The sequence below is a fragment of the Rhyacophila brunnea genome, unplaced genomic scaffold (assembly GCF_057557595.1).
Source record: "Rhyacophila brunnea isolate RB1 unplaced genomic scaffold, BYU_Rbru_1.0 scaffold_22, whole genome shotgun sequence".
Classification (NCBI taxonomy): domain Eukaryota; kingdom Metazoa; phylum Arthropoda; class Insecta; order Trichoptera; family Rhyacophilidae; genus Rhyacophila; species Rhyacophila brunnea.
In genome coordinates this window covers 11,522,390-11,594,478 of record NW_028232882.1, presented here as the reverse complement: position 1 = coordinate 11,594,478, position 72,089 = coordinate 11,522,390, and the positions used below count along the sequence as shown (strand labels likewise).

General features: G+C 34.9%; 3 protein-coding genes across 3 annotated transcripts; 2 read left to right on the top strand and 1 right to left on the bottom strand.

Moving 5' to 3' along the window:
- Window positions 1–15,384: 15,384 nt before the first annotated feature.
- Window positions 15,385–38,822, top strand: LOC147070039 (diphthine methyltransferase-like). Its single transcript, XM_085949900.1, has 6 exons — window positions 15,385–15,522; window positions 20,202–20,589; window positions 31,397–31,550; window positions 34,012–34,491; window positions 35,472–35,607; window positions 38,448–38,822. Exons 2-6 carry the CDS (start codon window positions 20,251–20,253, stop codon window positions 38,800–38,802), a joined length of 1,464 nt encoding a protein of 487 aa, XP_085806026.1. The 5' UTR covers window positions 15,385–15,522; window positions 20,202–20,250; the 3' UTR covers window positions 38,803–38,822.
- A 9,789-nt stretch (window positions 38,823–48,611) lies between these two features.
- Window positions 48,612–57,827, bottom strand: LOC147070038 (uncharacterized). Its single transcript, XM_085949967.1, has 4 exons — window positions 57,196–57,827; window positions 55,325–55,647; window positions 53,502–53,713; window positions 48,612–52,049 (listed from the first exon to the last, which is right to left on the bottom strand). The coding sequence occupies exons 1-4, from the start codon at window positions 57,265–57,267 to the stop codon at window positions 49,471–49,473; spliced, it is 3,186 nt and encodes a 1,061-aa protein (XP_085806093.1). The 5' UTR covers window positions 57,268–57,827; the 3' UTR covers window positions 48,612–49,470.
- A 553-nt stretch (window positions 57,828–58,380) lies between these two features.
- B9d1 (B9 domain-containing protein 1) lies at window positions 58,381–64,678 on the top strand. The gene is made up of 3 exons (XM_085949970.1): window positions 58,381–58,832; window positions 59,699–59,926; window positions 64,237–64,678. The coding sequence occupies exons 1-3, from the start codon at window positions 58,583–58,585 to the stop codon at window positions 64,335–64,337; spliced, it is 579 nt and encodes a 192-aa protein (XP_085806096.1). The 5' UTR covers window positions 58,381–58,582; the 3' UTR covers window positions 64,338–64,678.
- Window positions 64,679–72,089: the final 7,411 nt, after the last annotated feature.

Here is a 72,089-nt window from a genome sequence, read left to right as displayed (position 1 = left end):
ATATGCGTCTCATATAGGACTCTGAAATCATTTCGAATTACGAAATTCAAATTAAAGGTATGTTTTTATATGACAATAATGTTCAAGGGATTTTTTTTTCAGGAAAATTTCGAATTACGGCGAATTTCGAATTATCAGTGTTCTTACTAACAAGGTTTTACTGTATAATGTTTGAGGCTTTCACGGTTGATTTTTATCGTAGTAGGTTTTTGGGTTTCCACTGTGTTCGAGCAATATTCGAGCCGGTATGTCTGGTCGTAACGATTGACACATTACTCTGAGCAACGTTTGCTCATAGCTAATCAGATTCTTTTTGACATTCTTAGAAATAGCCCCTGCAATGAGCCCGATACATCTAGGAAAGAAGGAAGGACGCACGGTGGAAACCCAAAAATCTACTACGATCACAACATGGCTTGGTAGTTTAAGATGACTCTGGTCCAACACATGTGTTTTTATGCCCACATTTAATATACAAACAAATCCCAATTACATAATTCGTGGGGGTTACTGCCAAAAGTTGGTAAGTCTTGAAATCATGTCATGGAGTAATTTCAATTTGAAAATCAGGCATAATGCTAATATTTCATTGTGCTTTATGTTCTATATTATTATATCAGATGACCTTTTTTTTCTAGCATATATATTTGTATATCAGTGGCGAAGGGTGACTTTTGGAAAGAGGTAAGCTGTGGAGATCAGAGAAAAAGAGCACACTTGTCAGGTAACTTACGGGAAATAAGAAGATAATACTTACGATATTACTACTGATGAATAGGTGCACACTAATGACAACGACACACCGGTCATAGGTTTCGCCGCTGAATTTGTCAAATTATTTAAATCACTTATGGCAGTAGAATTCCACGCAGACTTTCCTTTAGCAAACAATACGCATGGCCAACAAAAAAGTTTGTTTAATGTATAACTGACAGTTAAAAACAAATATTTATCATATAAATTGTTGTGAAAATGTCTAATATAAGTTTTTTTGCTGTATTCAAATCTAAATGAACCCTTGAAAGGTCAAGCTTTAATAATTTTTAATTTTTGAAGAAACGTCAAACTCGGGAATGATTTTTTAAAATGCAATCGTTCGCACAACATCTTCAATCGGAACACTAGACAATTTAATAAATACTTATATATTTAAAGCACTGACGAATGATTTCGGTACAATATGAGATAATTTATCCACATTCAAAACACAATATACACTGAATTTTGTATTATAAAATAAAACTTTATCACCGTCTTTGAAATGTCAATATGACATGAACTGTGAATAGCATGTTATGTTTGTCTATGACTGAAGTAACCTAAATAATAATCGCGAAATACAATATTTATTTTTAATAACAATTTATAAATTATATGTGATCGAACACAATAGTTATTTTTTTTTTTGAATCCTTATTATCTATTATTTGCTTAAAAAGATAGTCATCGACAATAAACCAATCAACATAGAGTGTAAGCTTGTCCTGTAGCGCTTACAAGTCTGGAACAAATATGCAGACATGTATGAAGTTGGCAACGGAATCGCAGTAGAAAATTCGGCGTGGATTATGTTCGACATAATTCTAAAAATAGCACTCACGTCTGTGACCTTCCGTCATTTATTTTTGATTCGAAACTTGACTAAATTAAACGCTCTACTTCTAAATTCCGACGATAGATGACAATCAATATTTTTATTATATTACCTAGTCCTAGACAATATAAATATTTATTTATTTAAATTAAATACTTGAAAATAGAAGGTAAGCTTTAAATAATCGCTTAGTATGGAGCCTTCGCCACTGTTATATATATATATATATAGACATCGACTTACCAACATTTGGCAGTAACCCATGATAATATATTGATAATGAATAATATAACTTTATCAATGTTTTTTTAGACTATGAGATATACTGAATATTCTCTACCATATTGGGAGTATTATAACTTATTAATACATATTACATTCCTATTGTCCTATTGTTTTTATTGTATTCTTTTTCAAAATCTCTTGAATATGTTATAATGAGTTAGAATAATTATGTAGGTCTTAAATAGCTGGTTGTATGTGACGCAAATATGTTATCGTAACTCTTAGCATTAGGTATTATTAATACATATTGTTATTTTGTCAAATTGTCCCTATGGTAGGTATACTCGAAACAATTATTTTTACTTATTCATCTGAATTCTAATTTGTTTTTACGATGAATATTTCCAATGTACCACCGATGCGCTCAACGAATACCGTTGTAACTTTTCTATAAATTTAATCAGTAGTTATTATAAAATTCTCTGTGTATGCCGTGGAATATTTGAGTATTTTTGCTGAAACAAAAATACAAGTTGCCTTCGGATTTGAATAGGGAAAAAAAAGAGCTAAAGAAAACCATCCTACTACACCCGCCCCTAAACCATTGAGTTTTTATATTACTTATAGATTGCGCAACCAGAGTTGAGGCGGCCGAATACTCACACAGACGCATTCAAAAAAGGAACAGCCTAAAAAAGAATACTGCATTCTTCAGAAATTCACCAATACACACAATCTTTCGTATCTGTGTCGCACCAACTCTGGCTGAGAGACAATTGAATAGATAATATCATGATATATTTTTGGAGTAGTGATAACTAATTTTGTTGAAAGAAATTTGTTATATTGTATGTTTCTTCATTTGAAAAAATATTTTTTCGTATATAAAATTTTATCGAAAATGATCTCAATTCAGTAGGTACTACAATAATTATGTTTTAGAACTTGAACAAGTTTATTTAATAACAGTGAGTGTTTTAAATACATTGATATAACGAAACCCCGATTTTACATTACGAACAGAGGGAATTTTTTTGAAAATATAATATATTTCTTTATTAAAAAATTGTACATTATTTGTTGACGTATTTTTCTTTCACCTTTTCGAGAATGTGCCATTTCTCTTGAGCCGCAATGTTTTTTTTTTGTTTTTGATTGTAAATAAGAAAATTTCAAAACAAATTATATACTTAAACGAAAAATGTCGGCAACAATGAATTAACCAAAATGCAGAATAACACAAAAACCACCCCCAATTAGCTAGAATAAAAGATCGCCCACCAATCGTGTTGTGTAATATGGACTTAGGTATTACAGACGTGTCTTTATATAGAAATGCACATGTGCGTCTGCAATTCATTTCAATTACATTTAATTGAATCTGTTAAAATAGATTGAATTTTGAATATTTTAGACATAATTGCGGTAAATACAAACTGAGAAATAAAATGCAGAACTATGAATTAAATGTACTAAAGTGAAACAGGCACATAAAATCGGGGTTCCACTGTATTATGTTTAAAACATACTAATGGTTAGATTATTAGGTATCTATAATTATTATGATCTATAGAAATGAATATATTTGTGTTGGAATGTGGTGCTGAAATGTTTAAAAGATTATATCGTAACAATGGTGAACGTGACAACAAATCTTACATGTATATAATACTTATATTGTATGTATAGATGTTAATGCAAGCTTTTATTATTGAAATTTTCTTTTATCGTTGTATAATATAAATATTTTACTGTATGTATCGTCTTTGATTTAATACCTACATTGAATGTCACATGTCTGTATGTTATGAGAATAGAATATGTACACACAATAATAGATCAGGCATAGGCTTGTACAACTTCAAGTAGGCTGTGATCCACATTCTCCCATTTTCACATTTCAACTTAAACACATGTATCATATCTGGCTGAGGACACTAAGACTGGACAAATTCAACTACAAAACTATTAATTGTCTTTCGCCATCACAAAGAAATACTCAATTAGGTACCCTTTAGGACACACATCGTCAAACTATTCTCCTAATATGTGATGACTACTGTGTGACCAGGGACGGCTCTTGTATAGGAGCAAATGTGCACTGATCTCCCAAATTATTATGTAATAATATGTACGTATTCAAATACCTACATATTGTAATAATTAATTATTGTAAACTATCTTTAATTTGTCGCCCGTCCGCTACGCGCATCCACGTAGGTGTATTTCTGGCATATTTTAACCGGCCGCTGAGCTGGATGCCTGCATACATGTACGTCTTTCATAGTATTTGTTGAATGTTCGAAAGAGGATCTGTGCTGCCCGACCGTAGACGATTTTTTTGCATGGTGCCGATATGTACCTCACTGAACGTACAATTTTTACCTTGCTTTGTGCAATGTTCTCCCTCCTAGTGCTTCAAGTATAACTAACAGATGTCGCGATTTACTGGCGCGTTTATAATAATATTATTGTACGTACGTATGAAGTAGGTAAAAGGTTCCCGCGCAGTATTTAAAAATACTAGGTATATTATTGTTTCATACATTATGAGGTAAATGCTCCGTTGTGTGATGCGTGAATCAATCAAAATATCGATTAGAGTAATAGAGTGATCATTAAGTTAGGTACAGCCATCTCACCATACGAATACGATTTTATAATTATTTTCCATTTCAAAATTAAACAATTATTTTAAACTAAATAATTTTAAATTAAGTCAGTAACATAATACATAAAATATACCTACTTATACTTACTATTATTTTTGACATTGAATGTCTTTCAAATCAGTCCCATTTGGAGTGCAATTCTGGAGTTGAGGTGTACAAAAGTAGCAAATTTTTAACACTAATGATATCCCGTTGGAAAATTTATGATCCATGCCTAGTATTTATAAAAATGATACAGCGCGTATATGAGAATAATGTGGAATGACAAATGAGGATTTTGCGGCTTTTCTCAATGACACATGTCTAAAATACTTACATCAGTTACGATTTATGGAAGTTACGAGTGACACACGTGGTAACTATGTCGGCATATATGAAGTGTAATTAGGTACAATAAAAATCGAAAAAGGTGTGTAGGTACCTATTGCCTTTTGCTTCATACTTATCATACCAGAGGTTTGAAATTTGTAACTTTAGCAACAAAAAAATGCTGTCCGTGAATGTAAGCGTCGTTTAGCATACGCCTACCTCCACCACGAAGGCTATTACAGATTTTTTTTCAATACCATGAAAAGAAAAATGCATGTCTTTATTTGCACTCCCTAATTTTATTATCACCGGCCGCCACTGTGTGTGACTGTAGGAAGCGTGGGATTTGCATCATCTCTTTCTCTCACTCCTGCGGCAGGCTATGAGTGATGCCATATGAATTGAAAAAATTGTAAAAGGAACTTAGGAGGGCACTTACGATACGCCTGCCGAGGGTTGCCAACCCCCCTATTTTGGACAGGATCATCCTGGAAAAGATGACCCTGATGATGAGGGAAATTATATTGTGGGTTGGAAATTTTGAAAAGGTAATCGGACTGGAAATTTTTTTGGACAGAAAAGGTAAAAAACAGTTTGTAGGTGGAAAATGGAAATACAGTTTTTAAGGGGGGACATGCTCAGCGTAGGTCAAAATGAAGCTTTTGTTCTATTTTTAAAGCATGATCCTGGACATACCTTAAACGTTGTAGATAATCTATTTATATAATTTTGAAGCCTTATTATCCTTTCTTATAATCTTATCATCTTATCTTTCAAATAAATATATATTATAATAAGGCTTCAAAATTATGTAAATATATTATCTACAACGTTTAAGGAAATCGTCGCTATAGGATTTGTTTCCCGAATAGACCAAATGTCAATTTTACAGGAGACGAAAAAAAAACTTCATTGTCGTATATTTTAATATCAGTAGATGTATCAATCATTCTTTCTACACTATATGATTGCGACATTATCTAAGAATGGATTCCAAGAATAATATACTGGTATAAATCATTAAATTCACAGAAAATGCGTTTTATTTACAAGTACTCACTCTGGATATTCGGGAAATTTTTAGCGCTCTCTCAGAATAGCGGATATTCGGGACAAAACAAGGACATTCGGGATTTAAGACCGTAGCGTAATGCGGCACGACCGATGGAGTACTGAGTGGTCAAAAAGTACGAACCTCAAATGTTATATTTATTTACACGATAAATGTTAATAATTACTTTTACTACTTATATAAATACCTAATTATGTTGTATGAAGGATCCTAATTACCTAATTTAATAGGTAATAATAACATGCGGTATTCGCTATGTTCGGTTTATTTCGGAATAAATAATTAAATACTTAGTTATAAAATAATCCATCAACTAAAAATGTATATTTTCAATTGTTTTAGGCTTTTCACCGGGATGCATAGGTACCACAGCATTACCCTTATTTCGCTATATTATAATAGTTTAGTGAAATTATTTTCCTAGCTACGAGGGTGGGTCAATAATTCCTTAGAAAAAAGCATTAAAACAGTTTTTATTTTTGTATTTTTTTTTATTTCTCAACATAATCTCCTTGGAGCCTCAATACACTTGGTTACACGTTTCTCAATTTTTTTTAAACCGTCAGAAAAATAAGTTTTCGGAAGGTCCTCAAAATAAGCATTTGTCCGATCGATGACTTCTTCATTTGAAAAAAAACGTTGTCCACTTAGCCATTTTTTTAAGTTTGGGAAAAGGAAAAAGTCACTGGGGGCTAAATCTGGCGAATACGGTGGGTGGTCGACCAATTCGAACTTCAATTCTTCAATTTTAGCCATTGATCGTAAACATGTGTGAACACGGGCATTGTCCTGATGAAAGAGGATTTTTTTCCTGTTTAAATGAGGCCGTTTTTCTTCAATTTCGTTTTTTAGCTGTTCCAATAAAAATGCATAATAATCCCCTGTTATTGTTTTTCCTTTTTCCAAATAGTCAACGAAAATAATTCCACGTGCATCCCAAAATACAGTAGCCATAACCTTACCAGCTGATTTTACGGTTTTCGCCTTCTTTGGACATGGTTCGCCTTTCGCAATCCACTGCTTTGACTGTTCTTTCGTCTCGGGAGTATAGTGGTGTATCCATGTTTCATCTACAGTCACAAAGCGACGAAAAAAATTATCCGGATTGCGTTGCATGAGCGACAACAGGGCTTTAGAGGCCACCACCCTATTGCGTTTATTGTCGACTGTGAGCAAACGCGGCACCCATCTTGCAGAAACTTTTTTCATGCCCAATTTGTCATGTAAATTAGAAATGACGCTACCTTTTGAGATGCCTGTAACCTCAATTATCTCACTCAACTTTAATCTTCGGTCACTTAACACCATATCGTGGATTTTATTGATCATTTCTGGTGTAGTCACCTCTACAGGACGTCCTGAGCGTGGTTCATCCTTTGTTGATGTACGACCACGTTTAAATTCATTTAACCAGTTATAAATAGTTGCAAGTGAAGGAGCAGATATGCCGTGAACTAAATCCAACTCATTTTTTATTTCCTTTGTTGTTAACCCTTTTATATTAAAATGTTTAATAAGAGCTCTAAACTCAATTTCCTCCATTTTTGTAAACAAGCAATTTTTTTTTTAAATGTACGAAAATAAAAAACAACAACCCGACCAATCTGATTGAAACTTCGCAGCATACTGAATCGGTAGTGCCGCTGCATGAAAACAAACCGCTTACAGTACTAGTCGCGCCACCTGTCGGCTTTTCTAAGGACTTATTGACCCACCCTCGTATTACTCTCATTACCGCAAATATTGAATTTATTATTTATTACCTACCTAGTTTGGCAATGACGTATTACCTGCTGATAATTATCTGCCTATCTATTACCTGCTATACGAGTTTATCGTTTATTCCGCTCCCCCACCTGAGTACTTCTCAGTACCACAACCATTATGTTTACACAGCGCTCGAAATGGAAAAGTTTACGAACCGGAGCGCTCGACAAATTTTCTGAAAATATTTATATAGTCATCAAATCGTATGTGTATTTTATGAAAATAAGTGTGTCAGATTTTCTATTCTATGGCCTATCTAGCTCAAACGGTCAACATATTTTTTCCACGAGACGGAGCGATAATTTTACAAATTTCACAAGCCGGAACGGCGCTCCGGTGCGTTCCGTTCCATTTCGAGTCCTGTGTTTACAGCAAATGCTACCTTCTTTCAAGTATTTTGAGCAATATAATCGTTGAGCAACACTGACAATCTCTGTATCGCATATTTATTAGAACCATGAGCGGTGATTAGTACTTACTAAAAAAAACAAGAGCCGTTGAAAAATGAAAAATAATAATTGCCTTACCCAAAAGGGCGTCGCATGCGGATTTTGCCTAAGGTTTGAGCCCCATGGACTACATCAACTGCAAGTACGGTGGCCAACCATCCCGGATTGGCCGGAATTTCCCGGAATCGGAATCACTGTCCCAGATCCCCGATGAATACTCAATTGTCCCGGAAATTTAGAAAATTGCTAAAAAACGAGAAGAATGAGTTCATATCTGATGCTAATTGTTTTCTTACGAGATGTATCACATATTTGAAAGAAAATTATTTATTTAACGAAAGTAATAAAATGTCTTTCTTTAAAGAAAAATAAAGAATTTTCTGAATTGACATGGGAGCAATTATCCGTTTTCCCAAATAGATTACAAATCAAAATGGTCATCGATGCGTTATAGGCACCTTTTTTCACGGTATTTTTAATGTTTCAAAAGCAATTAGATGAAACAATGTTCACGCTTAGGTACATACTACAAGCTAATTATCCTGCATCATCTCATAGGAAAAGACATATCCTGGAAAACCATCGCGTTTAATATATGCCTTGAATTCTATTACCAGGTCTTCAAGTGAACGTGAATTTTCGAAAATGAATCTAATTTTTACCCCAATAAGAGTTTCATTGAAGACCAAAACAGTTTTGGCAGTTATGTTTATCAAACTCGTCGGACCATCTTTGACACTTCTCGATCCTTCAAAATACGTTGATCGGTGGTTACTCAGTGTAAGACATTCGGTCATAGACTTGTAACACTAAGAAAAGGAATCGAGACGATTTGCCAGACGAGAATTGGACTGAACTTTGAAAATACCATGGCCCCCAAAAAGAGAGGGCTGACAGGGCTCTAGCCTGGAGGATCGCCCATATAAGTGAGATAAACGCGCATCACATATTTGCTCTAAACGTAAAAAAGTCGCTTGCGGAGCTTCTTTCCTTCAGGCGTATTAACATTTTATAATAAATGTGGTTGTGGAATTGCATTTTTTGGTTAACGTTTATGATACACTGTATACCCTTAATTTTACCTCAAACACCATTTGAAAAACGCTACTATAGAGGGTCACACTGCCTTTAATCATAGTGTAATATGTGTGTATAGGTAGGGGCCCGCCAAAGATCCTGGACTGGGGGCCCGCTTCAGGATGTGGGGACCATGGAAATCACCACATACTTTTATTCAAATATATGTTTTTACAATATTATTTTTTACAACTTTACTTGTTTATGTGTACCTATTTGTTTGTTTGTTTAATTTTTTATGCGCTTCGTGGCATAGAAAAGGTTGCTTTAAATTATATTTGAATAAGTATAATTTTCTTTAGTAGGTAAGTAGTTTGGTAAGAAGTGAGTTCCGGCACCTTTATTATTTTACATAAAAAGTTTCCTCAGAAAATTAGGTAGTGGCTGACTGATGGTGATGTTCAGTTTTGAGATATTTGTCCCGGAATCGTCACAGGAAAAGTTGGCAACCCTAACTGCAAGGCACTTGCGCTTGCTCGATCGAAAACAGAGGGGGGAAAACCGCGTGGCAACTTACGTTCGTCGCGCGGTCCATAGTTTTGAAACTTCATAATTCTTGGATAAATAAAAAAAAACAAGTATTTAGTCCTTTTTTTATTAAACAACATAATAATATACTTCACACTGGAAAGCACAAGGCCTCTTCAATTATGTACTACAAATACGACAATTAATACTTACAGATATAGAGAAATAGAAATTCAATACAGAATAAAATAGAGAAGGTTCAGTAAACAAAAATAATAATATGTATAAGTAAAGTAAATAGTTAAACAAGTGAACAGAAAAAAATATAGCAAAATAGTGAAACCAACAAAGATAATTGAAGTGCATTGTACCTACCTACTTCATTCATAGTTTTTGAAACTCTCGACGAGCGCATAGTGCGCATTAAAAGTCATTGGTTCTAGACAGAAGAATTTTTCACAATGATATAAATAATATTCCAATATTATTACGTAGGTACCTGAGTGATTAAAATATTATTAGCTGTCGCGACAAAACGTGTGAAGGAAATTGATGTACCTTCAGACAACATTTTTATTGATAGCGAATAAATTTCTTCAATAAAAAATAGTTTATTTAAACAACAAGATATATCTACGTATACAATATATAATTATAATACTTTATTTACCGTACGTGATTAGGTAAAACAATGAATTGGTAGGTACCTTTTTTGCAATCGCGAAAAATATCGACGTTTTTATTAAAATCGCAATATCTCTTTAATGCGTCGACATATTGACATGGAATTTTCAGGATTCGTCAAAAATGTATCAATAATTAAATAAATCTTTGTATTAATTAACGATTTAATGTTTTTCAAACTATGGTGTATAGTTTCCGAAGAGTACATACGATTTTCGTACAATTAGTTGATAATTTATTTTGATCACCCCAATCTTTGTCAAATAAGTATTCATACAAAAAATAAGAAAACTAAGGCCGGTTTCAGACGGGACACCGGTGTCGCGCTCGTATATAATAAGGAGGCCTTTGTATTCGAATAAAAGGGTCTTTGTATTATGTTTATTAACGTTCCGAGCTAATGAGTCAAAGCGTGTATGGTACACTTTTCCGTCGGCCGCTACATTTTCAAGCCGCCGATACACATGTTTTTCTGACCGCAGCCAGTTTTATGTTCTAATTTATATCGCGAAATTATGCGTTGACACATTAGCTCACAGGGGCGTTCATAAACATAATACAAAGGCCTCCTTATTATATACGAGCGCGACACCGGTGTCCCGTCTGAAACTAACAGTAAACATTTTAGATTATAATAATTATATAAATAGAAAATAAATATGGTTCAAACTAACCATGAAAATTAACACCTTGTTTCAAATACCCACATTCAAACAATGATCTTTTGTTATATTTGCCAGAATTAGTCATTGATACCGAGTCTAGACTCTTGAGTCGCCTCATAAATATGTCACATAAACATGAGTGCAAATTACATGCAATGGATAATAATTATTTACGCACGACTCAGAGGTTCTCAATCCATAGAAATAAAAGTTTTTACTTCGACAAGTAAACGGTTTTGGACAATTTGTGCCTATAATAAATTCGTTAACATATTTGAATCATAAACAATAATCTAAATTTTTAAAATCATTTAAAATTAATCATTTTTTACCCATTATAATATTATTGCAATACACTTATACAAATAAGTCTACTTATAATAAATTACAAAAAAATAAGACCACGGTCAAGTGGAGTCACAGAGAAAATGTAGTCATAAACATGTTTTAAAACGTTTAGTTTATGCATTAGGATTACATTTAGCATTTTTTACAAAAAGCATAAAATTTTACAAAGACATATCGGTACATAATTATTAAAAATAAGTGAATGAGTATTTGGTAAAGACGGGATCATTAAAAATGTCGCCTGGTAACGTTGATCTATGCTAATCTTAGGTCTAAAAACATTTGTCTAAATCGAATTAGGAAAAAGTCCTTTATCCCTTAATCCTAAGATAGCTTTATAATATGTGACATCAATGTCTGGCATGTATGGAAACATTGCTATCAAATCTTTTACTTTTTTCTCGGTCAATTTTGTGATATTAGTGGACATCCTTCGAATTGTAGGAAAACTTATTTCCTTGTTAGACGGTGTACGGTTAACTTTCTCATAAATATTAACTGCTATGAAATCTGAGGCAAATGATATTTTATATTCTACTAAATCAAGTTGGTCGAGGTTATAACGAATATGTTTAATTTTTGTGTACGGAATTTGTGCGTACAATAGTTTTACCGCTGCATTCCCATAATCAAGACTATCACCTGCCATCATTTGTAATACGACAAATTTATTTTTAACGCTACGAATTTTTAAAAATTGCCGAACTAATCCCAATGGGCTATATATTTCGATGTTTCTTAATGATTTTTCTATGACACTGTGTGCTGAATCGATCTCTTGAATGTTTCCATGACCTGGCTCAGAAAATTTTTGCCTACGACTTTAATTGTTTTTATCTCCTGATTCAATAAAAAGTTTTTTATGGCGGTGCTCATGAAAGAGTTGTTGCGGGACGCAACTATCCGACCATAATATTAAATGTTGGACATCCGGATTGTCCGAAGTGATAGTTTTTAATATTTTAATAAGAGCACTTGCAATATCGTTACGAGCGACCACTATATCCTTCGTGCCAAATTACGTTATATATATGACTATTGCAATGACCGGTTAAATTTTACATCTTAATTTTGCTTCTATAATAAAAATTGGAAACATTGGCTTTGGGCAAACTAAAGACATTTTGTAAATCAAACGTTACCACAGCAGAAACAAGAGTAACATTATCAACATTGGTATTAACTATAATACCTCTGTCTTTGGTTCTTTCTTCAGCGCCTTCAACTTTTTTTTGGATATGTTTGTCGTTGTCTACAATTTCGTCAGCAGTTGGATTTTTCAGGTATTTAAATTTTTCGCACGAATCACACCGATCTTTTTTTGGATGTTGAAATGCCAGGCTAAAATCTCGTTTAAATACTTCTCGGTAAATGTTTATTTTGACCGGGTTGTCCGTTTGCGAAAAATACAAATCATACATTTTCTGTACGTTCAATGATGCTTCAAGATATTCATGGTTGTGCTCTTCCGACAGTAGTGCGATTCAATAGCCGGAAACGATTGGATGTGAGACCGGACAATATCTAAATCAGTAGTGTTTGTACATCTCTTCACATGTTTCCCTTTTGTCGGGGTTCTAGGTACATTTGTCACACTATTTTGCACCTTTTCGTGAAAATAATACACTTTACTATCACAAATGTCTAAAGTGCTGCAAAAAAAATTTTGGCACACCTTAATTTTTTCGGCAAGCAGTTCAAAATAATAAGTGTATGAGAAACGTTTCCGACTTGTTTCTTTCTTTGTCCGTTTCCTTGTTGGTATTGACCTCGTTGTATATTTGCTGTAATAATGGTTTTTTTTTTATCATCACTTAACATATAAAATTGAGAGTGGATAATTTTTCTTTCGTCTTCCGTAAATTTACTCATACATTTTAGATGACACGTTGGGAAACATGTGCTTTTCACAATTTTTGCTGCATGTGTTTTCTTCATAATATCGACGTATTCTTCGCCATGTGTCCACTCCGTTGGATTAATTTTTCTTTTAACGCCACAGGAATTTTGAGAAGGCGAGCATATTATGGGCATCTCATTCTCTTCGCCTTGGGTTTGGTTTGGTGACGGGGCTTCTATACAGTCTCTGAAGGTACCGAAAAAAGTTAAATTGAAATAAAACACAAAATAAAATAAGCAAATTAAATAAAAGGAAGCTGTTTTCATATAATACAAACCCTAAAAATGAGGTAGTCAAAATTTCACAACAATTTGAGATTAGGACCAAAGTAAAATTTAAGTTTTAATACAATCAATTTCTATATTTTCTTTCCAAATTGATTGATTTTTATATGATATTCTTATTGGCAGAAAAAGAATGCGTCATTATGGTCTTCAATCGAACTTGTTAGTTTTATTACAAACCACCAAATAAATATTATATATTTATTATTGTAAGGAATAAGAACAAAATATGAGCATGTATAAATTAATAACCATTAGCTGATAATATTAGATTGGTACATATTATATCGTGTATAATATTAACTAAATAAAATATTACTAGGTAACGTAAATAATAAATTAAATTAACTATCAACACATTCTAAAATAAATAATATCATCGTCTTTATTTTCACAGAAATAGTTACCTACGTTAAAAGTAAAATAAAGACAAACAGCTATGTTTGATGAAGAAATAATAATTAATTCTTTACGTTACGATAGTTACCGGGGCACACTGTAGAAATGCTGTATAATTCATGTGACCGTTGGGTTTTGTCGCTATTCATCGATACAAAATACAGTTATTTAGGTTAAAATACTCACTTCCATAACTCTGTTGTAAGTTCAGGGTGAACTGGTGACATATCAGCCATGGTTTATCTCTTCAAATTTGATGAACTCACTATTAAAACAATGGTAACTTTAAAAACAATACTTAACAGCTCGAACTTTGAAAGATGAATCCGGAAGGCCAAAAAGTATGATTGTGGGCGTGATTGTTTTAGAGCTAGACAGCGTGAATGTGGGAGCGAGATGCATGAGATCAGCGCGGTTTGATTGGCTTAAGTAATATTCGGGAAATAAAAATCAGCCAGAGGTATATTTCGACACAAATTAACTTGGATATTCAGGAACAAATAGTTGGACGTTTGGGAGAACAGCACGGAATAATTGTTGCTTAATATGGCCTATTCGGGTTTTTTTTTTTTAAATATCTCTATTTCTAGATAAAAATATATTTTTTTTATAAATGATTTCGGTAGAGTTCGGTTAAAGAAATCGAACTGCATTAAAATGTCGATTTCGACTAAAATGGATATTCGGGAAACAAATCTATAGCGACGGAATGTCTAGGGTTATGCTCTGAAAATTCCATAAAAGCTTCATTTTGACCTACGCTGAGCATGTGGGCCGTTAACAGAGTTTACATAATATTATTATATTTTTATAAAATGATTGTTTTAATTTTTCTTCTGTCATATTTCCATTTTTTTTTAAATTTCGGAGGGGGGCAGCTGCTACCCTTGGCACGGTACTGTAAATATTATAATATTAATCAACAGTGAACTAGTGAACAGTACTATAATAAATAATAGAGCTTATTAGTCCAAGGGCCATGTGATTGCTTATCGTAAGAAAAAGTAAGTTACCATGGCGTAATCTCACCCCATGCAGAAGGTAAAATCAATTCACTTCAATCATTCATAATAAAATATAGGTAATAGAATCAAATTATTACTGATGCAGTGATCCACGGACTAGATTATATTTCAAACTTAAGATTAGGCTTGCAAGCTCGTGATATTATTGAAAACAGAGTGGTACATATCTATGTATCTATACCTACGTCGTATATCTATGTATTGTTAGCGATTCATTAAAACAAAATAATCGAGAAACAATCGATTATTCGTCGGTTTGCATACAGTGGTTTTGAAGAGTTCAATGTTGGTAATGTTGGGGGTTTTAAAAATTATCATAGGGAATATAAAGTTAAAATAAAAAAATCCGTTTTCCTCGTTGGGAAATTATAGAAAATGTATAGTACATGGCGACACTGATGTTGCTGCAAGAGGAAGCCTGAAATAAGTGATGTCCTCTTGAATAAATAAAATTGTTTCTTCAACAGTTTATTTTGTACATTACCGTCGTCATAAATATCTGTCGTCGACGGCAGGAAAGTAATTCCACGTCGCAGCACCGCGGTACAAGTGTCGCGCTTTGGATGGGCGGTAGATGCAAACAGGTACACATATTTTGGCACACTTATTTTGACAAATAATTTTGTAGTGTGTAATTCCTAAATCAAACAATATGTAACCCTAAAATAAACTGAATCCACCAAAGGTGACTCACGGTGCCGAATAGAAAATCGAAAAATACGCTTTGTTTTTATTTACAGTAATAATTAACCGGTGTCATAATTTGTGATCAGCTGTGGTTTTGTCAAAATTATCGCATTTCTCTTTGACTTAAATCTACAAAGAAAACTGTCAAACAATGGATTTCTTGTACTTACAATGCCACGGATATGTTTAATATCACGCCAATGTTTATCATTATTAAGAATAACATAATATTATTCTATATAAGTAATACTTATACAAATATTCGAAAGATTTACTACATAGGTACATACTTATAATTAATAAAATTATAATAATAACGTAATTTTAACCTAACCTACTTACCTACATATTTCCCGTTTATCAATGTGTTTATGCAGTCAACATGATTGAGCGTTTGTAACAAAAATGCAAGTTGTCTAATATTATATTTTTTATTAATAATCTCGGGTTTGTACATGTAGACAGATATTAAGTACTTGTATAATAATTAATAAAACACACGTATTTTTGCAAACCGAAACATCTAAACATTAGAAATAAATCAAAATCGTTGAAAGAAACCTTCTCTATGGAGCTTAACTCTTTGGCTGCTACGATGTTGTGCAAAATCCGGTCGAGGATTGCTACCAATAATTGTTGATAAATTAAAGTATTGTATTATTTTTAGACACCTTACCACTCTAATTGATTCTGCGAAATCGGAATATTATGAAAACACGTTGCGTAATTAATTTATCGTTTTGAATAGATAACGAGGCAAGTAATTGACATATCTCTTTCTCGCTCTATCATACGGGCGATCGCGAGAGCGAGCGAAATGCACGATCCGCGCACAGAGTTTTGATTTTTATCAGTGGTTGGAAACAATCGGTTATGCCACACGAGGGGTAATACAAAGTAGTGGAATTAGGAAACTACCCGGCTGAAAAGAAAAATTTTACATGGTGGCCTCGTTAAAAGATCGCGTACAATATGTGTGATTTGTGAAAAAAGTTTTCATGGTGTTTGTTTATTGGAACATTTAAAATATGTATTGCAAATGATTTTATTTCATTATTTTTTTTATAAATGAAACTGTTTTTATATAGCACAAATCCACTCTACTTTAAACACTGGGTTGAGTAAAAGTCTTTCCCACTATTTCAAATGCATAAAATAAAATAAAACATTGTCCTTCCACCAAGAATTTGACTGTAAACAAATTTTTATACGGTAAACTGAAATTTGTATTTGGAATTGTTTTTATTGTAAAAAGGGTGATGCCATGAAACAAAATACAATAGTTATAAGTTCTAAACCTACCCAGTCACAAAATATGAATCAGGTTATTTTACACAACAATAAAACTAAATAGATAAACAATGTTTCGTACCACTGATGCAGTAGTATGTCCCAAAATTAACTTAACATTTCAGGCATCAAAATCATTTCTGGCCATTATCAAATTGCGTAGCATTCTAAGGGTTAAATATAATATATGAGTGAAGCTGAAAAAAGTATCAGTGGACTAGTAATTAAGTTAGCTGCAATACGTATTATAGATTAATTTGTAGCAAACTTCACACTACTATTGTTATGTAATTATGTGTTTTAATGTCGTTGACCGGTCACGGAGTAGGGAAGGGTAATATTAAACTATTCTCATTTAAACACATGGTGGCCGAGCAGTATGTGTCGGCTTATATTGTCATGAGTCCTAGGCTCGAACCTCATGATGAACCTCATCTCGATCACAACTTCTTTACATGACAAACTTTAATGCATATTACCATACAGGTGTAAATATTGAAAATTATATATAATTTAACTATTTAACACATGTTTTAAGTTTATGCCATATCTCTCCACACTCAAGAATCATACCTTCTTACAACCACACCCAGAATGTAACGCGCTTCCAATTATTTTAGTTTTTCCTAGTTTGACTTTTGTCATACCAGTCTCTCATCTATGATACTAGTGAAATTATTTGTCAGTAGGTTTCTGTTTTATCGCTTGAGTCGATAAGTAATTTTCAAGAAAATCCATACTAAACTACAAGTAATGGCAAAATGTCAATTGCATATTTTTATACAGATGTGGCTACACATATTAATTGCCTGCGTCTGACAAAAACTAAGCATTTCAACACATTTTACAGTTTTTGTTGGCTTACAGGAAGCCAGCGGCAAACAAATTTTGAAAATAGCACCAATATACTTACTGGATTATTTGTATGATTAAATTATGTGAGGTTAGGTTTTCATTCTTAAATTCATGAATTTTGTCAAAATCGGCTATGAAAATTGGCGTGGTTCCCGCCTGGCTTCCTGTAAACTGACGTGTACCTTATTTTTATTTCACACTAACCATTGGCATTTGTGAGGTTCGGACATTTTGTCTGTGTCACCATTGACTTTATATATGTCGACTGTCATACGATTTTGTACACTGAAAAATACATATCTTTTTAAGATCTTTAAACTGTCGGATGAAGTGACTGCCTCGTCTGCTTAATGGAAAACCACCATTGATTTAAACAATCAATTTCATCGATTATTAAATGTGCACACACCTATTGCCAAGATAAGCTTTGAAACTTGCATATGAATGGATGTTGTTGTTTACGTCCGATTCCAAGAGGATCATATGTGCTTCCACAGAGTTGTTTTAACAGATTTTTGTTTTTATAAGAAATGGATGTCAATATTAGGTCCATAGTTTTGGTTCAAACACTAGCGGTGAAGGGTGGAGGTAGGCTGTTAAGATTCAACATAAATAGTGTACACTAAACTTTGTCAATCAAACGTATTTGTTTTCATTGAACTAAGACTATGTGTGAATAGTGTTTATTAATTTTTTAAATCCAATTAAACCCTGCCTAATCCAAGCCATTATAATAGTCATAAAATATCTAAAATTATGCTGTTTAACCATACATAATTTTAAATATTTTATAGATAGAAGAATATTTTAAATTTATTATGGTTTGCTTGAGGCAGGGCTTAATCAATTTATAAAAAACTAACCAACACTTAATTCTTCATTCTTAATTCAACAAAAACAAATAAGTATGACTGAAAAGGTGTGCACTATTTTTGTCGGATCGCCCATAGCATACCCGAATTATTATGGTTTGGTTTGGCAGGGTTTGATTGAATATTAAAAGCTAACTACCACCATCTATAAATGGATGCAAACAAGTAAGTATGACTGACAATGTTTAGTGTGCACTATTTATGTCAACAGTCTACCTCCGCCGCTCGCCATTGCCAAACACACCTTGAAATTGATATTCGAACCCGGGATCCATGACTTTATGATTTCTCATTAACACTATGCCATCGTGGGTGTCAAATATACCGAATACAGCCATATATATCGAGCAACAATTATTTAGAATATTTATATGAATAATCTAAAAACATCGTGATTGTATATTAACAAAATATATCTTTGACGTATGTAACATTCATAGATCACTCAATCATGTAGTTAAACTATGAATACACGACACTGTCTTTCAATAAGTAATTCTTTTCCCTCAATTGTCACGTATTGAAATGTTGATATTGGATACCATGTGGTAATGTGGTCAATTCTATTGGCCACTGCGCAAGAGAAATGTCAAAGCGGGACGGCATGTATATTCCAGCAATATGCCACCGTAATTCGGATTGAGTATAAGATACCTATACCTATGGCAGCTACGAACAATGCTTCAACTTATAAAATCTTAATTTACTGTTACTACCAATTCTACCACATTAAAAACGTTTCGAAAAATGCCTCCATGAAATTATCAGATCATTAAAAATTGAAAAATATTATTCCCCCATAACTGCGAAATGAATGATTATTGTTTTCTTCCCTCTTTTAACTCATCATTGTCATGAATTTTCGTCAAACTAAATCAGGTTTGTTTAGGAAGTGGGTTTAAGGGCGGCAGCGGTTTTTCTGTGTCCATCTAGTGCCACTTGGTTACCACTTTACAACACAATTAGGTTTTGAGGAGTTTTGCTGTTCTCATAGAGATGCCTATGCAAACGAAAATTGTGCATTCAATTTCAGTATAAAATCTTTGTGATATAATTATATAATCTCATTGGTTGAAAATTGTTCTATACCAATCAACTGACACCTCATTGGCTGCATACTGCCTAATAGCAGTAGACCGACAACCAGTCAACAGCCCAGATTGTTATAAATATGTCAAAAAATATGTGCACTTTTAACCTTGAAAATTTTTCCAAAAGACCATCTCATATAGTAAATCAATGTCATGACAGCATTCATCCTGCGTTTATCTACTCAGTAAAGGAAATGTCCAGCGCATTGCCATTGTAGCTGTTTTGCATTATCTAATATACTGCACTCTTAAGTCTGCTTTCTTATCCTTATCATTGGTTTCATTTGTGGTCTTTTCATGTTATGCTCAGCATGCATCTTTTAATGTCATGTTATGCTTAGAGTTTGTAATCTCGGTTAGTACAGAAAAATATGCTCCCACTGCAGGCTCTTGCATCATGTAGTCCCACCACAAAGGGTGAGTTTTTATCGTCAGCTGTAAGTAAATTGATCTTTTCGTGATCGTCAGGTGAGCCGTAATCTGGAGACAGCCTTCCGCGCCGGCGCATCGACTCCACATGGATGCGATGGATATCCAGGCGGTGGAATCTAAGCTCAGCGATGTCACCGTCACGGCCATTCCCATGACCGCCCACAAGACGGTCTTCAACAGCTCCAACTCCGCCCCCAGCAGCATCACCTGCAGCAGTATAAACCTGGTGACGGCCAAAGCCGACAAAGATAACGGGATCTCCAAATACGCTCAGCTGTTAGCCGTAATCGAAGAAATGGGAAAGGACGTCCGCCCCAGCTACTCCGGGAGCAGGAGTTCCGCCGAGAGGTTAAAGCGGGGGATAGTGAACGCCAGGATACTGGTCCGGGAATGTCTGATGGAGACGGAACGCTCGGCTAGGCAATAAATAAACTTATTTCAATTTACTCCGTGTCGCGGTATACGTTACGGATTCGGTTATTTTAGAATTATTCATGCGGCGGCGGCGGCGTTTTGACTTTCTAAAATAATCAATGCGATGCGGCCCGCCGGATCTCGCGGAATAGAAATTATAATGGCGTTGTTTATGATAAAATTGCTCAAGTCTTTTGTTTCTTCATGTAAGCGTAAGCTTAGAGTTTGTAAAGTGATAATAGAAATCAACACATGTTAGAAACATAATATTGTCACCAACAGGACAAAATCACTATCAGCAAAAACATGGTTTTGTCATAATGGAAAGGTATGAAAAATTACAATTTTGACACGTTAGCTTTCATATTGGTCAGATTCAGTATTTTGTATCATTTAGTGGCTGTGGCCCGTTTTTACAGTATATTTTTCTGAATCAATTGTCAAGACTTCCATTTTGGGTGATAGTGACTTTTGACTGAATTTCAATGATATTAAGGGTAAAACTAATTATGTGACATTCTGGAAAAACTAAGATTAACTGTGTATGTTTTTCGGAATTCATTGGCATGTAGTTATAATTCAAAATTACTATTCCTGCTGATTTTTAGAAAGTTGAATATTGTACTTAATGAATTTTACATTTCATATCATCTATTGAATAAAACGCTGCTACAGACAGTGTAATGCAACTTTTGCAAGAAGGAAACATGCGTTTAAATTTCACAGTATTCGTATTTACTGTGTTGGCAACACAATTTTAATCAAGTATAGAATTATCCCATGTTTATCCAGTTTAGCCCCTTTTATCATGTGATTTACGATAGGCCTTGTTGACAACATAACTTATCAGAGGTAAAACTCACAATGTGCAATGTTAAATTATTGCACATGGCTACATCTCTGATACGATGATAGGTATACCGGTATTGTTTATTCATTAAAGTTTAATGATTTCAGAACGTTGCTAAACTTTGACTGGTCTGTAGTATTGTACATTTTAAATATTTATCAAAAGCTTTATCAGTTGTCATATTATTAACTATACTAGTCTGAGTGATTTTGGTGTGACAACTGAAATAACTATCGATAACTCTTCAAATGATAATTTGTAAGATAATTTTTTTTCATTGGTTTTTAGTTGGTTTATCACTTTGGCTGTTATGTTAGTCAAAGCGCTCGCCGCAAATAGTTTTAAAAGGGTTTTGAGAAAACGAGTTGGCGTGTGTGTTGTGTGAATAAAGAGTGGAATGCATTGCTGTGTATAGTTTGTAAGTATTGAAACTGACAATGTATACTTTTACATTTATGTAAAAAGAGTATTTAATGTATATTCATGTAAGTTATTAGATTATAGAACAAGAGTACCTCATTGTTAATGGAATAATACGGTATATTTTCATTGAACTGCTAAAACCACGTATGCGACAATATCGTTTGTTTATATTAAATTTGATCGTATTCTTTAGTAAAACCCTCAAAAATCCATATGCCACTAACATTAAAATATTATTAATTAAAGAAAACATGTCTCATTTTAATAAGACCATAATATTTCCGGAACTATTACCGATACTAAATGGTGAGCCCTTTAAATAAGTCATGTTATTCAGACTTACACAAAAAGTTAAATGCTCAAGTGGTTTTTTTGTCCTCTTGTAACTTTGTCACATAAGAGGTTTTAACAGTTCAACGATGATAATGTATTATGATATTTGATAGGTAACACTTATGAGAGGCACCGCAATTAAATTCAACACGGCGGCGACTCCGTTTAATAATGGTCGAATGCGAATTGGCAAAAATATTGATTTCAGCCTCATTACATCCTGCAATTATTGTATGGCCAGGTGCACTGGTAGACATATATTAAGGTCCGTACTAGACTTACGGTGGATTTTTTACATTGCAATATGTACATTCTATGAAAGCTCATTTGAAACCAAATAACAAAATGCAACGCAATCGATGTATTACATATTACGTATTATATGTCTGATCCTTAGTTGGATAATATGGACACCACGCGGTTCCTACGAGAATCCCTGAGTTTTCTTGTATTAGTGTTCCGAGGTTAGTGAATATTGTCAGGTTTTCATCTGTTATATAAGTCCAAATGATTCCATAGCGCGGAGACTTATCAATGTGTGCACTCTTAGATACATAGGCTATATTGTAAGAGATGTTTCCCATATTATGCGTAGTCCGTATAATTGAAAACAAATATAAGAATGTATATGTAGATTACGTAAGGTGCGGTGCTTCTTGTCAATGTTGCCATCTTTGGTTTAAATGAATCTTTGGAAGAGCAATAAAACAATTATGTACGACATGTTATGTAATATCTGAAACCGAGAGGTGGGGTGAGATAAAAATTGGGAAGTAGGTGCGTACTTTATTAGGGTATAACAAGATGCACGTATTATTGGTAGTTCAATTAATATATTATTCTGTTAATTAAACACACCTTCTTCTTCGGTCATATCCGCCCCTTAGTTGGAGCATATGGACAGCACGCGGGGCCTCCAAGAATCCCTGTCGCTCGCCAGTCTTGCTTCGTTCCAGGTCAAACCTGCATCCCGTAGCTCTGCCTTGTACACTCTATAGATAGTATTTGGCGGCCTTCCAGGATGCCGGAATCTGGTCGGCTTGAAGAACAGGCAAGCCAGGTTGAGTTTCTCTTCCGCAGCACGTGGCCTAGCCAGGTCCAACGTCACCTCCACTCTCAGCGTGATGAAAGGCTGCTTGGTGCGTTCTCTTATCTCCTCGATGCTCCTAAAGTCATACCACCGCACACCCAGTATCCATGGCAAACATCTGTTTTCGAAGCTCAGTATACGGTTGCTCTGAGCCTTCGTAAGGTGCCATGATTCGCTACCATAAAGCAGAAGAATTCGGATAGCGAGCTCTTTCTGCGTGATGTGTACCCCCAGGTATTTGAAGCCGTCGACGCTCTCGATGTTTTGTCCGTCGCTAATCAGAGGGAAATCTAGATCAGGTGCCATTTCATAGTATCTAATGTCTGGAATGTCAAATTGAAATTTTCCAATTCCGGCCACAAAAAGTCAGTTATTATTTGCCTATAGCGGACACCATTGACAAACAGTAATGCGACCTCTTCTGCTGAATCACTTCTGGGTTTTCCTAGCCCCAAATACGGCAGTTTTGCATACCCAATGTGGTGAAAATTAGCCTCATCACTGAAGATGACTTTGAGCTGGATCTTATATTGGTGTAGGTGAAAGTCTTTATGCAAAATTCTCCATAAAGAGCTGTATGAGAGGCCAACTTGCTGCGATGTTCCTGGAATCGACATTTCTGATTCTTCGGTCACACTTTCACGTACAGCAGCAATGTACAGGTGTCATGCAATTCAAAACACTTGCAACACCTTCAATGGCATAGATATTAGAATTAATTTGCATGAGTCACAGGCGGATCTATAGCTCAAAGGATAATAGCACTCGCCCAGGCAGTGAAAGATGTAAGGTCGGATTCCATCCAGTCCAATTAATTTACTATGACTTTCTAATAGGTTGTTTGTTTTTCAAAATTTAGTATTTTCGATGTCAACTGAATTACATGAATAAAATTGATGGGTTACAATTTCACATCGGTTGATAAGTTTGCATTTAATGCACTTTACCTCTCGGGCTTAGAAATTAACATACAAACTTGTTTTATCGAGACAACATTAAGTAATTATTTGTTTGTTAAAATGATAAATTTTCTTGCTCCATTTATCTTTAAAATGTTACTTATATATATATAATTAATTTATAATACTAAACTAAAATTTTGTGTGTATTTTAAAAAGGGTTTCGATAATATATTTCCTGCCTCTATTATATGTATATATATATGTGTGTATATATATTTAAGTGGCGAAGACTCTGTGCTAAACGGTTTTTTAAAGTATTCCTTGACAAGATTAGTGCATATAGATTTTTTGCCTTATTTAAATAAATTATACTACAAGCAAATTAGCGATGTTTAGTTATTGCAATGGTAACAATAATTCGTTTGTATGAGATTATCAGACAATAATATTCATCTATATTAAAAAATGTATGGAAACCTCTAGCGTTGTACTGCGGTAAAATAGAATATCATTAGAAATTTGTGTACGATTAGTAAGCTGAATATTTTCAACCAATGGAGAGTGTCACAGTTTAAATACATATATTTCCAAACTTTTAAAATTCTATCAATTGCTGTATTCACAAGTAGAGTCTGTATTCTATAAGCTGGCGTTCACGTCACGTCATTTGCGGCCGGAAAGCATTGTGCCATCACGTTCGACTGTTGCAAGTTTTCAATGGGAGGGAACGAGAGGGAATGCAGTACTGAATGCTGAAGCGGGGGGGAAACTGCACTCCAGCTTATAGAAGACAGACCCTAGTCACAAAATTAGCGGTATTTTTTAACCCTCCACAAATTTTTTTCCGCCACTGTTACATTTTGTACAATCACCCTCTTAGTGTTGTATAACGTCATAATGGATAGCCCCTTTAGTAGTGTGTATTCCTCAAGAGCAATAACATATTATTTTTAACACACCACGTCTCGTAATGACTGTTCAAGTACAAGTGCACTATTCTCAATGACATTATTAATGGACAACGCACTCAATACAAGCAAGTAAATTCACGCATAGCGACATTCGCACATGTATAGGTAGACGTCACGCAATTTCTATTATGCGATATCACGCATCGGGAATTTATAGCAATACGACCTTTATTGTAATGGCGTTAGAACAGTGTTTCTAGTGTCAATGTTCATTTGAGCGAACCCGTTCGAACCGAACCATTCGGCAGACCCAACAAAAAAGTGAGTGACATTTTTTTTCAGATGCTTCATCCATATTAATGTCATTGACTATTCTTATTAGACAGTCAGTCTTCACCACTAATGTACATCATATATACATGTTATATATACCTATATATTAAAACTACTTAAATGTCATTTTTAAATATTATAAGAAGTCAGATTATTAATTCCAGGATATTAAAGTACAAATTAGATGTTTATTAAATGTGCTCACATACTAATTAATTGTATTTAAACAAATGTTTTCTTGGTATAAAAAAAATCATACGATAAATGTTTAAGTAATTATTGTATATTCAATTGACAAAGAATATTGTTGTATTTTTCATAATATAGTCCTCGTATACGATTCTCCTATTTACATCATATTAAATTAATAACAAGTGTTATGTATATATATATTATATATGTAATACTTCTACGATTTTGGCATAAAGATAATATTATGAATCTGAAATATTTAAATTTAGTTCTGCGCCCCGAAACGATTCTTGTCTTTTTGATATTTGACTAGACGTATTAATTTACTATTAGGTCTCATGTTGCTGGTCATTTTCTAGATCAAAATACATTAATCTGGGGCAAGTGTCATATTGTAATGGTATAAAATGAATAATTCAGGGTATGTGAATACTGTTAAACATTGTCGGAAAGATCTTTGTCATTATGATGCCTTATCTTTTCTCATCGTGCGAATAAACATTTAAATAAAATAGTTTTATCTTGAACATATCGATGGCCTAATGTTAATATCCCGTGAGTGACTTTTCACAAATTGTGCAGAAGCTAAAAAAACTAAATATGAATAACCCATATCTGACTGTTAATAGCACCCACGTCATGTTGTAACTACATGGCATGCCAATAACCCGTAACGTAAAAAGTGGTAAAGCAAATCACGTAACGCCTAATATAATGATAACATCCAATAAAAAGTGACATATATATAAAGATAAACATCCAAATTTATTATATTACTTACTGTTTTACCTTTTTCATAATTCGAAAGTGATATTTTGAAGCGGAATTCAACTGACACCATGCAACACGCTTGACAGCTTAGAGGCAAGATACGGGCTATTACAGGTTTATTCTTGCAATGTTCAGATACAGAAAATTACTAAAATGGCTGTGTTAAAATAACTACAGATGCGGGAATTTCACAGTTGATGGGCAGTATTTTTGTCATTTTTAGTACGTCAAAAAGTCATTTTCGTCATATAGGCAGATACGGGTTATTAACATTATACCTTCGATATTCGTTTTAAAATAGAGAATAAATCCATTTTGTTTCATAAGATAAATTACTATTTTATCAACACAGGAATTTTATATTTATTCAACACTATAATTGAGGAGCAAACATTCAAAACGTGATTTGTCACACAGATGTTGAGCTGAGATAATCAAGAAAAACATATTGTACTCAAAATGGTTTTTTTATTATAAAACTGTCTAAGGAAAGAATTTTAAACCTGGTATTTTGTATAATCCAAAATTCGCGGAAGTGGTTCATTTTTTGATTTGAAATTTGGACAAAACACGATTTGCATGAAACTTGTGGGCAAAACACTATTTGAATGAAAATCAAGGCATTATATTTTTTTATAGGATAAAAGGTTCTTTGAACACTGATTCTGGTTTCCTTTCATATATTTAAATATGGACTATCAGAATTGACAATAAACGGCATTTTTCAAAATGTGTGACAAAATCACTTTTTGAATGTTTGCTCCTCAATTATTATTATTGTAAAATTTCTTTGGTAAACTTTTTACATATTGGAATTTGAAATAATTTGCAATATATCTGTGTATGGCGTGAATATGTTGATAAGTCGAAAAACATCAATTCTCAGGGAAGATATTTGTCAGGTTGGTTTACTGTGTTAAATCAGGAATGTTTTTAAATTTTAGTTTGTTACAAACGTTTTATTAAAATTTTAAAACATTCATAAACATTTAATCTGATTTACCACAGAAAGCCAAACATACAAATGCTGTTCAATGCCTTGAGAATTGATGTTTTTAGATTTGTCAACATATTCATGCCATACACGGATATATTTGCGATGATTTAGTATAGTATTATCATACATTAATCCTATAGTATAAAAGATGATTTAATAATGGAATAGAGTTTCGTATTATGAGAAAAGATAGGACATCATAATGACAAAAATCTTTCCTGCAAAGTATATCGATTGTTCACGCTGAGATCCCGAACATATTATATTATGCGGCATTCCTACCTTTAAGCGGAGTTGTTACAACACTCTGACCGAACAGTCAGCAATCAGGATGAAACATGAGACAGTAATAATGGCTGGCAACGGAAGCTGATTTGTTTCCAACTGCAAAATTCTCATCAATTAGACTAGAATAATAAATTTGTCAGCCATTTTTGAAATCCCTGTAACAGGATTTAAATTTCTTTAATCGTCGGTCGGCGCAGAATATAGAATAGTCATATTCATTGACATTCACGACGGTATCCTGAAGATGTCTTATGCGTTCTCAACAAAACAATTTTACCAACACGAGCTTAAAGGTGATTTAGGTTGTTAACATTGTTTTTTAATTATATTGTACTTTATTAATCACAGAGGGGGTGAATTCGGTACGCTTTGGGGAAGTAGGAGAAATAATAACTTCAATACAAACTTCGGTAGTGGCCCAATGACAAGTGAAATAATCACAGAAACAGCTAGGCCCAGGGAATCTTAATGAGAGAAACTGTGAGAGCCGCATTGTCGTGACTTAGGAATGTATCATCCCAGGGTGACTCCTGGTTTCTACTTGTAACACTATCCTGGCCGATGACTATCTACTTCAGTGCCCCCCAAGCATAATAGTTATCATCTTTTTATTTAATTTGGTGTGGTTTTTGGTCTTTGGGGTATATTTAATTTACTTTATGGATAATGGTTGTTAGCCATGTTCTAGACCCAATATACACATTGAAATGATAATTGAATTTTATCCTGCAGGATTCAAACTTGTGAGTCACTTTGGTCTTTTATTGCACTTCATATGGGCTCATTTGGCCTGGTTCTTCTAAGTGCATGTTTCCATTTGATGGCTCATGATCACCTAATCAGCGCAGTTTTCTATTCTCATTGATTTAACTGTGTTCACATTGTCATACTAACTGTATAGTTTGGCATTGTCACTGTATCCGATTGACCCACATGTTCCGATTGTTTATTTATTTGTTTAGATAATGAACAAGGACTAATATTAAGTTTGACCCTTGTGATAAAGTGAAGAACTATAATTTTCGATTGCTTTTTCTGCCTAATACAACTAGCGAAGGTGACCAATCATCGGTTTTTCTGGTGAAAGAGGCAGGCCCATTTGTTCCACATTCTAAGAGTAATTTAGACATTACACAAATTATAGTCACAAAATATCTAGAGTCTACCGATACCTCCTCTGTAATTTATACAACATTATTGTACTTACACATTTTAAGCTATTATTGTGTAGTTAAGTATTACAGAATCACAATTTTTCAAGCCAAAATAATCATTTGTTACCATATTGTATACTAAACTTGTAAGTAGATATTCAGAATACAGTATGTATACCTCAGTAATTAAATTGGAACATAAATAATAATTATAATGTATCAGTTAATAGGGAAATACCTCTTTAAAGGTCTATTGACATGAGATATCTTTTTCCATAAACTGATAAGTCCACATATCGTGAAAATCTACAGAAAAAAATCATACATAGTAATATATTATGTGTAATTTCAAACAATATCTAATAATTTATATGTTCCAAAACCCGCAAGAAGCATACGAAAAAAATGTGTGATGACAGAAACCGATAAAATAAATGCTGGTATGTCTAATTTTATATTACTTTTATTGCAATTAAGGGTTGCAACAATGGGCGTATTAATATTAATACTATCTACCGAAGCTACTTGATGGAATTTGAATTTAAATTCTAATGGATTTAAGTTTTGTACTATTCCATTTGAGTCGTTTTTTGCGACCCGGGTTTCGCCTTTCGGCATCTTCAGCTGTATATATTCACCAAAAGGCAAACACACACTGACAATTAACACTATTAACTCTAACTTATATAATAAATCAATACAATAAAGTAAGTCAAGGATCCAATAAAAAATATGTAACAAACAAATTATGAATAGTTGAAGTGTTTGTAAAAAACCCCAAGTATACACAGCGCCTGAAGATGCTGGAAGGCGAAACCCGGGTCGCAAAAACGACTCAAATGGAATAGTACAAAACTTAAATCCATTAGAATGGGCATATTGTTTTTATTTTTAAATACAATACGATTGAAAAAAGAAACTTACATTAAAACCAATCATTTTTTATTTACAAATATTGAATTGTAGACTTGTCTGTGTTTAGAAATGGATGTCTCATATTGTCAGTTTTCCTCAATCTGTGTTCCTCGAAAGTACAAATTTGTGTCCGATTACAAAGTAAACTATGATAATTTTAACAAGTAATTTTTACCAAATGAATGAAATATTCAGTCCTCAATAAAAGTTACTTAATACAGAATGGATTATTTTTTGATGTAATCATTTCTCTGGAACCAATAGGATAAAGAATTTTGTATAGTTTTTCATAGAACGGATTACCAAAACCAATAATGTTAAAATGATAATTGTTACTTAGTGAATCTATTTTACAGTGTATTTTTTTAAACATATTAAAGAAATTATCTCATGAAAACATTCTTTTTATTTTTGATCTTCGTAGAGGGTATGAATTGCAATCCTGGGATTACATAATTAATATTATGTAAATTCTGGAATTAGACAAAATAAAGGATTTTTTTTCTTATGTTTCAACATATTTATTTTTACAAAAGTAAATCTATGCAAATCCCAGTCATCAAAAGAAAACAAAGAAAAAAATCTTTCAATAGAAAACTTTGTGTGGAAACGTTTGTCAAATTATATATCATCTATGTAAGTTCAATACCGCGAAAGAACCATTTGTCAAAAGGTTCAGGAGGGACAAAAAACCTTGCAATTTCGTCAATAAAACAGATAAAAAATAAATTTAAATGCAGTTTATTGTGTCTTCCTTTTTTATATTAGAAAATATATTTTTACTATCGCGAGCAACAACTAGATGGGAACTGGGCGCAATCACTGTATTGCTTTGGCGCAAATCGAGTACGGCTCGTCCGCTGTATTGGATCTAGGGCTAGGGATATTATACGCGATCTAGCTTGCTTCTTTAGTATGGATAATTCATGCACAGTATTGATTTTAACTGAGTGAAGCAGTCGATTGGTCAATTTCAAATTTTGAATGCACCGATCAATGCGGCTTGTGCCGTTTAACTGAGAACGCCAAAAATATGTATTTTGAACATATTGGCTCATACGCGGTATTGAACTTACATAGACGATATTATCATCGATCATGAAATCATGACATGATTCAAAACATGAATCATAAAAAATATGAACCTGGGATTTCAGTTATTCCTATTCCAGCATCCTGGAATGTCAAACTGAAAAGATGACAATTCTTTGGCAAGAAAAGAAGTCAAGATAAATGGTAATTTATTATTGTAGCATTGTGAATCGCTTTTGGTAGAGTCCGTTTGGTTTAGGACTAGGTCTATCCATTATGAACAATCTTAACCACAAGGTTTTTGTACTTTAACTAACACAGATCCCAAGCACTTGTGAGTTCTCAAGTCTGCTCACAAAATATAAGGGAGTATATATTTCACTAGTGGCTTATTGGGAGAACAATAATACCCCGAATCCAGGGGTCTGACTTTGGTTATTTGCTCAACCTCTAGTTTTTTATGGTGATTTAATAACTTTTATATTAATTCTACTCATCTTGGGACGTCTTTCATTCAAACCATCAAACACTGAAATATGTTGTCGGTCAGAGTTGTTTTTTTCTCGACAGGTTATAACTACTTCAAATAGTGCTATATTGTTAAATCGGACCACAATTGAATCATGACATCAAACCGAGGAGTTGTTAATACCATAGATTCATGGAATACAGGTTACAGTGCTGATTCTGTTGAATGGTGTCCTATAGAGTTCTATCAACATATTTTTGTCTGCGGCACATACCAGCTGGACAAAGGTGCTGAAACGAATCCTTCGGAAGGTAAGACAGTAATTTTAATATATTGTAGTGCCCTTATAACTAAGGCTCTTCACAAGACGCCTTTATAAGGCAGCAAAGTAGAGAAAGGGCTCACCTTTTTGTTAATTCTATAATTTTTTAATTGTCAATGAATTACATCATCTTTAATTATTATAAATCATCCCACTGGTGGATCCAGAAAATGGTGTTTAAAACGCGATTCACACAAATACACAGAAAATATGTGATTTTAAATTAACAATGGTAGGTACCCACAATATTAAACTTTCTACATTTTTGGTTGTCCTTAACGGCCCACATGCTCAGCGCACGTCAAAATGGAGCTTTTATGCTATTTTCAAAGCATGATCCTGGACATTCCTTAAACGTTGTATATAATCTATTTACATAATTTTGAAGCCTTATTATCCTTTATATTTATTTTAAACATTTGATGACTGCATAAAGTAGGTATTTTTATTAAGTACATAAAAAAGTATTCTTTTAAACCTCTCGCTCTAATGTTTTAGAATAAAGTCATATTTCAGTATAGCCATGTGCAGTGGTGTTAAGATTTTTTAGATTTATTAATTTTTAAAAGGATTTATAAAACCATTAGTAAAATTTATGTCGACATTATTATAGTGAAATATTTACAATAAAAAATTATATTGATAATCTCTGTGATCCCAAATTTGACAAGAGTTAGGCATTTTATTATTCAAAAAATGGGCAAGATTTACACATTTAAAGATACTGATTATAAGCTATGTCTTTGACCATTCAAATGTGATAAACATTCTATGAATAATGTTTGCTTTATAATAATTATTGACCTAAGTATAAGGTAGTATTTTTTTGAAATACGCAATTTTTATTGGCATTTTCCAGTGGCTAAGCTACAACATACGGCCATAGCCATAAATTGACAAACGATAAATGAAGTAGGGAGTAAGATCATAGTAACGCACGTGTTTGTACGCTGAGCATGTCCCCCCTTAATGTTTTAAGAATTTCGGGTTTCTGTTATGAATAGATTCAAAGTGTGAATTGGACATGACAGATATGATAATTTGTGTACAAAATATCGTCACTGTTCTGGCAGAAGACACTAATTCGAAAAAATTACATATTGAGTTACTACCAAAATGTTCCTTATTTCAAACTTTACCGTCTTGTAACCTTCTTAATAAATAAACAGTCTTTATTTTAAAGTCATCCTTTTTACGATTACCTAATAAACTCACATGATAGACCATTATTTCAAACTTTTTAACGACTTCAAAGTCAAATTACTCAAAACTAGTATTCTGCCAGAACAGAGACGATATGCACTTGACCTATTTTTAGCAAAATTCGACTGAAGACAGTCTCTGAAGTATAGAAATATAATATAAACATTGAACATTTACTCTTGATTTAAATATTTAGCCAGAGGGGTGGGGTTTAGAAACATATTTCAACCCTTATACATATTATAATATGACAGTAGATTATTAAGATTTGATTTTATGTATTTAGTATTAAGCAGTGGCGGCTCGTGGATAAGATATTTGGGGGTGCTGCGGTTGATTAAAAATAAATGTTTATTTGGATTAAGTATATTTTACTAATGACATCAAAATTAAATATTAATAATTAAAAATTAAAATAAAGAACTTTGCATAAATTGCTTGCAGACATAAATTTTAACAATGTTAATAAATCATTATAGCTATATTTCTTTCCTCGATGTGGCTCGCCTGCTCACGCGCGACGCAGAAACGGAGAAATACTGACATCAGACTGTCTGCCCGGCAGTACGAAGCTACGAGCAACGCTGCCCACACCCCTCCGTTGCCGATTCGAGAATATTCTATTGAAATCGGTAGTGAAAAATAAAGTACCTACCGCGGTGTATGATTATATTATTATTAGACATTGGATGTATCGATGCGCGAGCGAGCTGATTACACGTTTAATAATATTGATATTTTCATATAATATACATAAATTTATGTATATTATAATATTCCATTTGTCTCAATTTGCTAGGGGGTGCTGCAGTACTGCAGTGCATATGGACGAGCCGCCACTGGTATTAAGTATTAGATTTAGGATGAAATTGGTGTGACTACCTACTTTAAAGAGTTATTTATATGTATATATTTGAAATATTTTTATTAGTATCTACATTAATTAAGTGATCTATGGACTTTTTGCAAGTTATTTATTTATCTCAACTTGTTCCATGATATTTTGTCAATGCCTCTTGTCACAGTGATCTATGGGTACAGGACTACGTTAATTGAATTTACAATATGTTCTATATTAACATGGTGCTTGGCAATTTGGGAATCTGTAAAATACCTCACTATCACTTTACTGTGATGATTTAAAATGCTATTTTAATGGAGTTTTATGTCATGTAAATGGCAGTTCAATTAATAATAAAAAAAATATAATGTATATACATTTAATTTATAATTATTTCATTTTGCAGACACTTTGGGCACAAGTGATGCAGTTCAAAAACGTCTCGGTAAAATATATTTGTTCACGATAGACGTTAATGCTATAGTATTGGAGCCAAAACTAACAATCGAAACAGCTGCGGTACTCGATCAGAAATGGTGCTACCACTCTATCAACGGATTCCCGGTTTTGGGAGTGGTAAACGCTGATGGTGCGTTGGATTTGTACAAACTGGTCAAATCAGAAGAAGAAAGCTTCGAGCTGGTGTTTATAGTCGGTGTTAAAGTGAACGAAGACTCAAAAGTACTGGCTCTATCTTTGGATTGGTCCACTGGTAAAAACATGGCAGACGAACCTCAGATTGTAGTAAGCGATTCCCATGGAGATATAAGCGTTTTCGTTTTGCAAAATTGCGATAAATTAGTGAAACTTCACTGTTGGAATGCTCACGGATTCGAAGCGTGGATATGTGCTTTTGATTATTGGAATCCTTCAGTCTTATTTTCAGGTGAATTTTTGTCAGTTATTTTTAAAAGTCTGCTGTATTGTAAAAGGGCCCGTCCTCATATATGGACCCACCCTCTTCTCATCACACCCTATAATGGAGAGGGGGTCTCATAATATTATAATTTAATGATTTGTGACAGGGGGATGGGAGGGTTCTAGAAATATATACTAATTTTTTCATGAGAATAAAGTATTCTGCGAGAAATAAATCATTTTCAATAATTTTGTTTATTGAATATGGAGGGAGAGTTGAAAATTGTGACATGATAATATTATAGATATAAAAGATTTTGTGATGAAGTGAGATGATTGGGGATCTTGTATGATATTATTTTTTTTAACCATTTTCGATCCTAAGAACATATTATTATGGGTGTCTACAACGTGTAGGTTGTATTAAGAGATTTTTGTTTTTATAAGAAATGGATGTTAACCACTGTTTAATCTATTAGGTCGATATTGTAGATCACAAATTGAAAAACAACATTTGGATTTCGAACCCGAGTCCTACAACATTTATAGCCTGGCACGGAACAGCTTAGCCATCGTGGGGATAATATTTAAGGATCCAAATTAATACTATCGACGGGAGTTACTTGATGGAATTTGAATTCCAATGGATTTAAGTTTTGTACTATTCCATTTGAGTATATGGATCCAAATGGGATAGTACAAAACTGAAATCCATTAAAATTCAAAGTTATTAGTTTTACGGTTGATTTGTTATTATAATATGAACAGTAGAAGTGTTTCATTTTTTGTCAGTTGTATACATATCATGCATATAAAGATGACGAAAGGATATGTCGTCGCTTAGTGAAAGAAGTCATTAACCAACAAAATGACAATATAATAATAGTGATTTATTTAATTTGTACAAGATAATGACTTTTAAGGTAAATGTGTATTTAAAACTTGACCCTGTGGCATTGTGGTTTTAAAATATTATTAAAAAAAAATAATGGTATTTTTGTCTTCTAGGGGGAGATGATGCCATCTTCAAATTGGTTGATCTGCGTTGTGGCACAGATTTTAAAATTTTAAACAGAAGTCATGGTGCCGGTGTTACAAGCTTTCATTCTAATTCTCATCGTGAACATCTCTTGGCATCAGGAAGGTTGTACCATTGGCATATTCAAGATAAATTGTTGGTTGCTAACTGTTTGCAGTCACCTTGGAACAATTAAGTTAATACATTAGAAAAAAATATTCAGCTCCACTATATTTCTATTTGTGAAAGGAAAAGGGAGATGAGTTTTACAGAGTTTAAAAAAATGAGTTAAAATTGTCAAATTAACCATAATGTATATACAGTTGAACTTACGTTATTATTATTTACTTACGTATATTACGTTATACAGGTTATTACGAGGAAGATGGGACCGACTGAATTTGCTCGTTATATCAGAGAATAGGTATTTTTAAATGAGCGGTCACATAACACAAAAAGTCGCAATTCAAACAAAAATACACAATTAAAATTTTCCCCCGAAACAAGAATGCCATTCATAAACTACAAAAGCAGTTGTTTATTGTAATGAACGCTGGTAGATACCTACTGACTTCATAAACCTTGGATTTTTTACATGGAATTTCAACCATATGCGTGGATACTTTTTCAATATTGTCGTCAAAAACACCAATTAGGTAGGTACTTAGACACTTAACTAGTGTCATAGACGCAATCTGATCCCGGCGGCATCCTGTCCGGTCGAATTTTTTTTTATTGCTTAGGGTCGAATTGTTTTTAAACGATCGACACATTAACAGTTTTAAGAAATTTTTTGATGATATTTTAGCTCGTTATACCCGATAAGCAGTTCGTTGTAAAAGTGAATAAATGTATGGAGAAAATCATAAACTAAAATGTCAATGAATGTTTCCTCATTACATCCGAGATCTCGCTATTTCAGTGATCGTAATAACTGAGTTCGACTGTATATGCATTATGGAGAAAAGATAGGACTTGGTTTACACCATTGAATTAGTAAATTTCAAACAAACAGGAGTTCACATCATGCAATGTTGTTAAAAAAAATTTTTTGAACTGGTGATTTAGACTTATCTCTCTTTTCCTTGTGCCTATAGCAGCGATACTCAACCTGTGGCCCTTTAACGCTTTCGCTGCTGAATAGATAATGAGATTTTAATTGCCCCCTTTAAAATGCACGTTAATTACATCGATCGGCCGCCTGGTCATTACGCACCGTGTGCGTCTTCCGCGTCCAAAGTATTAAGCTTTTATGTGTGGCCCGAAACACATTTATTATCAGGAACATGATTTTTAATTTTGAAATAAACGCTTGGATACACATTACCTTTGTTTATAATTTTTAAAATCTCAAAAATGTTTTGTAAGAAAGGGGGGGTTTCATGATTTTTTTATATCACACCAGTAACGATGCAGCCTGCGTTACTTTACAAATATATGTATTTGGCCCGAAGAAAAAAAAGGTTGAGTATCATTGGCCTATAGGCTTATTGTTAGACATTCCTAATTATATTAATTCAATTAGTTCACATGACATTTAAATAAAAATAGTCAAGGAAGTAGTCTACCGAGTGAGTTTAAACATACCTCATTTTATAAACGTATGTTTATGTAAACTCACCTTTGTGCATGTAGAATGTAATGATATTCAAAACAATTTAGTTGAACATAGTTACCCTCTCAATTGGAAGGCTTTTAACACTTTACAACATTGATTTACTATATTATAGGATAGGCTTTTAGCTAAATTCACATGAATTTGACGTATACACAATTCCTGATTGACACATTGGTCGGTGTAATGGTATAAAACAGTCATATCACTGATTAGCAGTGGCGAAAGGTGGAGGTAGGCTGTTAAGATCCGCCATAAACAGTGCACATTAAACTTTTTCAGACATACATATTTGTTTTCATTGAAATAAGACTACAATTTACAGAGTGTTGGTTAGTTTTTAAAATTCAATTAAACCCTGAGAAACCAAGCTATAGATAATAGTCAAAAAATACATGTCTGTCTATAAAATATCTAAAATTATGCAATTAAATCATACATAACTTTGAATATTTTATAAATAGAATAATATTTTTTATTTATTATAGTTTGGTTTAGGCAGCGCTTAATGAATTAAAAAAATTAACCTACAATATGTGTAATATGTATTTTTAATCCAATGAAAACAAATAACTATGAATGAAAAAGTGTGCACAATTTTGTCGTATTCCCCAAATTAGACCAAAACTATTATGGTTTCGTTTAGGCCGGGTTTAATTGATTTTTAAAAACTAACTAACACCATCTGTAAATTGTAGTCTTAGTTCAATAAAAACAAATACATATGACTAAAAAAGTTTAGTGTGCACTATTTATAGCAAATCTTAATAGCCTACCTCCACCCTTCGCCACTGCTGATTAGTATGGCGCGGTTTTCAGCCAATGAGATTTTATTTCACCATGATGCATATGAGGCGTCTCCATGAGCACAGTGAACAAATCAAACCTCCTTGCCTTGCATTACAAGAACAGACAAGTGATGCTCTGCTCCGATTTTTACAGTTATCAGAGAAATCTAAATCATCATTAGTAAGAATAGAAGAGTTCTTATTTGCAACATGTATGTCAGATAAAATACTTTACCCTGGTAGTCCAGTGCACATGGCATTGGCTTCTCATCCGAAAGCTCCGGGCTCGATCCCGGTGAGGTCATAATACTTTATGTGATTTTCTCAAAGCCTGTGATTGTTTCACTTCTCTTACTGTCATTGAGCCAGATAGATTTTTGAATTAACTCCGTAATTAATCTCGTAGCTGGCAAAAATGCATGTTGTTTTTACAATGTGTGATCCAGTGAAAGGACCTAATGTTTTCAATATAAAATACAAATTGTGTAAGTCCTGGCCCTTCAAGTTAGTAACAATTTATTGTTTCTTTAGTAGATTAAAATTCATTTATTTCCGACCCACAGCTATGATGAAATTCTCAGATTGTGGGATACAAGAAAGCTAAAGCATCCATTAGCGGAAAAGAACCTCGGCGGTGGAATATGGCGACTTAAATGGGATCCGATACAACATGACATGTTGCTGGCCGCGTGTATGTATGGCGGGTTTGCAGTACTCAACTCCAAAGATTCTTCGTCAGTGAATATTATTGCAGAGTACAATGACCACGGGTCGATAGCTTACGGCGCAGATTGGTGCCATGATGAATCCTTTCTACGTGATGAGGATGACAATGATTTTTCAGAGATTACTTCCAGAGCGATAGCGACGTGTTCGTTTTATGATTGTAAATTAAATATTGCCAAATTAAAATATTGAATTTATCCAAGGTTTTAATTTACTTCAGATGCATGTAAAACAATGTTCCTTTATCCAACATTCATAAATCTGCAAACAAATTATACGACTTCTAAACTTCACATCTGCAAACATTGCTATCGAATTAAATGTGGTTTGCACGATCATAGGTTTTCAAAAAAGCTTCTGTAGAGATCGAGTCTAAATGAATGATATTGAAGAAAAACAAGGACCACCGGTCCATTGTGTTACATTTCACATTATTAGCATTTATTTGTGTACATCTTACTGTCAAATGGTATTAATTATATTGTGAATATGTTGTTACATATTAGTAGCAAAAATTGATTCCATATAATTTGTACCGTGAAGGTTTTGCTTAAAATTCTATAGTCTGGGCCAGGGGTCGGCAAACTCTTAGACCAAAAGAGCCAAATATGAGTATCAGAACAGTTAAATTTTTTTTCGAGAGCCATACATATATTTTTAAAAATATGATTTATTTCAGTGAATGTTATTGTTTATTAATTTATCAAGTGAAGAAGATTTTGCGAATAAAACTAATGCAAATATAAGTTTTTTTATTGTTGAAATTATAAATATAATGTGTGAACAATGACCTTCCTTGCATTTCTTTGGAGAGGGTCTGTATGTTTGGTATGTAACTTGTAGTTTTCAATTTTAGGCGCGACTCCAAATTCTCATCGGTTATTTGGATTATCTAAATGCTTTTTATAATGTTCATGTTTGAAAATGATTGTTCACATACATATTGTGTAGACTCGAATATGAGTTCGGAAAGCTATACCATGTATTAAAAATCGTTGTATCTACCTTATTATGTAGATCTTTTAGAGCGCTCCGCTGTGTTGTGAAATTTAATTGCATTTTTCTCTCTCCAAATCCTCAATTTTGGTGGCAAGACCTACAAATTTGGAGCTATATAACTCTTTACTTGTTAAATCCACCAAAAAAAAATTATTTCAAAAGTGCTCGTGTCAATATCAAATGGAGAAAAATTTGATTTGTCGACTTTTGCAATGGGTGGATTTAAAACAACAATCATACCTTTTTGCATCAACCATCAAGGAGGAAAAATTAGGCACGCGATAATGTCATTATATAATATAATAAGTGTACAAATCAATGACAAAAAATAAAAATTGTGAATTTTCCAAGAGTTTTTGTAAAAATTGGGAATTTCGCAAAGAGCCGCACGCCAATACCCAAAAAAGCCACATTCGGTTTGCCGACCCCTGGTCTAGGCCAGTGTTCTTTAGTTACACAATCCAACGAACATAAGAGAAATATTTCGCACATCGGTAGATTTAAGAAAAATATCAAAAATTCAATATATTCAATTGGCAAAAATATTAGTAGAAATACTGAAAATCACGAAGAGATACTTTACATGGCTGGGACATGTGTTCCGGATGCCGCCAAAAAGTGTGACACTTCGTACCCTTGTAACACGGCCTCAATGGTTGCGTCGTCGTGGCCGGCCCTCCCTCACCCTGCAGCGGTACTACAAAAACGATCTACGCGCTGCAGGTCTGGCATGGCGGGAGGCGCAAGAGTTGGCGATGGATCAAGGGAAGTGGCGCGAACTTGTGCTTGCCCTATGCCCCAATGGGTCGTGACAGGGTGAAAGAAGAAAATACATTTATTGATACAAATAATTGAACCAGGTCGTTTCAAAGAACTCCCTTCTGAAATATTTCAAATGTGAGTTAGAATAGTTTTGCATTCAGCTGACGTTTTGTTCTGGAGAAGGGTGTTTTAAGCGATTGCAAATGAAAGACGGTTGTAAGATTTTTGTAAATGATTTACTTCACTACGAGTCATGACAAATATCATTTTATAATTACAATATTAATTAGTTTTACACAATTTAATTCATTTATCATGTACAATAATCACTCATTAGACAAATTAGCCACTTTATTCAGTTAGGAATGATCTAATACTATACATCCACTAAAGTACTCATTTAATTCCAATATACCAATCGATTTCCTTTATAATAACATTATTTACCAGGTTTGATTTAAAATATTTGTCATATTTATTTATTTTTGCCATGAAAAAGTAACAAGAGAACTAATTACAATGCATTTGTAGGCCGTACACCGTAATGAATATCAAATTTATTTGACTACACAAATTATTACAATATTACAAATCTGGAAAGTTTCAATAGAAAAAAATAAATAAACACCTCGCGCAATGCTTACAAAATCTAACCACTGTGACAATGAAGCATATGTATATTATATTTCACCAAAACAATAATAAAACACCTCCATCTTTAAGTTTACATTATTTCTTATAATATAATGCTAAGTACTCACGAATGTTCTTGCTCGATGGCTTTACGCTCATTCGAACATGTCTCAAGATGTGTACTATCGCTCTCGATGCTTTTTTGTTTGACATCAAGCAAACGGCTCGATGTGAAAAAGATTCAAGGGCCATAATCTTGCTCGATGCTCGACAGAAATTCGCTTGAACATGACTTAACGTGTGCACTTTGACTGGGCATCTTGTGTCGAGCTGCTCGAGTGTGTGGATGCAACGACGAGCATGCTTACGTTCGATCGAGCGAAACCGTCGAGCAAGAACGTGCGTGAGTACTAGGCTTAAGCATCAATTTGATGACAATTCTATGAGAATGCATAAATAATCTTTAACCAAACAGAAATGGCAGTGAGAAAAAAAAAACTACATGGTATAGGGAAAAGAGAAATAAGTTTGAAAAAGATTAATTAAAATTTGTATGTAGTTTCTGAAAATTGAGTTAAAAACAAGATTTATAGCAGTTTACTATGACATGGAAAACTGTAAGTAACTAAATTGGACACATTGGTATTAACAAATACGATTGACAGCCGAGTCTTGGTTTTCTTGTAAACAGGATTTCAATATGCTGAATTAGCCATAATCGAATCAACAGAAATTCACATACAAAGTTAAGCAAACGACACAATATTGTCTCTCTATTTTACACTTATCTCTCATTTTCAACAGAATTGAAAGTGCAAATTATTACTGTATAAAATACTAAGCAATGTAAAGTACAGTAGGTATAGCCTCGATTATCCTGTTTCACCACGATCATAAGACGACATTGATTATTAAAATAATGATATGAAAAGTAATGTTTATTGCAGATATTTTGGTTTTTGATTGTCCCCGACTACTTTCATTCGTAATTTGTCCGGATAATCGAGGTTTTCCTGCGTATACCGAATTCTGTTGGTGCTATCACATTTCTATAATACGTGTGTAGTAGTTTTAGAGAATTGGCACTCGATACAAAGAACTTGAACTATAACTAGAGGGAGCCACGTGAACTTTTAGTATTAAAGCACTTGATGGCATTTATGGAACGTTTGAAGTGTGGTTGCATTGGTTAATCCACAATAAAAAAAATTACTTAGAATTGGATCTTTGTTCATAGTTGGCGGTTGACGTTCAGACATAGTATATTATGTGATTGAAGTACTACAGTATAATTTATATTCAACGATCAAAAGAATCGGCTACGTTAATTTATATTATGTCAGTGGTTTAGTTCCAATACATGTCAAAGATTTTTTGTATTCAAAATGGTTAACGTAGTATTGTATGTATGTACGTATGTGGTAGTTAATAAAACAATAAAATACATTCTCAACAAATGCAAGTTTCAAGGTGAATCTCAGCAATAGCCGCAGATTTAATAAATTCACTGTTGGAAGTGAATGTAAAATTGTTTTTCAGATGCACGCGGGAATTGTCTAAAGGTTTGCTACAAACAAATCCATGTTGCGAAATGGCTTACAGCTAATTTAGAAGTTGGTTCATGAATCCACTTTTTAAGCTTCACTTTGATATATCAGGCTCCATCTAGTAGAGAAGATTTTCTTTAACGTTTCAATTCGATACAATGTCTTCTATAGTCATTGTGCAGAATGCTAGATTTTTTTCTCTATCACTCACAGAATTCAGTAAGAATTTCTCGTATTGATTTTATTGTCTCAGGAATTAAAAATTAAGTGACAAAAAAAAAAGTTTTCGATGTTTCATCATAATTATTATTGAAGGGTAAATTTATACCATAAACAAAAAATATTAAAATAATTTGACAGAGGTTGACCTCTTCGGTATTGTATAGTGTTTTATTGTATTTGTTTGTATGTACGTAATTTAATCACAAGAAAGTTAAAACAATACATATCTCAAGACAGTGCTCATTTTGTCACATTTTTATTAGCTCGTATTCTTGTTTGTTCAGTACAAATGTTTTCTTGTTTGTCCAGTCCTAGCAACTAAATTATTAATATATATGTGTGTTACTATGGAAATCAATATGACATTTCAGTATTCTATATTTATTCAGTATTTCTATCAAGTACAAAAAAAAGTATTTATTAATACATAAAATTGTCAAGTTTATTTCATATGATTCAACAGAAAATTTTAAAACGTGGTATATAAAAAGTTCTTTTTATCATGTAATTATTTATTACTAGCTAGAAGGCATTGCCAGTGAACAAAAAAAAAGTATGTTTTCTATTTTACACAAACTCGATGGGCCGATTTCTTGTAGAACAAAAACGAATGCCGTGGGTGCTTCGAAAGCCAAAATGGCGATGATTCCATAGCATTTTTGTCACCAGATAACCAATAAACTGCATATATTTAGTAATATCAAGATCCTTCAATTAAGAATGAAATTATAGATTATAGAATGGATTCATGAGACTAAGTCGGATGATGGTAATTAGATATATGTACTAATAATTGTTACATGCAATTATCTCGAAGACAGCCAGATTGCAGAGTCTGGTGGTCTAATTTGGCTAATAAAAATAATGACAATATCAGTTTGTACACTGCAGGATGTGGAAAGAACTGAAGAAAATGGATTAAGCAGCGGTAAATATTATATGTGTAAAACAAAGAATGATAGCCAGAGATACAGTGATAAACTTATGTAATTTTCAAGCCTAAGGTAACGGGAATTGTAATATTAATTAAACAGACTATTTTATATGTAATTTAAATGAACCACAACGGATAGCAGCTTAAAAGATGGAGGGAAATATAATAAGAATGGATTAAGATTGAGAACTGCCGGTTGAAACCACAATTCCAACTAAAAAAAAAAACAGCTAGACGAAAGTATTGATGTGTATATTAATTAAGTCTTAAAAATCCAAAGCCAATTGAACGTAGTTATGCAGAATGTAGCCAGTCCACAATAATGTCAAGCTGAGATAGTGGCACTTTAGCAACAACATGATATTAAAAATGTATGTAAAATTGTAAATAGTATTTTATTTCAAGAATAATTTTTTTGCGGCTTGGCTATTTTCAGCAGAACGTAGAGAAAACCTTCTCGCATCTGATCTATATCATATCTCATTTTTAATTTTTTTGTGGACTGGCTACTTTCTGCATAACCATGTCCAATTATTATGTACATACATATCTCAGTTTAACAAAAATATTGCTTTTTTCCATAAATATAATATATGGCAGTCCTAATTTACAAGATTTTGTTTGATACATTGTTAAAGGCATGTAAAATTTACATATAATTTTGCCATTTTACTATAAATGTATTTTAGATCCCTACATGGGACATATTCTGTGATAAATTAATGTAAAAATCTGAACTTGCACAGAAACTAATACATAACACATAAGGCTTGATTTGGACCAAGCGAGCGGATTTTTATTCTTCCCCAACTCCAGCGAAATTCAATGTAAACGCTTTTTGGCGAGGAGTGGGGGAAGAATGAACATTCGCTCGCTTGGTCTAAATGCATCTAAATATTCGAGATTCTCTCTTTTACAACTCCAAATTTAATATTACATATTTCTTGATTATCTATGTATATTTTGAAAAGGTTTTTACACACAAGTTGGCCTGGAAGAGAGAAGGTATCTGGTGGGAAAATGGGGACTTCGTTGTAAGTAAATTAATTGTTCAATTTCATATGAAAACTGGTACATTATGTAATTATATTTTGTGAGCTGCATTTCTGGACAATAAACTATATCAACTGTGTTTAGGAAAAAAGGCGTAACCCTCGATTTTTCGAAACGAGCTTTATTAGATATTAACAATGTATACAACTAAATACACGTTCTATAAAAAGGAAATAAGCCGAAAATGCCGAATTATTATCTAAATTCAGGTTTTAATTGAGATTAATTAAATTTTAATTTAAGGAAAAAAGCATTTACCCTCAATTTTAATGATTTTTCTGTAATAACTTCTTTAATTATTATTAGATCGAACATATATTACACCAAATCATCAATCATCATGCACCCGATGTATGTTTTTTTTTTTTTTTTTTTTTAAATATTAAACTAAAATCATTCAAAAAACATTGTTTGCCCCTCTTGTAAAATTTGTTCTGTGAGGGTTACGCCCTTTTTCCTAAACAAGGTCGATATGAAAACTGGTACATAATGTAGTTATATTTTGTGAGCTGCGTTTCTGGACAATAAACTATATTATATATAGAGACAGTGATGGCATTGGAAGCTTTGATTATAGGAATGAGACTGCAAATAAGCGAGGTAACAACAAAATCTATGCCACAGAAAGTCAAAATTAAATTAGACACTGGTTTTATATTAACGAAACCAAATTTTTCTTGGTTTTATTGTGAACAATGATATTACAGCAAAATTAGCAAGTGACTGGTGTCAACAAACAAATGCTACTTCATAACAGTAACGAAAGGTGGAGGTAAGCTGTTAAGATCAGCCATAAATAGTGCACACTAAACTTTGTCAGTCATACGTATTTGTTTTCATTGAAAAAAGACAACAATTTACAGATGGTGTTGGTTAGTTTTTAAAATTCAATTAAACCCTGCGAAACCAAGCCATAATATTTAAAACTATGCAATTAAATCATACATGAGTTCGGATATTTTATAGATAGAATAATAATTTTTACATATTATAGTTTGTTTTAGGCAGGGCTTAATGAATTTAAAAAAAATGAACCAACAATATGTGTAATAATATGTACAATTCTTAAGCTAACGAAAACAAATAAGTATGAATGAAAAAGTGTGCACTAGTTTGTCAGATCGCCCAAAGTATACCAAAACTATTATGGTTTGGTTAGGCAGGGTTTATTTCATTTTTAAAAACTAACCAACATCATCTGTAAATTGTAGTCTTAGTTCAATAAAAACAAATACGTATGACTAACAAAATTTAATGTGCACTATTTATGGCGGATCTTAACAGCCTACCTCCATCCTTCGCTAACGCTTCATACATGTAAAGACAATTATTGTAAACATGGCTTGAACAATTTACATAGCAAATTCTCTGTAATCGGTGATTCAACAATGGTACAATGTTATGCAATTCGGGACATACAAAAAAAAGTTATATAATGACAATTGCTAATAAAACCATGAACACTTTACCTACCGAAAAAATACACAAAGTAGACACGCTAAATAACTGTCAATGCTTAATAACAATCAGCAAATCTCTAATGATTAAATTATAATTTTTAATTTCAAATATTTAAAATATATTGACATGTCAAATAAAACAGCATTTGAACATACAATCACTTTGGGGTTCAAGTTTATTGAATGAATTTTGTGATTTAAATCAGTTTTTTACGTATAATTATTAATATGACAAATCCATGACACGGTTTATTGTTAACTTCTTAGTTATTACGTTGACAAAATAAAACAAAATTCCAGACGTTTAAAATCAGAAAATTTCATGAGTATTTTCACAACCCACTTTTGAAGGCACCGCTGCCATTTGTAATAATATAAATTCAAACACCGGGCAAGGTGACCCAAACAACAATGCAGTGACAGTATGCAGTTTGTAACCATTAGCCACGATAAAATGCCACATTGTCAGGGGTGGTAGGTAAAGTGTAAATTAATACAGTAAAAAATTAAACAGCCATTCAAAGTACGCCCATATCCTTGCCGTACATATTTAAGAAAATATACATTTTAGATACAGTACTCTCTCAGTAATCCGCCAACACAAAAACCAGACAACTATCCAATTAGTGAAAGCAGCGGATTATAGTACATACATAGATAATATGGTAAAAATTAAAATAGGTATTTCGTAAAAATAGTTTTTATTGAGAAATTTGTACTAGCAAAGTCCTGGTAGGTTGTTCCATGCCTCAGCTACATTAAATACGATGTTTTTATGTTAATTTCCTTTAAGGTTTTGGAAATTCCCCCCTTCTCTGCTTCTTGCATCCATCGAAATTCCAGCTGACATGGCACGCGGCGGACTACTGAATTTGACATACGAATACCGGCGGCGAATTATGGAGCTTGATTTTGTGCTTTCAACTAGTAAAAATAACAGCGGATTATAGTAGTTGTCGGATAATCAAGCGGCGGATTACTGAGAGAGTACTGTATTATGTATAGTCCAATTTGAGAGAATTTCATTGATGATAGAGCAGTTTGATTAATCAAGGTTGGGAAACTGTGTTTTCTGAGCTACATATACCATATTATGAATAACAATGAACCGACGAAGAATAATTCATTTGGGCGTAGTAGTTGAGATATGTCAAAAATTTGGTGGCTGAATAGAATTGTTGATAAGTTACAAGAAGCCTTGTTTTCAAGCTGTTTATACATACTTTCCCATGTATTTCAATTTGCAGAAATAATTGTATATTTATTGTACATAATTGCTTCACTCTATTGAGGTAAAATATTATTGGATCCGATAAGTTTAAACTTGACAGCGATTCCAATGAAATATTTGAAAGGCAATGTGAAGGTCCTAGGTTTTAATTAATATTATATTTAAAATACCGTTTAGATACCTTAAGATACAAACAGCACACCTGTGTAAGTTTTTTCTAATTATTTAGTTCTTCGTTAAAATGCAAAACTAGCCTTCTACTATTAAATTTGAAATTTTTCAAAACACGTATGTCATATTTTTAAAAAAGTAAATCAATGGAATGCTTTGAAATATTCTAATATTAAGGGTTTCATAATTGAAAATTTTAAACACACAAACAAAGCGTGTGTTAAAACTTTTGTTCACTGTTTTTAAAACAAAATTTGTGATATACCTACATACTTTAATAATCTGTGGCAATAAAAAAGTCACTTTCAAAATTTCATTTTGGTTCAAAAAATAAATCAATATGGTATTTTGCAGTTCACATGAATATGTTATATATGCTAAAAAATAATGTTTTCAGAAATTGTGTTAGATATTTCAATATTGTCACTGAGATGAGGAAACTGTTCTGAACATATTTATTCTCACCTTGGCATCATTATCAGAATTTATCTATAAGGTTTATTCCTGAATGCGATGTGGACGATTTGCTGGGACACATGCGTTTCTGGTTTCCGAGCAAATTGGGGAGAAATAATCAGAATTGATTTTAAATGATATAACAATGAATCGTCAGTCCTATGTTAAATCAACGCATTGCATTTGGATGCGGGAACGAATTGATACAATATTAATTTTGAACAATGTTAAAAATTATACTTTTTAATTTACTTTATGACAGGTTACCATAAATAATAAAATGTCTTCATACATGAGTTTTTATTTAAATAATAACATTATGTAAAGCAAAAATATTTTTTTATATTACTTACTGTGATCAACATGCTTTGATAAAAAAATCAAAAATAACGTCAATCACAATAAACGTTTAATTTCATCTTATCCAATATCCGATTTATTGTAATAAAATATACAATATGAATTTAGAGCTACATAAAAAGAATTATTAGATTGATAATACACAGGAATACACATCATTTATTTTTCTTGTTAAATGACAATAGACTGATAGATTGAGTTTATCAAGTTTTTTTGATTTTGTAATATTTAGCTGACCATAAACATTACAACATTACAGCTTTATAAAAAAAAAAGTGTTCACTTCTCACAATCATCTTAGAGTGTAACAATATCTAAATTATAAGAAAGATTTTTGCATTGTATAAAAACGTGTCATACTCTCCTACGGTGGAAAAATCGGTTCAGACTTGCAAATCTTAAAAGTGGGGATAATTAATATACATAATATCGAGGACGAAACATTTCCTAAGGTTTGCGTGCGCGCTAATCAATATTTTCTGCGTGGCCACTCGTCGACGCGACTCGAAACTCGCCATAAAGTTTAGACACAAATTTAGTCTACGTTAATTAATAATAAATACACAATAAAATAATCGCACGACCGGAAGTATTTCCAAATTAATCCGAAACAACGAAACCAGAATCGCTCTCCGGGAAGACACCAGGGATGCGACAATGTCCGGCGGGTCGAGTGATGGCACCCGTCCCGTAAGCGTAATAATACGATCGCACACAATCAAGAGTACTATCACAAAACGATACGCATTGACGTGAGCCGCCCGGACGACGCGCGCGGTCGAGGGCGGACAACGTGCGGTGTACGGCGACAAGCGAAAATCGTAATCATAAATTAACTATGTACAAATACACAAGTCCGGGGGCGGCCGACGCTCGCGCACAAATCGAGGGTGTCCAGTAAAAATGCTACCGCAAACGTTCGCTTCACGAGTTCACGCTTCCGGGGGAGGCCCGCCCCGTCCCGACAGCGCAATTTTCGAGGGAGAGGGGCGAGGGCGGAAGTCATGAGCGGGGGGAGGCGGAGGCGGACTGTCACGGTGGCCCGTGTTCCTTGCAGTACACGGTGAAGTCGTCAGCGCTCAGACGCCACATCTCGGCACGTGCGCAGTTGACGTGCATGGTCTCAGAGCAGCCTCGGCGCAGACACGCTATGGATGCTCCCAGGGAGTGGCACCGGCGGCAGCGTACGGCGCAGCATCCCCACACCGCCCCCTCCAGTCCCACTACCTTGGCGCCCACCAGCAATAGGCCAGGCGCCCACACCGCGCACTCCTCGTGCAGCCAGACTTCGTAGGTGCCGTCAACTGCTTCCGTCATGCCCGCGTACATCTCCTCGTTAGGAAAGACAGCTCGCTCGGTCTCAGCCGGTTCCGGCTCCACCTTGGGCCTTTTGGCGCCACGGGCCTGTCGATGCTGGGCGAGGGTGCCAGGGCCACGAGCGATCCTTCCCTTGAATTCAGCGTCCCGTGGGTCCCTTGTGGCATCCCGGAACTCGGCGCAGTCGGAGGTTACGACATAGGGGCCGAAGAGGTCCCCCATATTTCTAGCCCCGCCTTGCGGGGGGTGACCGGCAGTCCCACCCGTATGCGGGCCACGTTTGCAGAAGACGCAGATCCAGCTGGCATCAGCCGTGACCGCATCATACTTCACACTGAGGGTGCTGCCATGAAGGCCCTTAGACTTAACCTTGCTTCTGAAATCTCCGTCACTGTTGAGTGAGGACTTGGACCTGGGGCCCTTCACTCTCTGAGGGGGGCGGTCGGCATCTTCCTCCTGTGCGGGGGCGTTGATGACACTTACAGAGAGTGGGGAATCACGCGGGCCACGAATCTGTACGTATGGACCTCGAGACTTGGCCGAACCAGTGTCGCCGCCCGAATCGTCTGCATCCTTGGAGGCGACCGCCTCACTCTTGGCGGCGGGTCGCTCTGCTCTGCCAATTGCGCTGTCTTCCGCCAGCGGATCCTTGGCTTTTTTGGGTTCGGCTGTCTCCTCACTCTCTCCTGTCGGATTCGACCTCTTGGTTGCTCTCCTTTTTCTCTTGGGGCCCCCTTCATCACTGGAGGGCGCGCCTGCAGATGCTCGGCGTGGCGTCCGCTTCTTTTTGGGGGTAGCTTTCTCAGGGGCAGCTTTCTCGGGGGCGGCAGCCGTTTCAGGTAGGTCGCCCGCGCGCTCTGTCATGAGGCCTGTCACAGGATCCAGCGATCGATCGCCAGCCTCTTCCTCAATGCCGGCGAACATCTTCTCCAATTCGTTTTCCACTCTAACAAAACTGGAAGACTCTGCCTCGATCTTGCCCCTATTGTGTATAGGGTCGACCTTCGGAGGACTTTTGTAGGGAGATTCCGGTCGTTTTCTTAGCTGAGACTCATCGACAGCGTCTATAGAAGCAGAAGGTTCAACATCGGGGTCGCCCAGGACACGCTTGAGGCTTTCGGCGGTCTCGGGAGGGGTGGGAAAAGAGTCAGCACCATTGGCAAGGGCTGCCGGCGGTTCTGGAAAAGCTTCAGCGGGGTCAGCTGAGGCGATCATAGCAGCGATGTTGTCCACGGTTTCGGAGTCGGAGCAGGTTTTTCTTCTGGTCTTGGACACAGCCGGTGCGGCATCGTCCTCTGAATCCGATCTCCTCCGGGGTGGCAGGGTTCCGTTCTCAGTGACGGGCCGACCCTCGCTCTCGAAAAAGGGCGCCCGAGGAGGAATGACAGGTTCGACAGGGAGAGCGGATGGTACCCGGCTTACCGGGTCTATCGAAAGGCTCTCTGGCGGAGCGGGCGGGGTGATCCTGTCACTCTGGTAAGTGGGGCGGTCGGCGAGCTCTGCCCCGCGGGCAATTTCGTCGTTGTCGATCCTAGAGGTCTTGAGCTGTTTCCGTCTCCTCTTGGACCGGCCGTCCCCAGATGAGCCGTCAGAGTCCCCATCCGAGCGGTCGCCGGGCGGAACGGCGGGATCAGGACGTGGCGGTTTGGCATTCCCCATGATGACTGAGGGTGCCTCCGGTGGCGCGGGCGGTCTCCGAGGAGATAGAGCGCGGTCGAGGTCAGCACCGGAGACGGGCGGGTTCCGCGGGGCGAGGGTGAGGTCGGCTAAGGGGAAAGGGGGCGGGCTGGCGCGGGCCATGCTAGCGGGCTCGCAGACAGGATAGGGGTGAGCCCCCACGGCCGGGGTGACGTTGACCGATGACGATGATCCCCTGCTGCTGCCGTTGCTGTCCTCCAGGGAGTGGGCGCTGACAATCACCGAGTGGGGGGAGCGAGAGCGTGCAGCATGGTCATCCCCTGAGCTGTTGAGGCGTTCCAGGATGGAGTCCGCCTTCTTGACGGGACGCCTGACCGCCCCCCCAGGGGACTCTGGCCCCGCTCGATCGGGGCCAAAGTCTGCGCTCTTGGGCGGGTAGCCGACGGGCACCCTGTGGATCTTGGTGATCTCGGCCGAGTCGAGGCTGTTGATTTTGGTGGCGTCCCGGACGGACAGGCCTACCGGGAGGAGACTCGTCTCCCCGTTCTGGCTGCCGTTGCGGGGCGATCGCGCCACCGACAGATCCATGGATCCGGTGGCAGGACCGGGGGAGTGACGTGGGTATCCCATTCCCTCCGCGCGACCCATCAGATTATCTGCAGAGAAAAATGAGACATCAAAATTGTGCTTCATTCTAAAGGATCATATTTTTATATTTACTTGCACACTGTTAATAAGTCATGAAATTTATTACTTTCTAAAACTAGACAGTGAGGCACAATTTCATTAATAGTTGTATGGTGAATTATTTCTTTATCACAAGGCAAGATCATGCACTCGCCCTATTCATTGACAACATTGACAGCGGTTCAGGGTGAATCAGGTATGACTAGAGGGAGCCATATTAAATTTGAGTAATGTAGCACTCAATGACATTGCTGGGGTATATTTAGCCTAGTAAAATGAGTAGACACAGAATATTAATATTATGTATATTGGTGATGTTTGGTAATACACAATATTTTTGAATTTGTTGGCTTTACCATGTACAATAATTATTGATGCAGTCTGTACTTCCACAGGCCACATTTGCATTGTAATGTTTGATGTATGGTTCCAGTACAAGTGAAACAAGTACGGTATACGTAGCTAATTAATAAAACAATAACATCTATTTGCAAAGCAAGAAATTTTCTGGGTTTAACTTAGCAATAGAATGCACATTTAATTATTGATGGATTTGTCTGTTTGAGTGAATCGAAAATTGTGTTGAAATGCTTGAAGTTTTTGACAGACGAGAGCGGAATGGTAACACAGTGACGTTTGCTATAGATGAATCCGCAATGCGAATTAACATGCAGCTGGTTAAAAAATAAACTGCAAGCTCTGTTTTTTTTTGCTTCTATATTATGCTTTTTATAGGTGGTAGAATTCTGTGGTTTTACGACAAAAATTCTTGTCATGAAAACATGTCCTATTTGTACCATTCCATTTGCCTACAAACGTCATTTTCATGCAATATGAGCACTCACCAATGGTAAATGCACAATGACAACGAATACAGTCGATTCTCAGTTATATAATAAATTAATACGATAAAATTGACATTGCCCGAGTAAAGGATCATGTATAAAAACAAATTTTGAATATTTCCAGTGTTTCTAAAAACCCCTTGTAGATACATTAAGTACACACTATTAATTAATATAGTCAGTAAAAGCATAAAATTCTCATTATATTATGGTACAAAATATAAAGATTTTAATCACACTTAACCAATATGTACAGACCTACAAACTTATCTGAAGAATTGATGGGGGAGCCACAGTCAAAAACTACCCAGTCAAGACTCGCAACTGGACACAATCTGACATTAGAATGGCGTTTTCAAAATGGCGTTCATATGGTAGCTCGTAGTTCCATTTTTGACCGTTCTTTAGATAAGTTTGTATTACTGTACAAAAGAAATACTAAATAAATAATATTAATATTTTTTTCTACCTATAATATTGTGAAACATTATGGTAGTCTCAGTTGCATTAAAACTGATATAAGAATTTTTAACCCAGAACCATAGAATTGATAAAAAGTTGATGAAATATTATTACAATTAAGAGATACTTCACCGCGAAGAGATTCTGAAGTGCGCTGAGCCTGAGCGTTGCGGCTGTCAGAAATCATTTGTTGCAGGTTAAACAGCGGACTGGGAGCGCCCTTGTGACAGTCCTGTTGCGGCACCGGCAAGGGGGGCGTCCGTCTGTACAGTGACACTCCCGGCTTCATGGTGTGGGACACTGGGTCAGGCGGGGTCGGCGTGAGACTGGAAATATAACAATGAGTCAATCAGACCGAGTTACACAATTATGACTAACAGTTTTATGGAAACGAGATAACACGTTTGGAATTGATAACTTGAATACTTCAGAGCATGACAAACGGAGCTAATATTGAAACCAGTGATCCAACGTATGGTTATAGGGAAAAGCAGGTCTGGAAGAATCTCAGGCCTCGACCGAGGTAGAAGTTAATCATTACAGATGACAAATACCGAGATGAATATTGTCACACGATGGATATCACACTACTGGGTATCAAGAATCCCTTAGTGAGTGATTTACTTGAGGAACAGATTAATAAGATAGAAATGCAAAGCCAGTCGCTGTAGACCAAGATTTTTAAGCTGAATTTTGTTAATGATGGTCAGGCCATAAAATACAAAGCCTCCGGAATATCCGGAAATATTAGTAATATTGAATGCGTATTTTGGTTATGTGACAAACTTTAGAAAATAACATATTATTTAAAACGTGTGTAAGTTTATCCCGTATTTCTCCACACTCGAAAATATACTATCACACCCAGAAGGCAAAACACTTCCCATTACGTGTTTCCTGGAATTACTCCATGGTTTAAGTCTCCGATGAATATGTAAATTTAAATAGTACTTAAATGCCTCATATTTTGGCCGCTGTACAGAAAATAGGATGCATCTCTGTTATGTAGGGTGCACGTCCACGGGCAGAAGATTAACTTCAAATAGGTAGGGGGTTATGAATAAACATTGGCATTTATTTGTCGATAGTATACTTTCTTCTTCTTGTTGTGCCATCCCCTAGCGGAGGTCGGCCACCATCAAGGTGATCTTAGCAGTGGAGCTGCACTCGTACCGATCACGGAGGTTCTTAAGCCACGAAATGCGGCACAGTCCTCTGCTACGCTTACCATTGATCTTTCCTTGAATGACAAGTTGGGGAATAATGTACTTTTGTCCTCTCATAATGTGGCCGAGTTACTGTAGTTTCCTGGTTTTGATACTACGTAGAACTTCTCGGTCCTTCCCCATTCGATTGAGAACTTCAACATTTGTCACCCGGTCAGTCCGAGGAATTTTGAGGATGCGTCTATACAGCCACATCTTACTTTAGAGTCGTTAATTTTAATGCGAGTCCAAGTTTTTTGTACCTTTCGCTAATACGACTTCTGCACCTTCACTCCAGACCCCTTCTCTGCTCGTTGATGATGCAGCAAGTGCAAATCCTCTGTAGCTTGGATGAGATTAAAGAGTTTCTCTTTTCTTTACTCATTTATTATGTTTAGTACTTACTCAGCGAATTGACTTCATGGCAATTCCCCCGGGAGATAGTATGGAAATAAAAATCCTGCTTCCAAATCCAATTCCAACCATTATAATGAAATTCTATCACATAAACATCAGTTCAATTAATTGATATATCAATGTTGACGTATTATTAACATCTGATCGTGCTGTGGATTGATTTGCGAAATATCCTCATGTTCGTCGAACTGTCCCAGAAATGTTCACTGAGGCAGCTACTTTTTACGATTTATGGTTGCGTATATAACCATCGTGATGGTCTTAGCTTGTGAGTTTACGAATAAGAGAAAAAAAAAATACATTATTATGATTTACCGATACATAGCAGCGTTTCCCTTGATGGCGGTTGCCATAGCTTGCGTGGGGTCAGGCGGGGTGGGAGTGTGCCGGTAGGACTTGAGGGTGTCCCTGTCGGGGGGCGTCGGCGTGTGACGAAACATAGAGTTGGGAGGGCCAGGCTTGAGGGCCTGCACGTCCGGCGGCGTGGGCGTGTGTCTGAAGAGGTTGGGCGCCCCCTTCATCAGCGCCTGCTGGTGGTCGGGCGGGGTGGGCGTGTGCCACGTGAGCGGCGAGTGTGACAGCGGCCGGTCCGACGACATGTGCGCTATCTGGGGCTGCCGCGGGAAGTAATTCGGGACCTGCAAAATCATATTCACAATAAATCGTTGATCACAAAAAACATTCAATACTACTATGAGGCACAATTACAGTACTATATAACAGTAGCAGTGAAACAATCACAGAAACACCCAGGTTTGAGAAAATCAGACAAATGTATTGTGACCTCACCGGTAATTAAACCTGGAACCCCCAGTATCATACACATTGGACTATGATGGTAGAGGTACACTACATTGGGGGAAGTCACCTCACATTACTATACAACTTGTTCTGTATTTTTGAAATGTAACTTCATTATTGAAATTCAATTGGAACATTATGTAGTTAGTACAATGAAATTGTATTTGACAGTAGGTGAGTACTATTATAAATGAAAACCAGATTTTATGTAATCGGTGTCTGGATGAGGATTGATTCAAAACATTTGGTGACTTCCATAGTCTACAGAGCACTGGGAGTGATCGATTGGAAATGAAAGTGTAACACTGATCAGAATGGAGCATTCTGGTCGAGGCGGCCAAGATCCACCTACAACTGTAGCGCCAGTGAAGAAGTTCTTGTATATAAAAGCATAACTTAATTTTTTTTGTCTTCCGATTATGTTAAAATACCAGATGGCATATTATTTATTTGGTATACTTCAACCACCGATCTCATGATGAGATAAAACTTTACACATATTGAATAATATAATCAACCGGATGGAGTGGTGAATTAACACAGCGAAGCCTCGGATAGTTCATATTCCACTATCCTTGACTAAGCTGAAATCAATGTTTGAAAGCAGTTAGTATTTAGCTGTTATCGAATTTAATTTTGATTGGCCAACTCATAGCAATGTTAGTGACTGTTATCGAGATGTATCGGGTCCAACGAACCATGCTGTGAAATTGTAATGCAGACCACATTCGCACAAGTAGTTGTAGAGCCACGATTGACAGAGAACTTGGCCATTAATTACCGACAGATGAATTTTTGAATACCTTAAAGTTTACTTAATAAGGGGTGAAATCTCTTCCCAGTGACAATGTGTACAGTCAAAGGTAATGAATTCATTTTAGATGGGTTTTAATTTTAGGTCAACCATGATTACATTAAATTTGATGCCTATGATAGAGCACACATATTATGTCATTGTAGAGCATAGATAATTAACATATTTTTGATATTCTAAATTTAAATTTACTTTATGGTACTTAGGTAGTATTGTTTACAAACATAGCTATATAGGTGTAAATAGATAATGGTAGGTATACTACATACACAATAGCCACAGATTGGTTTAGTGAGAGAATAAAGTCCTACTGTCAATGTGGACTAGCTGTCATAATTACATCCCTAACCATACACTCAAGGTGGATAATTTTATTATAATCGTGACACTATGAAAGCAAAAATAATAATCATATTATCGGTAGTATGTAGACCGTTTGAAAATATTTAAGAAAATAATGGTTCGAGTGGTAATATTTATACTGGCGTGTATTCAATTTGGGTAGTTGTGTGAAGATACTTACAATTGTTATTAAAATAGGGTGTTTAAAGCCACGAAGCTTCGCACATACCTGCAAATGATTCCATCCGGGGGCCGGTTGCCCTTGTCTACCGTGAGGGTTGTGGTGCGGACCCCCTGACATTTTGAGTGTTTAAATGCACTCGAAAGACCAAAAATACCACCGAAACCCCTCGACTCGACAACGGGGCGATGGCTTTGGCCGATTTCGACGTCGAATCAATCTCCCATATCAAAGCCGGCGACTTTTCGACGGATGTCCATCCTTCACGTCAGGTGCACCGTTCTCACCATCGACGTGACCGCGACGCAGCTGCAACCGAAGCCGTCAACTTATGAACATTTCACACGGCTAAAACTGAATAGAGCAAACACTACCCTCTAAACACGCAGTGAAGGAAGCCGAAACGAGTATGTTTTCGAAACGCACACGAAAATTAAATGGATGTGGGAATGGTAATCGTCAAATCGATGCTCGGATGAAACACGTTTTAAATAGTAAATATAGCAGACTTATCGGTGTCGATAATCTGACGCGCCGCAATACAGACGACGAATTTAAAATAACTAATAAATAATGACCTAAGGCGATGACGAATATCACAAAAACATAAAATAATTCGCGATTTGGTCGAGTCAGGGAGAAACAGCAGGCTGATTTCCAACAATGGTGGCCTTTATGGCAAAATACCGATCAGCGCCATCTCTTCTCTTCTGCGGTAGAAAAACATCAAATGAAGCTCAGTCGGTAAAAGAAGGTTCTAACGTGGTAGAAGAGGTAACGGCTGTAAACAGCCCAACCAGTGTTGCCAACCGTACTATAATTATAGTATTTGTACTATAATTTTGGTCCGCGTACTATGTACGATATAAAACATTTTTTGTATTAATGTCGATATTTTCGTTCGATAAATTGGTGCAAAGTACTATAATTTCGCAATATAAGATTTGGAGAACTTAGAGAAAAAATTACTCGAAAAACGAAAAAAAAACTCTTTGGTTTAAAATGAAATTTCTTGAATTCTTCGGTAACCATTTTTGGTCGGAAGAGGTACCTAAATAAAAAAGGGTCTCGGAGTTTCTCAAATTCTCCGTTTTTTTCTGAGAAACAAAAAACGTATACATTTACAACAGATAACAACGCGTACTATACTTTTTCACCAAATACTATAATTTTGGAGGCTCTGTACTATAATTCCACTTTGAAAAGATGGCAACACTGAACCCATTACAGGCCGAGTGGAAACAAACTTTTCAGCCATTTTATAAACAGAAAGTATGACAGAGCTTTCGATTCGATAATAAAATGCTTTCGATACAAAACTTTCATATGTCATAATTTAAATTTATTGATTTCGACAATATTATGAGAAAAGTGACAAGAACTTCCTGACAAACAATACTTGTCCGTTTAAACATGTTCTGAATTATCGTCGAGCATGTCTGATGAAGAGGGAGCATACTTTTTAGCCGCGTTCAGCGGTCAAATAAAATGCCTACATTTTCCTGGCGGCGACGAAGACGATGAACTTTTTTTCCGGTATGACGTCGCGAGCGGACCCGACTGGGAATTAGTCGGCGGAATGGACGGTGGCATAAGTCAGACTTCATCGAGAGGATCAGCGTCTGATAAAATAGCCTTCAACATGCCTATTGACGTCTCCTTCAAGAGTATCAGCCCATTTGGGTGTAGGTATTTTCTTCTTGTTAAGCTTGTGAAATTCAAACAAATCAAATCACTGTGGTTATTCGTCGCTGTAGGATTGGTTTCCCGAATAGACCAAATGTTCAGGAGACGAAAAACAAATTTCATAATCCTATATTTAAATACATGGAGATATTTAAATTGTTATTTTTACAGCATATGAATGGTGTATTCATCACCATTACAAAGTAATTTAAAGAAAGGGATGTTTCTAGTCCAATTAGATACAAAAAACATTCTGCATTAAAAGGTCGATTTCGACAAAAATGGATATTCGGGAAACCAATCCTATAGCGACGTATTATCGAGCCTCACGGTGCGGCAGTCGGTAGAGCATTCATTTCTGAAGACTAGACTTTTGGCTGTCCGACGAATGAAAAATATAAATTTTAGGTGATTCTTTATTAAATTTGACTATCGAACAACATTTTCAATGGGATGGCCCCACTTCTCTCGGCATACTACGACATACGGGACCTTTCTCTGTAGAAGACCCGTAGCACTCATGAATTGGTGCAACCATCTGAGTGTTCATCGCTAGACAAAGTGTGGAGTGTCTGTGAATGGAGGGAGTGCACCCGGAAAGTGCGGTTGAAGCAATGGAAAGTTATAAGTACCTAGTAGGTGGGGTAAATGCGGAAGTCAGTGACACCTGCTAGATTTTATTAACCATGCTTCGTTCTGCGGCTTAAAAAATCAATAACAAATTATTATGGATATTGCATATCATTATTCTGCCACATCTTACTATCAATATTTTTAACAATAGTTATCATCGTCACATGGTAGTTTTCTGAAGTGAATTTATGTTACTAACCCTTTTAAGAATGGCTTGGTTGTCTGTTTTCAGGGCCACAGTTGGTAATATCAGTATATGGCGTAAACTCTTGGGGTGTTGAAGCAGCGAGAGGCTACGGCCGCATCCACTTTCCGACCACAGCCGGAGAGAGGCAGTCGACCGTGCCCCTTGTGATGCCTCGCCCCAACACGATGATGGCTGAATTCATGTCGTGGATTACCGGCAAAACACCTGAGCTGGTCAACCCAAAGATCCTTGCTGAAGGAACAGATAGCTATTGTATGATTTCCAATGATTTTAGTTCTAAATAAGACCGGGTTGTTTGTTTTTATACACATCGGAGGCAGGGTTGAATCCTACAGCTGTATCAAATTCATGTCCTTTTAGATCCAGAGTATGCATTGCAAACAATTCTTATTCCTCATAAAAAAAAACTGTTTTTGTGAGAAAATTTGTGCTGCTAATTGGTTGATAAAGTGAATACATGGGCGTAAATTTGGGGCTTAACTCATTCCATGCATCCAACGCATTAGGTGCGTTGCCAATTAATTGACCATTAGATACTATTAGCATGTTATTTCAATGTGGTAATTAAATAGTAATTAACAGGTCCGCAGTGAATGAGTTAAACCTGAACAATTTGTAAACAATAATGCACTATACATAATTTTGAAAACACTTCTGAGAAAATATGTTATAGGTATATAACCAATAGAAAAAATCTTTTTGAAAAAAAGTAAGACAAGGAATCGAACCTGCATATCTCGGGTATTGCGCCCAACACACATAGACCACTACGCTAAAGGAGTCATACTAATTGTGACAAATTTTAACAACCTAATGGCTTTTTAATTTTCACTGAAGTGCTTTCCAAATTGAGCTACTATTGGCGATCGGCCTTTGTATTTTATATCAAAATAGGTATTACTTTAATTACTAACCGATGTCACGGATCACTCCAAGATTTTTTGTTGTAACTTACTTGAACTTGCTAATAATTTTTAATTAACTATACCAATTTGTTTTTATTATTCTTCTTTTGGTCCTCCAAGAAGTATACCTAAATAAAACTCAGTGTGTGACTTTTGTCATCTTCGATAATCAGCATCATGGAATTCATTTTACTGCCATGCGATTTGTTTACGAAGACTATTTTAAGTAAATGAGAGTGATAATTTTTTTTTCTCTTGCTAATTATGCTTACTGCACAGTTCTGTACATAAGCTTTTCCCATTTTCATGTTTATTTTAAAAACTAGCTCTGCCAAAATATGCCATTTACCTTGTTTGTAACGTATAACCATGGGCGGCTGGCTCCTAGGGTCAAATAGTCAATGACCTCCCAAAAATAAATATCTTACAATCTATATACATTATACAATGTCAATTATCTCCTATATATTATTATCCTACGCCTTTTTCCGTTTTGGCGAGCGATCGTAACGTGACGCACGCTAATTTGTATGTACGTGTATCTAACCACCATACACACACACGTATCTCAACTCTCACAAGCGTTTCTCGGTCAATTTCATGAACGCCAAGATTCATATTTCTTAATAATATTTCTTTCTCTCTCATTTCCCATATGTGAGACGGAAAGAAAGCACAAAACACGCCTTTTTTTCATATTGTTTTATCGCTTGCATACACTAAATTTTGGTCATTGCCGAAAACGAGACAGCTATACCATTGGCGGCTCTTTGCTAGATAATATGGGAGGTCAGTTTTAAATAATTTTATATTATTTTAATTTGCCTTTTCGTTGTACACTTAAAAGACGTATAGCAAACTGGCTTTTTAAACATTATAAAAGAAGTGCTATAAATTTTTAGATAGTTAGATAGAAAAGATAGGTACCTACTTACCCTTCAAAAAAATGTATATTTTCACATCAAACAATCAAAAATATTTAATAAAAACTCCGTAGCTTTTTAGCTTTATTTTTCATTAAACTGTCACTATCAGAAAAAGTGTTGTGTACTGTTATGAAATGGCGGGATCATTTATATATAAACACTTTTTATATTTCCACTGATTTTATTAGAAGGTTACTTTTATGATTGATACCTATAGTAGATTACATTTTAAAGGGTAACATTTATACAATGGTTTAACTGTTTAACACAATGAATGCAGTCGATGCGTTTTAGTCAAAGGTTGTATTTAAACTAAACTAAAAAGCTATTTTTGGTAGAGTACTATAATATTACAAAACAAACAATGACATTGCATATGAAACTTTCAGACAACAATAGGAAGTTTGAAATAATAAAAATATAAAAAGGTTAACCAGATAAAAATAATACGGTTGAAACAATTGGTAGGTAAAACAAAACATGCTCAATGAAATCGCATGTTTGGTAGGTAAAACAAAACATGCTCGATGAAATCGCGAGGCAATAATAATTAATAACAGAACAACGTTTTATACCTGTTTCCTTTAACACACTGAAAAATGTATTGTTATCTCTTTCTCGGACAATGACGAAAATCTTGCCTATGCTGCGTAAAAACAAATTAAAAAAAAGACTGGCAAAATGTGTGCTTTCTCCGTTTCACATATGGAAAATGAGAGAGAAAGAGAAATATTAGAAATATTTTATCCCGGCGTATTCCAAAATGACCCAAAGTATAGCGACCAAGCGGATTCTGTTTGTTTGAATTTTATACACACAGTTCGTCCGTCCGTGTGCCTCTCGCCTTGACGTGTTAGCTGATAATTATTATAATACATTGTACCTACATCTTAGATTATAACCTACATAGATTGTAAGATGTTTATTTTTGGAGGGTCATTGACCAAATGACCTAATAGACCAGCCGCCATTGAGCTATACTATTTTCAATATGTAAAATGAAACAGAATGATATAAATTTTTCCTTAAATGTTTCAAGAGTTTTGTTCTGTGGTTTCAAGGTCTCATTTGTGCGGCAAACCTTTTTATTCTTATTTGTTGTCGCTTATTATTTCAAACTGACCATTGTTCTCTTAAAGTTTCATATTATTATGTTATTAATTTGTAGTTCAGTTTAAATCCAACCTTTGAGTAAAACCCATCGACTGCATTTTCTGTATTAAACCATTGTGTACAAGTTACCGATTAAAATGTAATCTGCTATATTAATCATAAAGTTACCTTCTAATGAGATCAGTGGAAATATAAAAAGTGTTTATATATAAATGATCCCGCCATTCCATAACACTAGGTATTATAACGGAGTTTTTATTAAATGTGTTTGATTGTTTTAATCTTATGTTCTTAAATAGTATCAAGTACAACAGTTATTAGGTGTATAAATAGACACACAAAGTTTATTTTTTGACCTAATTTACAAAAAATTATAACGTGTTGGGTGCAATTTCGGTTAACGATGAGTTGACAACGTGAAAAATGGAATTTTTTTAAGGGTAAGTAACCTACATATAAAAATTTATAGTAAGTACTTCTTCTATAATGTATAAAAAGCTAATTTGCAATACGTCTTTTAAGTATACAACGAAAAGGCAAATTAAAATAATATATTCAAAATTGACCTACCCCGTTGCCAGGCTTAAGGCCGCTATTGCGTATAACATATATAAATGGCATATCTATGCACAGTTTTCACGAATCAGTGTTACGTCCTCCGTTTGTGTCACACAATGCCTCTCACGTGCGAACGGAGCTTTGCCTCGCCTCATTGCCGGCCGCTAACAATCATGAACACTTGCTATGCACGCAACTCAAATATAAATAAATACAGTTGAACTTTTATTTACTACTACTTATTATGAGGAAGATGGGACCGATCGAATATGCTTGTTATAAGCATTACTCGTTATATCGTTATATAACATTTTTCGCGCCACATTCTATTTAAGCATAGAACATAAAAAAATCTGAAAACCATCATAAAAATCCCCGAAAGAAGCATCGCATTTATAATCTACAAAAGAAGTTGTTTATTGTAATGAAGTGCTGAGCCGCCGGCGCTGGTAGATACCTACTGGCTTTACAAAGCTTGGATTTTTTACATGCAATTTCAACCATATGCGTGGATACTTTTCCAATGTTGTTGGCGAAAACACCAATTAGGTACTTAGACACTTAACTAGTGTAATAAACGTAATCCAATCCCGGCGGCATCGGTCTAGTTAACTACCCGGTCGGATTTTATTGCTTAGGGTCGAAAATGTTGTTTTTAAACGATCGACACATTAATAGTTTTGCTCGTTATACCCGAGAAGTAGCTCGTTATAAAAGTGAATAAATGTATGGAGAAAATCATAAACTGAAATGTCAACTCATGTTTCCTTATTACATCCGAGATCTCGCTATTTCCGTGATCGTAATAACCAAGTTCGACTGTATATTATGTACGTACTCGAGATTGATTTGATTAGTCCCTCGATTTTTGCTCTCGTGTAAACAAGTATTTGCTTATTTAAATGCTAATTTCTGGACATGTTCTTAATCTTGAGTAAATCTAGCATTTTTTTGCCAGTTAGCTTAATTTCTTACTCTCATACATATTTTTGTGAATGACAGTTGGCAAAACTAGTCAGGATGTTGTTTTAATAAAACTATTCTTTATTTTTGTTTCTAGTGCTGCGGACACATTCTTATGGCCGTGTGGACGTTGTACTGAATTTAATAACAAAAGGATTTAAAACGATGGGATATGATAATGTTGGAGTACAACGGTGACACAAGAAGATTGAAATAAAGTATCTATTTATTAATAAGTAAATAACCAAAACTATCACATAAGCGCCGGCTAGACGCTCATGCTTTACGATAAGCTTACCTGCGCAAACCGGTTTGTATCAGGAAGCCCGTGCGTATAGACTGGAAAACTGAAGCACGCAAAAACCAAATAGCTCTGTAAAAGTCTATACCGCCCAGGCAAGTCGCTATAATGCGCAGGCAAGTCGCTGTCGTCTAGCTGGCGCAATGGATTTTGAATAAATATAATATTATATTCTAGTCTTACGATTATTCAATTATTATTCAAAATTTTATTAGAAATACAAATAATTTTTTAAGATTAAAAAAGAATAATTTTTATTGTAATTGCTCCCTGTGATATTAAATGATTGTGGTAAACTTTTTGACTGTTTGATAATATATTAAAAATTATAGTATTGAAGATATCTTCTGTCTTCATATGACCGGATTGAGTCCAGATTTTCCACACTTGTTAACCCTATCTTTTTATCTGGATTTGTACTATCAAAGGATAAAGGTAAGCAGGGACGGCTCTACCATAAGGGTTTATAGCAGTGTCTAAAGGTGGAGGTAGGCTATTAAGATCCGACATAAATAGTGCATATTAATCTTTGTCAGTCCAACGTATTTGTTTTCATTGAACTAAGACTACAATGTGCAGATAGTGTTTGTTAGTTTTTAAAGTTCAATTAAACCCTGCCTAATCTAAGTCATAGTAGATAATAGTCAAAAAATATTCATTTATTTATAAAATATCTAAAATTATGCCAATACATCATTTTAGATATTTTATAGATAGAAGAATATGTTTTATCAATTATGGTTTAGGCAGGGCTTAACCCTTAGCGATGGTGCCCACAGAACGCATCGGGCGCGCGAAGTCCGCGTATGCAGTGTTTATTCATAACCATAATCACACGTCTCTCGCCGCGCATTACCCTTCACCTATGTAGTAAGAGGCCCAAGCAGCACAAAATAAATATTATTACAGCGCCTCTCATAACAAAGCAATAAAAATATTATATTATTTCGGGGCTTGTAATTAAAATTTACGACGACATTATTCAACCAGCGATAAACTGAACACGCAATAAAATAAAACAATGACTTCTCTGTAATTAAATAATTGCTTTCCGCCCGTCGATCGACGATGCCTCGCGCAGCGTGTTTTTGCTCGCTGTGTTCAATGAATGGACTCAATTGTATTTTCTTTCATTCGTATCGCCGAGAAGTGGTGATTCGCGAAAAAACGATGATTCATGCGGCGCGCGCGTATAATGCGTCGCCATATCCAGTGGGCGCTGGCGTATTTGATTACGTTGTATTTTCAATGATTTATGCGCCACTTGTAGAAATTTTGCGCGAGTGCGGCGCCCGACGCGTTCTGTGGGCACCATCGCTTACACTGCGTATGGCATGTAAACATGCCATAAACTTTATCTCGTATTTTTGACCAAACTAGAAGAGACACTTGTAGATAATATGCTTTAAAAATTAGTTCAAACCTTTAGGTAGACATCAGGCAACAGATCATAAAAATGTCAAGTAAAACACAAGGAAATATATTTTTGAAAAGAACACTCGTTATTCAGTCATTTGAATCGTGCGCCATTGCGAAGACGGGTGTCAGAGCAAAACATTGGTCATGCATCGAAAAGTGTGCATCGATAATATTTTTATATACCTTTTAATTAATTATTACGATTACGTTAGTGTTATGTATTTTTTCTTAGTGATTTGTGATCTCGATAGAAAAATTTTGACGATTTGTTTTTAGTATTTTTTGTCATTATAAATATATGTGAAATAATTATTTCACCCGCCAAAATGTCACTACCACATAATATTATCGAAGAAATAATGCTGGAAAATATTTTATCGACGCACAGCTCTCCAGTAAATTTGTATGGCTTTGTTCATTGTTCCATATTTGATATTTACATTATTATAATGGGTAATAATTTTTATTTTTTATGTGCCACGAAACTGTGTTCTGTTCATATGTATTATGCCTGGCGATTATTCGACAGGCCCTTTGTACAATGAAAAAGCTGACGGCGCCTCATAAATTATATTATAATAGTATTTTAGCAGTGCGGTAATTATTTTTAGTGTTTTATTAGTAATATTAGTAAAATAAATATAGGTTCAAAATTTGAAACGGTAATAAAATTTGAGTTTACGACTTACTAAATGTGATAACCCACTGATTATTCCACAAGTGATTTAGTAATATATCTGTCATAGACCGTAACCGACTCCGGCAGCATGTACACTCAGCCCTGTGTATAACAAACACAAACGCGGCGAATTGCTCGGTAGTATGTGTTGAAACCGTGTATGTGAAGACTGGACGGCCGCCATTTTGAACGCGCGGTCAAATCTTGGATATTTTTTAGCGTCTTCATTTTCTTCGATTTATTTTAGTAAGAATGTCACGAATATAGTTTATTTCTTAGTGCATTTGGAATAACTGATATATAGTTCATCTAGTAATCTATTTTTTAATTTTGAAATCGATCTGTTTTAGCTGTAGTGACCGTTTTAACAGATCAGTTGACTGAAAATAAATTCCCGCGAAAATGGCTCGCGTCGAAAGGGTTAATGAATTTTAAAAAACTAACCGACACCATCTGTAATATATATTCTTAATTTAACTAAACAAATAAGTATGATTGAAAAAGTGTGCAATATTTTTGTCGGATCGCCCATATCATACCTAAACTGTGTATTTACTTAGTCACTAAATGTGATATTTTTATTATTGGATATAGTACACCCACTTCATTACTTTAAGAGCGTACTTCAGTGAAACGGCAAATAATTTTCAACAATAGGTGCGTCGAAATTTCTCACTAGTCGCCAATCGGAGACCGACCGTCGAGGTGTCCGCACGTCGATTTGTTTTGTCATGGCGTTGGATGAAAATATTCTTAAATCGTGTAAAGATGACTAAAAAACTTTACGTATGTACTTAAAAAAGAAAACATGTCATTGAATAATATACTATTATTATTAGTGATATAACAATAAACATGACATTAAATGGACGCATGTTGGATTTTTATGACAAATCATATTTCGTTCGGCACGCGTCATTTGAACAATACGCGCATCGCCTAGCCATGACCATGACCACTTTTTAGACCATGCCTCAACTGAAGTATAGCCTTATCATTTCATGATTAAATTAAATATTTAATTTATTTCATAGTTCTCAACCCGCCGCTATTAGTTATATTATAGATATTTATATATATATATATTATATGTAACAACATAATGATAGGTACGCTGTAAAAAAATAATTAATTAGATTAAATACGCACCATTGCATGGTGACACCGATGTAAAAATGAAGAAAACTAGTAAGCGTCTATTTTTTGCTGACTGTGATAACTCTGTCCCATTGGGATTCGAATGTATTAGCGTTAGTATGTGCATACTGGGGAGGGATTTAAATAACCCCAAAGTGAGTTAATTACATTGTCGAATTAATTTTACATTTCAAAATAGTGATATTTATTCAGAAAAGGATATTTAACATATTAGTAATGCGATGTATTAGTAAATTATTTGTGTCGCCTTTATGATTTTGTTTTGGTAAATATCTATTTTATTATTCAGTTGAAAATGTCCCTTTGAGGCGGACGAAATCGGTCCAAATTTATTAAATAAAAAAAGTGGAATAAGGACAAAATTTTTTTTGCGTTTTATTAAATTAATTAATAATACAGATGTGACTATTGAAAATAACATATTCTTTAACATGTTTATATATTATATTTCTATTCCATATTTCCATATTTCTCCACACTCAAGACCTAAAACTTATTACTACCACCAGTTATGCCAACCGTACTATAATTATAGTACAATACTATAATTTTGATTTCGCGAAAAATGTAAAATACTATACTTTTACGCCAAATATACCAAAATACTATAATTTTAAAGGATTCAAGACGAAAAATGTTCCTGTACTATATATTTTTCAGAAATACTATAATTTTTACGCCTTTGTACTATAATCAGCATAGAAAAATATGGCAGCACTGACTACCACACCCAGAAGGTAACATACCTCCTATTCAAGGCCTGAACAAAAACGATGCATAAGTGCGAGTGAGAAAGTATTCGGCACCCTTATAATGTCTGCGACACGCGCTAGAGTAAGATAAAAGGTTTACAGATGTGTAAGATGATTTGCTGTGGTGTCGCCGCCAAATATTTGTTTGTTGCATAGCTAAGCGTCGATAACCTGTGAGCGCGTGTTGCTAAAATTGATATTTTTTGTGTTAAACATAAAGTCATAAAGTCAGTGGTAAATATTTTTAGTTAATTAAGTAGAAAAGATGGTTCTGTGTGTTGTATTAAAATGTGGTAACCGTACTGATAAGCAAGAAGATGGTATTACGTTTCATAGGTAAGTTGATACATGTTCGTGATAATTTATTTGTATATCATTATATATTTTAATATGACCTAGTGTTTCTTTAAAATAACTTAAATTATGGATATCTTTACCTAATGGTTGCATTTTGACCGCTTAAAATACTATATAACGTAAAAAAATAGAAAATTATATTTTAATTCCGAGTGTCTAGTGTGAGCACTTTGGGCGAGCACTAGCGAAATGGTCTATGGTCTCAAACATGTACATATATACGTGTAAGAATGCGTTCGCTCGCCCACAAACCAAACGCACGGCATGCAGCTTCATTTAGCAATGCAATGGGTGGCGTCTAGATGTATCAATAGTCCAAGTTCCTATTACTAATTTCTGTGTTCTTTTTATTAAATTGTAAAATAAGGAATATAAAATACTGTTTTCTGATACATAAAAGTTATCTTCTCAAGAGATTCAGCAATTCTTGGTATTAATTTATGATAATTCACTTACATGCATAAAAATTATGCGTGTTTTGCTCAGATGGTGAGCTTTAATACAGCACATGGTCTGAGCCAGGTCCAACGTTACGTCTTCACTCTTAGCATGATAAGAGGCTGCTTAGTCTGCTCTCTTATCTCATTACTCTTTAAGTCATATCACCACACACCCAGTATTCGTCACAAGCAACTGTTCTCGAAGCCCAACATACGAGCCTTCTTAAGGTGCCATGTTTCACTACCATAAAGCAGCACTATTAGAATGCAAGCATCAAATAGGCGGCATCTGGTTTTATCCGTAAGTCCCAGACGTTCCGCATGGAGTTGAATGTTACCCAAGCCATTCCCGTTTGGATCAATTAGAAGGAAATCTGGATCAGGACAGGTGCTATTGTGCAAAACTCTGGTTTTCTTCACGTTAATTTTAAAACCAACGTGAGATGAATTGTCATGCAGTCTGTCAATTGTCTCTTGAATGCCCTCGATTGAGTTGTCGAATATGACAGGTATGCCTGCGGTATTGGTATTGGCTTTCATAGTATGAAGTCAAAGAGGATAATGAAGAGAAACAGAGCAAAGACTCAACCCTGTCTGACACCGATCGTGACCCCGAACCATTCCGTGACAATGCCACCGATTTTGACACAGCAGTCTCTATTCTCATACATGAGTCATACATACAGGACAATGTTGAATTTTGTTTCATTTTATGTAGGTAACGCAAAACCAAACAAAAGTAACATGTCACTATGAGAACTAGTCACCGTTGGTATAATTCAGATATTACTGTAAAAATTGTCATTTTAATATCCCCATATCAATAAAATTTAATATAGGTACATAATTAAGTTGATACGAATTAAAAATTATTATATCATATTATTTTCTCATTTGATATTATTTTTTTTTTCGACCATATCCGATCCTAATAAGATCATATGGGCCTCCACAGAGTGGAGGTTTGTATTAAGAGATTTTTTTTTACGAGAAATGGATATCAGCCACTTGCTCAACCTTTTAGGTCCATACTCTGACTCATACACAAATTGAAAAACAATTTGGGTACTTGCCAGACCCAGGATTCGAACCTGGGACCCACGGCGCTATAGTCCGACGCTTATGCCGCGCGGCTATCGTGTGTGTATGTGATATTATTTATAAAGTAAAAAAAATAATGTAGCAAGAAACTATGAATATATCGACACCTCCTACGTAGAGTATTGTAACTTCAAAATCGCAACTTTACAGGAGAGCGGTTTAAAGATACAAAAGCTTGGTGTAAGTCGACCTTTTGAATGTTTTGCACCAAATTTGGGATGTCAATTGTAAATTATAAATAGATTTGTTTTGCATTAAAGGATATCTAATATTTTCTGTGGTTAATCAGAAAATGCAGTTACAACATTATAGTGCGGAAAAGAATTTGTTCGAAATATTGTATAAACCACATACAATAGTTTACGGCGGAACCTCTTACATGCATTTAGTTGTATGTGATACTTATCATAATTTACGTCGTCATGGTTTTGGTGAAATATATTGTATATGTTAGATACAATCCTTCACCTAGGATTTTTTGCGTATTTAAAATCATAATTCGGTAATAACAATAATTAAAAGTTATGGTATGGGTCGTCAGATAGGTAGGTTGGAAAAAATACTCTATATAAAATTGCTTTTGTCATTTAATAAAACATTAAATAAATTTAAGACATGATAAAAATTAAACATAAGGTGAGTTAGGGTAAGTGCGGCATAGAAATCGATTAGATGAACTTTAAGTGGATGGTGATTCTTAACGGATTGTAATATCTCTTTGAAATTTTTGTTGACTTCTAAACAATTTATCCCTTTTTTAATCACTGTAATCATTACATTAAAATATTTAATGGTTAATCATAATTCAAACGTTTTAATGTAACAAGGCGAATAGACGCTCTTACCCCCCCAGTTGGGGTAAGAGCGTCTAGTTGCATTATCTCTCAAAATATTATCAATAAACGAAATATGACAACATAAGTATTATCGAATGTTTGAAGTACAACCTTTGGATAGTTCGTGCATGTGAATTTCATTAAGAAATAGAATATATTTAATGAAATCAAAAAAGTTGGGTAACTGCGGCATACTTAGTACTAGGGATGTGACTGTGGTAAAATAAAAAGAACAAATATTTTTTTTTGATATTTTATTGCCGGAACGTTTTATGTGTACTTACAACATAAAATCCTTATAAGTTGATTATTCCTTAATTTTAATACGAAAACATTTCGTATAAAATTTACCAAAATCGATAAAAATAGTATGAAAAAATCGCATGTCAAAGATTTGAATAAGTTACTTACAACGTAAAATCGTTAACAGTTATTGGAGGAGGCAATTTCAAAATGGTTACATTATTTTTTTTGCCTCTTCTATTACGTTGATGGTCACATGAGATTTGTGACCATCAAAAATCAACAACGTAGGCCCAGATGTTTCTATTTCTTTCACAAAATGATTTTTGAAATAATTTTCAAAAACTACAGACTCCGTCCATCCATTTTTGGTTGCAGCATATCTTCTGCCAGAATTTTGGGTTTTATCAGTCCATTCATCTCATACATACTTCCCCTTAAATACGATCAGGGGTGAAATTTTATCCCCTTTCGCATTGCATCCTAATAATACTGTCGTATTCTCTTTTCCTGCAGAACTGATCGTCCTTGTGGAAGGAAATCCGATTTCACCCAGAATTTTGGTTCTACTTGGGTCTTTTGAAAAACTAGTTTCATCAATATTATATATATTTTCTGGTCTATTTTGAAGGCACAGGTTTGTAAGTATGCCTTCAAGTAGATC

Bases quoted from the DNA above. Each gene is read 5' to 3' on its own strand.
- LOC147070039 (XM_085949900.1), top strand. From the start codon at position 20,251: ATGGATGCGATGGATATCCAGGCGGTGGAATCTAAGCTCAGCGATGTC. The intron at 20,590-31,396 runs TAAATAAACTTA...AATTGAATCATG, and splicing joins CGGAACGCTCGGCTAGGCAA to ACATCAAACCGAGGAGTTGT. The intron at 34,492-35,471 runs GTGAATTTTTGT...TTTGTCTTCTAG, and splicing joins TCCTTCAGTCTTATTTTCAG to GGGGAGATGATGCCATCTTC.
- LOC147070038 (XM_085949967.1), bottom strand. From the start codon at position 57,267: ATGTCAGGGGGTCCGCACCACAACCCTCACGGTAGACAAGGGCAACCG. The intron at 55,648-57,195 runs GTATGTGCGAAG...ATGATTTTGCAG, and splicing joins CCGGATGGAATCATTTGCAG to GTCCCGAATTACTTCCCGCG. The intron at 53,714-55,324 runs GTAAATCATAAT...TTATATTTCCAG, and splicing joins GGAAACGCTGCTATGTATCG to TCTCACGCCGACCCCGCCTG.
- B9d1 (XM_085949970.1), top strand. From the start codon at position 58,583: ATGTCTGATGAAGAGGGAGCATACTTTTTAGCCGCGTTCAGCGGTCAA. The intron at 58,833-59,698 runs GTAGGTATTTTC...GTCTGTTTTCAG, and splicing joins GAGTATCAGCCCATTTGGGT to GGCCACAGTTGGTAATATCA. The intron at 59,927-64,236 runs GTATGATTTCCA...TTTTGTTTCTAG, and splicing joins TGAAGGAACAGATAGCTATT to TGCTGCGGACACATTCTTAT.